We start from the raw sequence: 71,888 nt of genomic DNA, 5'->3' as shown, positions 1-71,888 counted from the left end.
AACAAAAATGGCAATTACATTACCACCTCCTAAAAGAAGATAGATTTTTTTATCGTTTTGACATGTTCAAAGAAAACGTTTTAAGTGCACCAGTTATGAAGATAGTCCACATTAAGGGTAATACTAAGGGAATAGGAGGGCCAAAGTTAATGTGGGTAGGTTGGTAAGGAAGGGTTTGGTAACAGACGGTTTGACTGAAGCCATGGTTGTAGATAGAGCGGAATGAAAACATAGGTGGGAAGGGTTTGGTAACACACAGTTTGACTGAGGCCACGGTCGTAGATAGAGTGGAATGAAAACATAGGTGGGAAGGTATGGTAACAGACAGTTTGACTGAGGCCACAGTCGTAGATAGAGTGGATGAAAACATAGGTGAGAATCGGCAACGTTTTAGCACCGAAAAGAATTACAAAAGGCTTTGACTTGAACCTCTTTTAAGTTGCATTTAGATTTAAACCTTAAGCTTTTAAATCCTCACATATGTTATTGGATTGTAATTGTTGCGTGTGTTTTGTGGTAGTTTAGGAAAGACAACTGCTTGCACCAACCAGAACAAGCTGAAGCAGAGAAGGATGGCGAAAAGGTTGGCCAGAGAAAGATCAAAGAAGTCCTCTAATACGAAGAATTATGATCAAGATCATCAACCTTCCAGTGGAAATGAAGACTCTATTCGAAATTCTGAATGTGTTGATCCAAAGTGAGATTGTGTTTGGAAATTTCTATAGATGGTGACGGTCAAAGCACGTCCAGTCCGATGCAGCTGCTAAAATGAGCAGAATTTCTTTGGATTCAATTCAGATGAGCTGTGTTTGTGCAAAGGTTTGTTAATGGCTTATGGACCTATGGTGAGAATCTTATGGGCACCAATTCAATTCCACACAAATTGGGATGAGCTTGCTGCTAATACTCATACTTCTTATTCTTGTAAATTATTTGGTTCCTTTTGTTGGATCATTAGTGATGATGATTCAACCTGAACAACAGTAATGTTTGTGACAAGAACAGAAATGAGCATTGTGTGATTGTGATTGGAAGTTTTGGTTTGAAAGTGTTGGAGAAAGTGATCCCTATGAATCAATTGTTGATGTGAATCAGCTAAACAGCAGTTTGAGCAAATTCGCCAATTTTTTTGTGAAAATGTCTGTAGATGCAACGATTTTGTTGACAAAAATTGGCCTCAATACATACGGCTTATCACGCACATGGGTAAGCTTGTGGAGGTGGAGGATATAGTCAAAGTTTATGAGCTGGTTTGGGATGTGAAGAGATCATCACAGTACTTGTTTGCACATCGACAGAGACACCGACAGGAGAGGGGTGTGTGTGTGTGTGTGTGTGTGTGTGAGCTTGGGCAACAATCTTTTGCTTTGTTAAGTTTGAGTAGGGCTGCAAATGAACCTAGTTGACCAAGCAGTGCATTGTTTGGTTTAACCCTGCCAAGCTCCAAGTCGTGTTTGGATTTGCCTTGGCATTTTTTTGATAAGCTCCAGCTCTAGCTAGTATATATATTATATATCCAATGAATCATCTAAAATCTGACCATTTTAAGCGAAGAAATTGCCATCATCTCCTCCCCTGGCGATCTTCACCTATTTATCTCCAATCTTCACCATTACTCAACTAAGCGTAGCATTATGATTCTTATCTTTATCCTCTCTTTCACCGGCTTGAATCTCAATCTCGGATTTTGTCAACACTCATAGAATATATATAGAGAGAGAGATGATGTTAATGTTGATCGAACGAGCCTAAAAAATTAGTTCGAGTTTGGTTCATTTACCAAGGATTATGCCAGCCAACTGCGACCAGTAACATACCAGAAAAGTACAAATTTCTCGAAATGCCTGTCATCGAACATTGCTTAAATTGCCATTCTTGCTCACGCTAATAACAAACAACTTTCACAGCATAAAGTTCTCCCTTTAAACTGAAGAATCTGCAGTTGACGGTTATGCACATTTTCATCGATACTTCGGTTAAAATTTTGTACAAAACAAATAGGAATTTCATTTACTACTAACAACATTTGCTTACAATTAACCCAGAAAGCCGAGTACGAAATGGGTTCCAATCCCGTCCCAGCTTATAACTACCTACTTGCATGTCATTCAATGACCTTTTGCGAATAGTACATGAAAGAGAGAGAGATGCATATCCACACACATAACTATAGGATCACAGAAACTCCACGTTTCATTAATAAGGAAGTTCATACTGTTGCAACAGGACAGATGCTTACTCGCATTTATACACACCTATATCAACTATCAGTACACCAACAAAGACGGCCGCCCCCTTCTAGGCCATTATTATCGAATTAATCATTCAGCAACCTTCAAGGTCCCGCCACTTGAGGTAAACAAGCCCTGCTTGATAATGGGTGTAAGCACCGGCAACTACCAGTACATGGAAAAGTTGGTGGCTGTGCCCAGCAATGTCAAATTTCCCAGGCATCCATCGTTCTGGAATCCTCATGGCATAAACCAACGCTCCAACCCCATAGAAAATCCCCATTAAAATTTCATAACCAGTTGTGTGATGCGCCTCAGGCTGGTCCCAGAACAAGATAAGCTTGTGCAGAATGGGAGCCACGCCAGATACGCCCATCCCAAAGAAGAGGGATGCACGAATGCTGCGATATTCGGGTTTCTCAAAAACCGGAAGGAGAGAAACCAAGATTGTGGCAATTCCCAAGAGAGTTATAAATCCCATGTAGAGATTGCAGAAGAAGGGGTCGCACATGAAGGAGTAGTAAACAGGAGGATAGAAGGAGGTCGAGATGAGGGCTGCAATCCCAGCATAATCAAGCCTAAGCATAATGTATGATAAACGCTGAGAGTAGCATGAAAGTAAGTGACATGTACTGCTAGATAGCAAGCAAAACATGGCCCCACCCAAGAAGGCAAAAAATGGCCACCGTGTGATTGGCCTCATCATCAAGGGTGCTATTATGTTTGCCAAATCTTCCTTGACATTATGCTGCATTTCATCAAAATCATGGAAAAAACCTTTAGCAACATCTAAATTTCAGGTATAAATAAAACAGATATATAAATATAAATATATGTATATACATTCTCCAAGACGCACAGAAATTAGTTTTCTAAGGCTGACTAGGGTATTTATGATGAAATGTTCATTTATTAGTTGGTATCATATAATCTTCTTAATGTCATACATTATCTGCAAAATCATATTAGAAATGTTGGAAAAGAAAGTGATATGGCGTCAGATGCAAACTAAATGAAAATTGTAGTCTATGGACGTTTGTGTCCATGTGTAATGAGAAGTTCATCTAAGCATCAAAAACAAAATATAAGGTGAGATTTGATCCTCTCCTCCCTTCTTCCCAGCCAATGGAAGCTTACTTCATATTTCCTCTCTTCCCCTACCAAAGGTAGACAAAAGAAGGGATGGACCCCTCCTTTTCCCAGGGGATGCTTCTTCCTCTCCCTTCCATCCAATTTTCCGTCCCTCCAACCAAGCAGAGTATTAGTCTTAGTAGTAGTACAGAAATGCTGACACATTGAGTTATTGCCCATCAGGTCAAAAAAAGTTTCCTCATTTGGCTCATCAAAGACAATCCAGGAACATATAAATCATCCAGAAAGGATTCTATCACACATAAAACAATAACAACCTCTAGTTATATTAATATCGTGTGTGGGATAAGCATACTGTTAGACATAGAAGTAGTAGAACAAGAAACCCATAGAGTTCTGAAGCAGATAACAAGCATTATAACAAGAAGTCGGAAGATGTTGAAGCGCAAAAGGTTTGCGGAAAGGGTGCACATTAAAGAACCATTCCTAAAGTCTAAACTTACTGCCTGGCTTCAGCTGCTAGAACAGGAAGTAATGAGCAGTTACAATTAACTACCCAATTCAAAATGAAGTTAATAATAATAATAATCAAGCACGTGTGACATTCAGCACCAAAAAAAGACTAGAATGTTGCTTTGACAACCTATTGAGTAACGTATATGCATTTTTCCCATAAGACTTCGTTCATAAAGATTACCATCAACTATAAAGCACTAAGGAAGAAGCATTACCAGAACACAAATATCAGTATGGTTGCCATGGGAGAATCGCTCAGGCAAACAATTGGTGAGGAGTTCTATAATATGCCAATTTGACGGTGATGGTATCAAATCAATTGTAGGTAATGAAGTTTTCAATTCCTCCCGAAATCTGTGCAAATCCGGCATGTTGGGTAAGGAAGGCAGGCAAGCCATAAGTTCTGCATGCAGTTTGTGCAGATCGGCTTTTTTCAGTACATCAGAAAGATCAACAACTTTTGGAATCTTCATTGCAGTGTATATTGTCAGGGAAAGGAAAATAAAGAAACCAATCAAATGCCTGAAAAAAATCATAATTTCTGTTTCAGTCAAGGAAAGTCACAAATTGTTGACCAAAAAAATCATCTGGGTATCTCTGAACTGAGAGAATCACAGAAAAAGTTTCAACAACCTATGTTACAGGCAAGTAATCAAAAAAAGCAAAAACCAAACCCATGTCAAGTTCCATATGCATGATTATATAGCTTCTTAGAATCGCACGATTCTATGATCCCATAGGCCCGAATCAATCTGAGTCGCATCTAACTCGTGGCTTTTGTAGAATCACGGTAGAATCGCTGGGATCATTTGTGGAATTGTGGGATCATATGGTTCTATTCGGTCCCAGCGATTGATGAGAACATGATACTCTGGCTCTTAACTTATTAAGAACATTTTGAAAGCAACACTTTGTGACTTTGTTCTCTAGCTCCATGCTCTAGTTACTTGAATCGAGACAAGACCAATGGCAAATCAAATCAATCAACAACTTGCCAGGCCTCGTTCTCTAGCTCCATGCTCTAGTTACTTGAATCAAGAGAAGACCAAGGGCAAATCAAATCAATCATCAACTTGCCAGGCCTCAGGCCTGGAACTTGCACTATTGAAAGCGATCATGTTGCATGTAAAGGGTATTACTAAAGAAGTTCAAGTAATTCATCTAATTATAAGTTGGTCCCTTTTCTTTTTTGCCTTGGGCCCTTGATGACTTTAAATTTAGACTCTCCTTTTTTCTTTTGAAATATTGAGAGTGAAAATAATGTTCTAATGTATCTTGGGCTAAATGTAATAAAGAGAGCCCTTGGGGATAAGGGCATTTGCACAGGGAGATCTAGGCCATTACGATCGGAAAAAAGAGAAATGTCAACGTTTAAAGTTCTTCAGTTATTCCTACATTATTTGCCACCTAAGCTTGTGTTTCTTTCATTGTTTTGATTATCGTTTAATTCTCTTCTTGATGTATCCTTTTTGGCTTCTCTTCTTATTAATATAGTTCCATTTCTTATTCTTATTATTATTATTTTATAACAGCTTAGCCAGTAGACAAGCTGGAAACAATTTTGTGGCACAATGAGAGAAGTGTTGCTTATGAACTACAGCAACGGAAGACATAGAAAAACACCTAAGAATCGTCTCAAAATTTACTGCACAAAAGGTTTTTCACCAATAGATGACTCACTTGACGTATAAATGTACCTGACCAAGACAACCACTTGATCCTAGACTGATCCATCAAAAGACAGAAGCACATATTACATTAAATGGCACTGAAATAAGCTATTCACCATTAAAAGCCCCAACTTCCAATACTTTTCTCATTTATCAAACACCAACGCAAATCAACTTGGTTTTATCCAACTAGAATATCTACACAAATCCAAGCTTTACGTATCACCTTATTTAGAGTCATAAACTATTTAATCATGAGTCAGCATGTTTTTGTCCTCACATCAATCACATTCTTCTCACCATCCCTTTATCCTAGTCCTTGACAACACGAATAATATCACTCCTTACTTTTGAAGTCTTTGGTCTTTATGAATGCATAAAGGTCTGCCTATCATCACTGGTTGCTAGACCACTCAGACAGTATTCAACCTCTTGACAAGAATCCCAGATATATCGAACATATTATTAAAGAAATTTTGCATGATATGAAAACTAACACAAGGCATAGCCGCATAGGGCCTTTTTGGTTTAGTTATCTGAAAACAATTTTCAAAAGATCCAAAATAAAAGCCGGAAAAAAAAAAAGAAAAAAAAAAGGGTTTTTAACAAACTAAAAAAAGACTAATCTCTGACACTTGCTCTTTTAATAACTCTATTTTAACTGTTCTGAAAACTGTCAACTAAATTAATTTCCTAACTGTTTTCAATTTTTCTTTCTCTGAAATAGAAAACTTAACCTAAAAGACCTATAGATTCTTACAAATCAAATCTATTCCACCACACAACCATTTAATTTATATGACCACACACTATCCACAATTTTGGTGGTAGACCACCCAAGATTTCGGAATACCATGTTTTCTTTACCATATCACATACCATCAAGCACTAAAGACATCCACTGCTAATGCTACCTACTTAAAAGACGAGAGAATCCTCATACTCATAATAGCACTTGATATAAGAACGAAGTAGACCTTTCCTTTCGCAGATGAGATTTTCTTAGAGTAATCTCCATTAATTGCACACTAAATGAATGGCTATGACTATTCACAAAGACGATTCCAAAGTCCAAACTATGCAGCATTACAACATAGTGGACAAAATATCGTTTGCACAAAAAACACACTTGATTGATGTACTCTGCTTCTAGCATTTATCAATTTTCAATGAATGAGTTAATGTTACAGCGATCAATATGCAACTATATGTATCGGGGAGTACTTTTCCGAAGTGGATTGAAGACATCAATGAATTGTTACTGTTATTAATTAGCTGAATATTTTGTTTCCGACCCCAAAACTGAAAAAGTTACCATTCAGGAAGAGTCTCATAGAATCTATTATCTTGCATGTCCATTTCTGTCCTTGGGCAAGCTCGGTTGTCAGGGGAAGGCTCCAAGGTTACAAGCCAACCATGATCCCCGTTAGCATGCATATAATGGAACAACCAGCCTCCTTCAACATTTCTCATGGTGGGTTCTGCGAGGTGTGCCCCACTACCTTTCTTAGCTGGCCTAGCCCTTAGGTTCCAACCAAGCATGGGTAGAACCCCTCTTTCACGTACAAAACAATGGTTCCAAGCAAGATGAGTAGTTTATAGTTGACTCAATATCAGTTCAAATCCCCCATTTGAGACCTCATTGAGGAGGGTAAAACCAGACTTGAAGAGAATTTTATCCAACCCTCAACATCCACAGCTGCTCCGCCAAACCCAAGATAGGGCTCACTTCAGCGGTTAGCAGTATGCTAGTCTCCCAATTGCAGGGATTAACCACTGGGTAGACATTTAAAACTGGATTTTTTGAAGACGCAACAGGCAACCCACATAACATTAAGAGGTTTTCTGACGATCAATAAGATTGTTAAAAATAAAAGGTTAAAGATTGAATCCAAAACTTCCCTTTACATTATTAAAGCATAACTTCAATTTTTTCCCCTAACACTATCTAGTATATATTCAATATATGCGTGTACAAATAAACATATATATGTATCAGTCACTACGAAATCAAAGGAATTATATGTAACAAACTGCCAATTTATAAAAAGGAAATCATCATTTAACTGCAAAGAACCCTATAGAATATTAGGGATAGACCCCAAAAAGGTCCCAAATTACTTAAAAAAAAAAAAAAAGCTCCCAAATCGAATGACAAACATAAACAAAAGCTTTAATTCTTATGAAAATTAAATATTAAATAGGGTTTAGGGCAAAGGAAAAAAAATCTTACGTCCAGACGTTGAGGGTTTCGTTGTGAATGGTGAAGATGCTGAGTAAAATCTGCTTTAACGGCCACTCAGACCTATAATGACCAACAATGAACTCATTGTCCCTCAAATACCCAGGCAATGAGTGGTATTCCACCAGCTGATACCTAACCTGCTTCCACAATCTCTTCCTCTTCCCTTCCTTCGGAGAACTCAGACATTGCTCGTCAATTGCATCCAACGACACCTCTGAATCCTCGCAAACTTGCTTCTTCTTACCCATCCCTGTCCAATCAATCAAGCAAAAATACATAACTAAACACACACACCTATATATAAATTTAAATTTGCAACCAATTGAACAGTGAATTAATACATACAAACACAAATATATATATATATATATATACATACAACTATATATTATACCTGAAATTGAGGAATCACGACCTGTGATGGACTCCGGGAAGAGGAATTTTGAGACAAATTTATACTATTACATACATATATATATGTATATGTATGTATCGAGTTGTTGAAAGGACCTTTCAGACGGAGAAAATGAGGAGAGAGAAAGAGAGCCTATCAAATGACTAACCCAGCGATAAGGGAAGATATAGACGGTAACAAAACCAAGGTTTGGCACCAGAAACTCCGACGCCAACGATGGAAAAGTGTGTGTGTGTATATATATATATAAACAACACGTGTATATGAGGAGAGAGGGGAGATGCCTTAGAGAGATGCGGAGATGCCTAGAGCCATTTTCTTTGATTATTGTGGTTACGGCTTTGGCACGATGCTACTACTACTATTAGAGAGATGGTCTAAGATATTTGTCGATTTTTGGTACAACCGACTTGAATATGATGGGCCCTACCTAATAAACGACTAGCATAAGCTTACTTCAAGGAAAGGGAAAAAAATATTTATGGAGTATATATTTTGTAACCAACCCTTATTTATAATTTCTCTAATGTTATGTTTGCAGACGGTGCCTTGAAATTGAGTTTAAAACATTTTTAGTACAAATTTTGAATTAAATTTATTTAAATTTTAAATTCGTGACACTGATTTGATACCCTCAAATATAACATAATATCTTTTATATAGTCCGAAGTGATATCTTTCCGCATCAATTAATATTTGCATTTTACATATACATTTAATAGCTGGGCTTGAATTCTTTAAGTTAAATCTTTTCTAAGTTATTTTAAATTAAATTCGCTGTAGATTCACAAGTGACATTTAAAATCGATCTACTGCTTGTGTTAAATACCGTCAACTAATTTAAGGAATGTTTGAAAATTACACCACTTTGAAATAAAAAAAATTTACTAAAAATTGAAAAGTTTTTAGATAAAAAAAATTCACCATATTTTAACGACTTTAAAGTCGTTCACTCAATCCCACAATTTTTGGGCGCCCAAAAGCTCTGATTCATTCCCTTTTATACTAAATCCCTGATATTTAAATTTAATTTCGAAGGGCATGAAATTATTATTGCCTACAATTGTTATTCTTTCTCTTGTTGAATATAGCTCATTACCTTTCAAGGAATTGAATCTATTGAGAAAAAAAAAAAAAAAAAATTATAAATATTTCCCTAATGGTTGAAATGACCAAGAGGAGTGAGAGGGAGCGATCTTTTTACGAGGGAAAGAAAACGACGTTAATTAGCATGATGAATTTTTCTTAATTAAATTTTATTTAAATTAATTGACCTGGTTTAACACAAGCGTAGATAAACTTTAAATGTCACATGTGAATCTGGAGTGAACTCCACTTAGATAATTTAGATAAGATTTAACTTGGAGAATGTAAGTCCTAGATAATGAACGCACACTTAAGATAAAATTAATATAAATTAGTTTATGCGAATTGCGTGACTTAAAAAAAGAGTTGTGTATCCACTTAAATTTCTCTTTTACGAAGGAGAGATCGTGTCATTTTGGATAATTCAAGTTCTCTTGCAATGTGTGTAACAATGATAATTATTTCTCAATCGAAATAGTTCTTTTGTGAGCTTTTACAAGTATGACTTGTGTAAATTGTTTCTCCACGAATGACACGAGGATAAGACCATTTTTTATGATAATGCCACTATTTGGGAATATAAAATATACAATATTATAAAGTGTTAATTGCTTTTTGTTCTAAAAGTTTAAAAAGAAAATGTAATTTTAATATTTAAGTTCTTCAACATATTCCCTCTCATGTGTAACATTCTTCCAATTCAATATTCATTTCAATTTTAATTATGATAGTGACACTTATGAGATATTTTTAAATGGTCTCGGGGTCATTAATCCCGACTAATCACCTCTGAATGCCCAAACAATGGCCGAGATTATGTCATAATTTTTCGGCTATAAAATAGAGAATGTGATCCTTTAATATTTAAATTTTTTAATATAAAATTTTAGTTTTTGTATAGCTTTTATAAAAGTAAGATAAAATAGGCTCTAGTCCGTATTTGTTAGGCAGCATGTGGCAATCTTATCCTATTTTATCACATCGTCCAAAATGGTCTTGACACCCTTATCAATTCGATACACTTTTATCTTACGATTTTCCCAAGGGTAATAATACTTTTTGTTTCTTACCACCGACGACATAAATTTAAATTAGGTTTTTTTAAGTATATTATTTCTATATTTGTTTATGGATAAATAGTACTTTTCCTATCCATTATGCATCATTAATTCTTTTAGAATATTTTATCATGGCAACAAATTCATACTAAATAGTTGAACTCACCTTCATATAAAGAAGATATTATTAGATTACAGTCTTAGTTAAGTTTTTTAGAATTTTATTGAATAAATTTGTTAGCCATTCAATTTCAAATTCTCTTAGATTGCGCTGGGTTACATAGAATTGAAGAAAATTTAGTTCAATTTTATGAATTATTTTTCAATAATTTTATCAATTTCAATTTTAAAATTCCAATTCCAATCGAACATAACTTTTGAATATGAAGTGCCTCGATTAGTTTATTATCATGTCCGTTTTTTATTATTGAATTTTTTTTTTAAAGTGTATTATCTATTACTCCATCATTACTTGTATTTGTCATTTCTAGGTTGTGTTCATTACTCAAAATTCTTCATTAGAATATTCTCCATTTAATAGTTGTTAAAAGTAATTCTTCCATCTATTTAATATATCAGTCTTTCTAACCAATATTTTTTAGTTAAATTCTTAATGGCATCTAATTTAATCTATATTTGTAGCGAGTCTATCTCTACTTGTATTTTATATATATATAATTTGTAAATATCTTTTTCACCATAATCTTAGCTTCATTTTTAATATTTTTTTTTTAGGGAAAACTACATATAGATAGAGTTAGGACCCTTAAATAATAAAATAGTCTATTTTAAAAGTTTACTTTTCAATTTGATTGAATTTAAAAAAATAATTACAAATGCATCAAGAATTATTTTTAAGATCCAAAATACCTTCATTCCAAAATACCTAAATATCCTTAATAGCATCACATAATTTCAAAACACCAAAAAAATTAAAAACCCTGCTTTGTTCTAGCCAATCTCAGTATTGGTGTTTTTTTAATGGATTGCCATTTGAAGTATTGCTCGAAAAAAGGGTTGAGCATAAGAGGAAAAAAAAAATATATATATATATATATATATATACAATCGAATCCATTGCAACAATTATTTTGGTCAATTCATAATGACCAAACAAGTGATTAATGAGTCTCTTATAAAATTAGATTTTTAGGATCAAACGACTTGTAAAAAATAACCATTGCTCTCTTCTTTCCTAATAACTGGAATATTTTTCTCTAACATGAGAAGAGCTGCAGGGGAATAATTTCAGCATTACCTTCCTCTTGTGTTCTTAGCAAAATAGTTTAGGTTTCTTTTGGCAAGTTTATATATATATATATATTGTTGATAATTAAACAATTTTATTACAGAAGAAAATAACAACTAAAAAGGTATTATTTTCAAATTATATTATCTTAAGAAGGATATTTAGGTAATTTGAAATAAGAGCTTGAGGGTATTTTGGCCCTTATGCTTTTGTAATTATTTTTTTTAACTCAATCAAATTAAAGTATTAACTTTAAAAATAGATTATTTTGTTTAAGTCTACATATACGTAGTTTTTCCTTTTTTTTTACTCTAGGTTCTCTTGGATTTTACTTTTTGCCCTCCTTTAAAAATATTGCTTTCATATTGTATTACTTGTTTGGAATGAGTACGAAAAAATTGACAATAGTCTTTATCTTTTGAGTTATTATATCAAATCAGTCGCTTAAGATCTTTAGTCTTTTTATCTGGACCAATGAAAAAAATAGAATCACTTCTTATGTACTCGTTGGTAATGATTTCTTATGGACCTTCATATTTCCTTGTTGATAATTTTTAAAAAGTGCTCATAAAATCATTCCCAAATGAGTCCAAACGATGCGAGGGTATTTCTTACACTTTTTTATATATTTTGCACTCTATCCTTCATTTCAAGAGGCTGAAATCTCTCACAATTATTTTCCAAATAAACAATTTAAACTTTAAACATGGTACTTGTAACTTGTCACATGTATGAAGGGGACTAGACGAACTTGAAACAGCTGGATAAAAAATAAATAAATAAAAAGAAGAAGAACTATTTTAAAAAGAAAGGGTGCTTAAAAATTCTAGGTAAATTACATTTCAAATGAGGGCAATTTAGTCAATATGATTAGTCGTTGGTAGCATCAAGATTTTTGCTGCGGCACGTCACATGAGAGAGTTCGTTGTCAATGAAATAATATATCAATAAAGATCTCAAAGATGTATGAAGAAGCTTTTTTGTTTTTATTTTTATTTTATTTTACATATGTAATATAGAGAGATTTTAAAGAGAGTAAAGAGAGGCAAAAATAAAGAAACGTGTTGAGGTCCAACTTAAAGCATAAATAGATGGAGTTTTCTTCTTAAGAAAATTAATAATATATAAATAAATAGTAACTTTTAAAAATATTAAAAATAAAAAGATGATGTGTTAACAACTAATAATAAATTATCCTGAAAAGGCCATTTCCAAACACACCCAAACTTCCTCACTCATCAAAGAAAGGTCTCTTTTCATGGTGAAAATATTTATTTCACTTTCAATCTGAATCGAACCTGCCTCTAACAATAGTTGTAACAAATGGGACTTATTTTACATTAGATTTGGATGGGGTTAAAGAGTATATAAATAGAAAGGTATATAGTACTATCCAACAACTTGACTTTTTGAGTAAATGGGCAAACGTCCACCTGTTACAATTGGTATCAGAGTCAGACCGTAATCCTTAATCTGACATCACGCTAAGCGCCCGGCCCGGAGGACGAGGGCGTTGCCTGGGTTCGGATGGGAGAGAATGTTACAGTGGGACTTGTTTCACATCGAATTTGGATGTGGATTGAAGTGTGTATAATTTGGATGTGTACAATATTAGGGAAAACTTTTTAGCCAGTTATTGATTCAGCGGCCGAAAGGTGAAAGGTCCATCTGAAAGGTCAGAATGTGCTGGGCTTGGGGTGGCAAGGTGCTCCTTCCTTTGATGCGTGTCACAACTTGATTTTGGGCTTGATCAGGTCTGCTAGTGCTAGCTAATAAAAAAACTGGACCGAGTCAACGTCTGAAATGGACCCCAAGCAATGAATAATTCCTCCTTTTGCTCCTAGTGGTGGTTTGTCTCAATTTTAAAAAATTCACACACACCACTTACGCACTTAATTTACTCATTTAAAAATTTGAATTCTCATCAAGTACAGGAGATATCATTGACCACAAGACCCTTATCAATTAGTTATATATATATATATATATTAGGAAAAGGCACGTGCAATGCACGTGGTGAATGTTTTGTAACTTTTATAATTTTTGTTTTCATGTTTTTTTTTTTCTTTCTAATTATTGATTTGAAGCAACTTTACAAAAAATAGTAATTTTTGTAACTCTTTTTATATTAATTAATAAATAATTTTTTATATTAATAAATAAATGCTAAATATTTTGAAATTGGTGGTAGAGTTTGAGTTTTTTGTAAAGTAATAAATTCTTTTAGATTTTTATATTAATACTGAAATATTTATATTTTATTTTTTTATTTTAATACTGAAATATTTGAGTTTTGCAAAGTAATAAGTATTTCAGGTAATTTGTAATTTGAATTTTATTAGGTAATATATATATATATATATATATATATATATATATATATTGATAGATAGATTTGAATTTTATTAGGTAATTTGTAATTTGAATTTTGTTAGAAAATTTGAAATTTAGTATAATTTTAAATTTACATTAGAAATTCAATTATATTAATTTTTAATTAAATTTTGAAATAGAAATTCAATTATACTAATCATACATTAGATTTAAATTGATATAAAAATTTATTATATGGAGTTTGTGATTTTTTGGAAGACCCTAGGTTATATTTTATTTTCTTTAAATCTATCCTTTTATAATGTGATAGAGTTTTAAATAAAATAAAATAGGTAATTTGTGGTAGAGTTTTATAGAAATTATTTTATTTTATTTAAATATATCCTTATAAAATTATATTTTCTTTTATTAAAAAACTCATAATAAATAGATAAATACAGGGTTATAAGTGATGGAGTTCTTTTTTTATATTAATTAATAAATATTTTTATATTAAAAAATAAATATTGAAATGCTAAAATTCTTTACACTTTTATATTTTATTTATATGTATTATTATATATTTTCTTTAAATATATCCTTGTATAATGTGATAGAGTTTTAAAGAAAATAAAATAGGTAATTTGTGGTAGAGTTTTATAGAAATTATTTTATTTTATTCAAATATATCATTATCTAATTAGATTTCCTTTTATTAATAAACTCATAATAAATAAATAAATGCAGGTTATATGTGATAGAATTTAAAATAAAATAAAATAGTTAATTTGTGGTAGAGTTTAATTAGTTTGTGTTAGAGTTTTATAGAAATTCTTTAAATATGTCCTCGTCTAATTTGATAGAGTTTCATTGAAAAATAAAATAGGTAATTTGTGGTAAAATTTTATATAAATTATTTATTTTCTTTAAATATATCTATCCTTGTCTAATTATATTTTCTTTTATTAAAAAACTCATAATAAATAGATAAATAGGTAATATATGTTAGAGTTTTATAGAAAATATTTTAAAAACACTTTTTATATGAATTAATAAATATTTTTGTATATTAATAATTTTTGTCTAATTAGATTACCTTTTATTAAAAAACATCGTAATAAAAGGTAATTTGTGGTAGAGTTTAAGAAAAATTATTTTATTTTTTATATCAATTTAATATTTTGTCATTATTATCATTATTTATTTATTCTGTTTTTAAAAATGGATATAAATAATTGGGTAACAGTAACACAAATTTATTTTATTTTTAGTATTTAAAATCACAAGGGTAATCTGGTTAAGTAAAGTCAATTTTTTTTTTTTTTTTTTTTTCATACTTTCCAAACTAATAAAATAATATTTTCTAACATATTTTTTGTAGCCCTAGATTTTCTTTTCCATTTAACCAAATACGTGGTTGAAAACTTGAGATTTGATTAGTTTGTAATTCTAAAAACAGTTATCAGAGAACAAAAAATTATAAAAAACATTTTCTGAAAACATCTGAAAATCGTTGTGAAAAATTCAAAGAACAGAAAACTGTTTTTAGAAAACTAAATTTTCAGAAAATTGAATCAAACATGGTTTTTTCCATAGTTATAAACCAAACAAACCTATGCCTTTTTATAATAGAGATTTTAGAAAATTGAACCAAGGAGAATTTTTTTAGACATCTGAAAACAGAAAACTATTTTCAAAATTACAAAACAAGTAGCTCTAACTTATTATTATTATTTTTTCACTTCACTTTTCATCATAAATTTGAAAATAGAAAACTATTTTCAAAATTACAAAACAAGTAGCTCTAACTTATTATTATTATTTTTTCACTTCACTTTTCATCATAAATTTTCGTCTAACCAAACGGACTTAGCATTCTGCAAACTACAAAGTACAAATATAATAATAAATAACCATATGGTATCTTAAAATCACATTGCAAATGTTTCAAACTGGAAAAAAAAAAAGAAAAAAAAAAAAGAAAAAAGAAAAAAGAAAAACAATATACGAAAAGATTTGCAAATTTGACTCTCTCTCTCTCTGTAGAACACTCTCTCTCTCTCTCTCTCTCTCTCTCTCTCTCTTGGTGATCTGTTCTGGGTTGCTCAATTGGATACGGGTTGTGTTTTGGCGTCATAAGCGTGGAGTGTCTGATTACTAATAAAAACTGGGATGAGTCCAAGTCTCGAATGGACCCCAAGCAATATGGGAAGCTTATGGCCAGACAATCCATTAAACACCAAGAAGACTTCTTCTTTTTTAAAAAAAAATTATAATTTATTCGAAGGGAAGCCAGTGAGGAATGAGGATTAACAATTGACAGATGCCCCGCTAATCAAGTGGGCCAGTGTCTTTGGTAAATTTTGAAATGTCAGGTTTTGACTTTTAATATCTATTAATCTAACTTATAATATTTATTATCTTGTATAAAAAAAAAAAAAAAAAAAATTACAAAACAAGGAGTTGACAAGAATATCAATGGAAGAGTCGGTTTTAAAAATATCAATGGAAGAGTCGGTTTATAACATGAGAGGTGTTGACAAGAATATCAATGGAAGAGTCGGTTTTAAAAAATCGCGTCATCATCCGGTAAAATTCATCCGGCAGATAATTTTTTTTTTGTTTTGCAATGTTACTAATTTAATTAAGTCATTTATAAACTAAATTCTTTACGTCTTATCAAATATTTATATTACATGATTATTCTTAATTAATTGCTTTTCATTCTATACTAAAATATTTAGTAATAACCTTACTCATTTCATTTGAATTTATTATATTTTGCTTTTTGTTATGATTTATTATTTATTATTTGTAATCACAAAAATATATTGAGGAGGCCCCGGATGACATGGGCCAGATCCGACTCGCAAACACAACATTCAGTCCGTACAGCTGGGCCAGCCCATAGAAGGACACTGCCATATGGGCCGAACGAGAGTAAGCCCATCAAAGGTGACCAGGGCTTACGGAGGAATAGGCCCAGATCCAGCAATCAGTAAATATCTTATAAATATCTTGTAAATATCTGGTAAATATCTATAAATAGGAGATGGAATGAAATGGAGGGGGATCTTTTTGGGGGGTTGAGGTGTAAGAATTCTAGAGAGAGAAAGAGGAGAAGGAATTTCTTGCATCTTCAATTGGCGCCGTCTGTGGGAAACGCATGGAAGTTTGGTTGATCAATGAGGAATATCGAATGGATTCAAACCAATTCGGTTGATCGAGACTCGATCTTTGGGATTTGAATCCAGAGCTGAGCGATTGTGACCTACTCTGGAGGAATTACAATTCTTGAAGCTTTGGAGTGACTTCAGATCTACGAGTTGTTCGATTGTGGCAGGATCTGACGGATTTAGAGTTCAGACAATTCAGATCTCGTAAACAGTGAGCATAATTCGGAGAATTAGAAGCCAGATCTAAAAATTCCTACTCACGAAGCTCAGATCTACTCGCGAACTTGAGATTAATGCCTTTACTCCGTTCGTGAATAATGATAGGTGAAAGCTCCAATCCGATGGAGGCTGTCCAGCAAACAAAGCTTGAAGAGTTGATGAACTTGATTGAAGCTCTCAAAAAAGAAAATGCAGAATTGAAAGCTGGACTGCAGCATCGGCAAATACCTGCGGTTTCGCATCCACTTCCGGTCGAAGAAGGAGGTGTTCAATCTAATATCGCGCATCAAGGCAATCAGGACGAGAACAATCAGTCAGCTCACCACCGTGATGAAAGGATGATGGACAATTTGCCGCCAAATGTTCGTCGAGTTGAAGATCACGAAGGATCGACTCACGTTGATCCGCAGCGGGAAAGGTTTGACCGAGAGGAAGTGATGGAGGTTGATCGCCGTCGAGTAGCGTCGCCTTGGCAAAGAGAGTTCATAGAGGAACGGTTGTTCGATCCGTCTTACCGGCCCTCCATGGTTACTGTCACTCGTCACGGTTCGGAGGGCAGAACCGTAACTCACAGAGCTACCGCTGGACTCCAGAGAGAGAATGAAGCTCTCCGATCCGCAGCTCGGACGGTGGATTCACCATTCACCGACGAGATCTTGAATGCGCCGCATCCAAGGAAGTTTGCTATGCCAGTCTTTATTCTGTTTGACGGAACGACCGATCCGATCGATCATGTGTATCATATCCAGTTGAAAATGGCCCTGAATACGGAAAACGACTCTTTAATGTGCAAATGTTTCCCTACAAGCCTGGCCGGACCGGCGCTCAGCTGGTTCAAAAACTTGCCTAGGAGCTCCATTGGTAGTTTCAGAGACCTGTGCGATCGGTTCATAAGCCAGTACTATGGGAACAAACGCCCGCCGAAGGACATCTCGAGCCTATTCACGATGCGGCAGCACAAGGATGAACGTCTCCAGGCCTTTCTTACCAGGTTTAATCTCACTAAGAGTATGGTGATCGAATGCCACCCTTCTACGGCAGTTCAAGCCTTCAAGTTAGCCATGACACGCGGAACTCCATTTCACACCAGTCTGGTAGTGAACACGCCGATTACTATGGATGAACTCAATGAGAGAGCCGATGGCTTTGTGCGCTTAGAAGAAGAGGAGGCAGCTAATGCTCGGACAACGTCGCTTGTGTCGACCGAGGAAAAGTCCAAGGCAAAGATCAGGCAGAAGCAGGCTCAGCCGCAACGTCAGACCACTTGGAAGGCCGAAAAAAGGTCCAGGGAGGAAGAGTTGATTACTCCGCTGAAGGTCACTCTGGCGAGGCTGTATCAGGAGAACAAAGACAAGTTTCATCCACCACTGCCAATTAGGCAACCCCTCGAACAGAGGGATCAAACTAAACACTGTGCTTTTCATTCTGATTTCGGTCATCAGACTAACGAATGCAGGAACCTGAGGAGGCAAGTGGAGATGTTGATAGCTAGAGGGGAGTTTGCGAGTTATGTTCAAGGTTCGGCGATGGAGCAGAATCGACCGGTGAAACAAATCAAAAGGAGTCATAAACAAAGCTCCCACAATTCGCAACCAGTTCGTATAATCAATGCTATCCATGGTCGACCCGAGCCTAGTGAAGAGTCAGATGAGCTGCTCCGGGTGCGCCTGCGGCAGGCGCAGATGAAGAAAAGGGTCGGCAATGTGACTACTCTACACCAGCAGAGCCCGTCAATGCAGATAAAGTTCGACTGGACAGACCTGCAGCGTGTTCAACTGCCTCATGACGACCCGTTGGTAGTCAGTTTGACAGTGGCAGATTGCTTGGTGCGCAGAGTTCTGATCGATCCTGGGAGCAGTGCGAATGTCATGCCGAGGGACACATTTGACAGGCTCGACATTAAACCAAAGAGGCTCAAACCCACCGGAAATCCCTTATTAGGGTTCGATGGGAAGAGGGTGGAACCCGTCGGGATGGTGGAAGTGGAAGTTCAAGCTGCAGAACGAGCTCTTATGGAAACTTTTGTGGTTGTGGAGATTCACCCCTCGTATAATCTCCTGATGGGAAGAGGATGGATTCACAGAGTCCGAGGTGTACCCTCAACTCTGCATCAGGTCATGAGGTGCCTCGGGCCCGATGGAGATAAAGTAATAGACATTCGGGGGGATCAGGTCGCAGCCAAAGAGTGTTATTCCGTCACACTAAAGCATGCTGGGAAAGGAAAGGCGCCCGTCCGTTCGGCAAGCCCCAGATAGCAATTACAGGAACCTCCGCTCGAGCAGAATAGGGTGGAGGAGTCAGTCGACTTGACCGAGGAGCCCCTTCTGGATGTGCAGATCGATCAGTCCAGGCCAGAACGAACTACCAGAGTAGGTATAAGACTGACCAGAGAAGAGCAGCAAGAGCTAGTGGATTTCTTGTCCCACAATGTCGACGTATTTGCATGGAGTCACCTAGACATGCCTGGAATTAGTCCTTCCGTATCCTGTCATTCCCTGAATGTCAATCCCAATTTCAAACCAGTGAAACAGAAGCAGCGAAGATTTGCTCCAGAACGTAATCAGATCATAGCGGAAGAAGTCGATAGGCTGCTTGATGCGGGATTTATCAGAGAAGTGCACTACCCTGAGTGGTTGTCTAACGTCGTTGTTGTGCAGAAGAAAAATGGGAAATGGCGAGTATGCATTGATTTCACCAATTTGAACAAAGCCTGTCCGAAGGACAGCTTCCCGTTGCCTAAGATTGATCAAATGGTGGATGCCACCACTGGGTATGAGCGTTTAACCTTTCTGGACGCATATTCATGTTATAATCAGATTCCTATGGACCCCGCAGATGAAGAAAAAACTTCTTTTGTCACCGAGCGAGGAACATACTGCTACAAAGTTATGCCTTTCGGGCTAAAGAATGCGGGAGCAACTTATCAACGACTTGTTAGCAAAGTTTTTAAGAATCAAATGGGTAAGATTGTCGAAGCCTATATTGATGATATGGTGGTAAAGAGTAGGAAAAAGGATGATCATCTGAAGCATCTGCAAGATATATTTGATGTACTAAAGCGATATGGGATGAGGCTCAATCCGACCAAGTGCTCGTTCGGTGTAAGTTCCGGACAGTTTCTGGGACACGTGGTCAACCGCAGGGGCATCGAAGTTAGCCCCGCTCAAGCAGAGGCTTTGATTAAGAATGCCGAGCCAAAGACGATCAGAGAGGTGCAAGCCCTAACAGGACGAATAGCTGCATTAAGTCGATTTATTTCAAAATTGTCAGATCACTGCAAACCATTCTTTGACACGATTCGGAGCCATGGAAGGCAGGTCTGGGGAGATGAGCAACGACAAGCATTGACTCATTTGAAGCAATATATGCAGAATCCACCAGTCCTGTCAGCCCCAGAACCGGAAGAAAAGTTATTTCTATATCTTGGAGTATCTGGTGTCGTGACGAGTGCCGTTCTGATTCGTTGCAAGGAAGGGGTGCAATACCCGGTATTTTATGTAAGCAAAACACTGATGGAGGCAGAAAAAAGATACTCAAAGGCCGAACGGGTGGTACTTGCACTTGTAAATGCAAAAAGAAAGTTGAGGCATTATTTCGAATCCCACCCCATAGCTGTTCTAACAACTTTCCCAATCAGAACGCTTATGCACAAGCCAGAGCTCTCGGGCAGAATGACAAAGTGGGCCATAGAGTTGAGTTCATTTGACATAACGTATGAGCCGAGAACAGTTGTTAAAGGGCAAGCGGTAGCCGATTTCCTACTAGAATGTGACGCCGAAGATACGGAAGAGGACCTTAGAAGCGGCTCTTGGAAACTTTTTGTGGATGGCTCTTCTAACCAGATGGGGGCTGGGATTGGGATCAAACTGCAAACCCCAGAGGGTACTTCCTTGAGCCAAGCACTCAGACTTGAGTTCCGAGCCACCAATAATGAAGCGGAATACGAGGCGTTGCTAAATGGATTAAAGTTGGCCAGAGAGCTACAGATTAAAAGTTTGACAGTGTATAGTGACTCGCAGCTGATTGTTCGGCAGGTAAATGGTGAGTACGCGACCAAGGATGACACGATGGGGGCATATCGTTCTGCCGTTCTGCATAGAGCCAAGGACTTTGCAAAGATTGAATTCATACAGCTGCCGAGGGAACAGAATGCAGATGCAGACCGTTTAGCATGCAGTGCTTCGAGTTGCGGTGAAACATTGGCGAGGGTGATTCCAGTAGGGATAGTGACCCAGCCATCTATTTTCGAAGAACCGTTGGACTCTGACCCTTGGCAAGTCAACGTCATACCGTATGAACCGAGTTGGATTGACCCAATCATTGCCTATATTCGAGATGGCGTTTTGCCTATGCAAAGGGATGAAGCTAGGAGACTCAAAAAGAATGCTGCCAAGTACGCCATCGTGCGGAACCAGCTGTACAGAAGGTCCTATTCTGGCCCATACTTGAAATGTGTCACCCCCGCGGAGTCGCAGCAGGTATTGCGAGCTATTCATGAGGGTGTGTGTGGCAATCACTCTGGCGGGCGATCGTTAGCGCATAAAGCAATGACACAAGGGTATTTTTGGCCAAACATGTCAAGAGATGCGGAGGAGTTCTCTCGAAGGTGCGATAAATGCCAACGATATGGACCATTGATCCACCAACCACCTGAGGAATTGCACGTAATGGCCTCGCCGTGGCCTTTCGCGCAATGGGGGATGGATGTGGTCGGTCCTCTGCCAACTGCAAGAGCTCAGAACAAGTATGTGTTACTGGCCACGGATTACTTCACTAAATGGGTGGAGGCAGAACCGTATCCTAGCGTGACTCAGACTCAGGTGAGACGATTTATTTGGAACAACATTATCTGCCGTTTCGGTGTTCCCAGATCGATAGTCATGGACAATGGCACAAACCTCGACAGCAGGCAAGTAAGAAAGCTGCTGGAGGAGTATGGAATCAACCAGAAGTTGGCTGCAGTAAGTCATCCTCAGGCCAACGGACAAGCAGAAATCACAAACAGAACCATTTTCGCCTGCATTAAGAAGAAGCTGGAAGATCATAAGGGGAAGTGGTTGGATGAACTCCCGAACGTTCTATGGGCTTACAGAACCACCCCAAGGCGGCCGACTGGGGAGAGCCCGTTCGCAATGGCGTATGGTACCGAAGCAGTTATACCGGTTGAGCATTTAGTCCCCACTATCAGAAGCTTAGCATGGAGTCGAGATCAGAACGACAAGATGTTAAGATTGAACCTCGACATGATAGACGAAAGGAGGGACGCAGCGGCTATAAGGCTAGCATCGTATCAGCAAGTGCTGGCGAATAGTCACAACAAGAGAGTAAAGCACAGGGATTTTGCCCCTGGCGATCTGGTTCTGAAAAGAAAGGTGGGGATGGTCAAAAAAATGATGCCACCCTGGGAAGGCCCATACAGAATTGCAGAAGTCATTGGCAAGGGGGCATATACGTTGGAAACCATGGCGGTAAGGTGGGGATAGAAGAGGGGCCTGAAGCAGAAGCAGAAGCAGAGCCGCCAGCTGCAGCAGGCCCAGAGGGAGCAGGAGCTCTGACCGCTCGGTGCAAGAGAGCACCCGGCCCGGAGATCCGGGTCCTTCTAATGAGAGGCTCCTCCTCAGGATCGACTTCACTATCAGGATGAGGCTTTTTGCCTCGCTCTTTGTCCCGACCGCCCCCCGCAGCAGCAGGAGCTATGGTAGCTGGGGGGGACGCGTTCTGGTTGGCAGCAGGGGCGCTGACAACAGGGTTAATAGCCACTGCGCTCGGGACAGTGTCCGATATGGTGGCTGAGGAGGAAGCTGACGTCGGAGAGGAGGTCGCCCCAGCAGCAGGGGTGGCTGGGGGAGTATTCTTCCTCATGCCAAAAGAAGGAATCTGAAGTCTGCTCATGTTGTAGCCAAGTGATGAGAGCGCTAAGAGGTTGTCTGAAGTGAGGAGATCTGAGCAGGAAGGAATATCGTTCAGAACGTATTTCTTCAAGTAGTTACTCCTATCCCTGCAAACACTATAGCTCAAGTCATCACAAGGTATTCCCAAGGAACGGCATAAGAAAGTGCAAAAACGAGGAACGCAGGTTTCGCAGGGGCAGTCATGTTTATGGGATTTGAATTTTTTATAGGAGGAAACAGAGCAGACACCAAAGGCGCTCGGGATTGGGTAATCCTCTGCAGCCGGCGAAGACCAAGCCCCACTAATGCCCACTATGCTATCCCTCCAACCCTTTTCAGATTTTATTGTGTCAGTACATATGGACATCTTCTCGAACGGGTAGAGGTGGTAGAAGGGCTCGTTAGTACGGATCTTACTGACCTTATAGCACAGAAGGAGGTCTATGAGGTCGAGGTCCAGATTTCTGTCACGCATCAACAAGAGCATAACAGATATGATTCTAAAGAAGTTGGGGTTGACCTGCAGAGGGGATATCCCCAATCTATTGAAGACATAACTAAAGAAAGGGTGCAGAGGGAACCTAACAACATTCAATTGAAGGTTCGTGAATAAGACTTCGCCGGGCAGGAGGCCGGCGCCGGTCGTAATGTTAACGTCTTGGGGGCAAACCCTAACTTCGATGTTGTCAGGAAGTCTAAGTCTCATACGAAGAACATCCAGATCTACAACCATGGTGGAAGTGCTAGAAGAATCTACAAGAGGGTAAATAGAAGCCTGCCGAAAGTAAAAAGAACGAAACTAACCTCGGAGGACTGCAAGATCGCTGGAAGAATGACTCTTGAAGGATTTCACCAGAGAAAGCTTAGCACTGTTCTAGAAAAGAGAGAGACTTGGCTGATGATGGAGACGGTAAAGGGAAGTGAAGTGGAATTCTAGAGCATTATAAAGGCGAGGGGGCCCGAGGGCCGAAGCGTCGGGAAGGCGAGAAATCCCTCGAGCCCCGGAACATTGATTCTGGATCTGACCGTCCGCTCCCCCACGTGGTTATCTCGAGCCGTCAACATCATGATGAGACGCCATCAATAATTACCCCTTATTAAATAAGGGGCAATTATGGGGGCAGTTGAGGAGGCCCCGGATGACATGGGCCAGATCCGACTCGCAAACACAACATTCAGTCCGTACAGCTGGGTCAGCCCATAGAAGGACACTGCCATATGGGCCGAACGAGAGTAAGCCCATCAAAGGTGACCAGGGCTTACGGAGGAATAGGCCCAGATCCAGCAATCAGTAAATATCTTGTAAATATCTTGTAAATATCTATAAATAGGAGATGGAATGAAATGGAGGGGGATCTTTTTGGAGGGTTGAGGTGTAAGAATTCTAGAGAGAGAAAGAGGAGAAGGAATTTCTTGCATCTTCATATATATGTACTTTTTATAAAGATTTTAAACTACATGCGCGCATTGCACTACCTTTTAATTATTACAGCAAAATTCAATGGACCCAAAAAGGGAAAACAAAACATGAGGTGAATGCTTCTATATATAGATATATATTAGATGATTATACTTAATTATTATTGCAAAATTCAATGGACCAAAACCTCTCATCATGAGATTAGTGAATGACACCAACTCTGTCAGTATCTAATAAAATGACAGCTGAGAGAACAAGAAGTACTTAAAGAAAATATTATATTGTAAAGAAAAAGATCATTAAACACCAAAAGACTTTCAATTCTTTGTCATTTTTTGAGATTTCTTTCGTGATAATTTCAAAAGATTCAAAAAGGCTTTCAAACCCCTTGGGAGAGTACAAAGAATATAACCCTGCATGGGTCGCTAGTGATTAAAAGTCTTTTGAGTGAACCTATTCGGATCAGATCAACCGATACGAATTCAATAAGTTTATTATTTGATGTGTTTCGATGGAAATTTTAAAAAATTCTATCTATTAATTAAATGAATATTCTATCCTATAAAAGTGTGTGAGTTTTTGTGTGTGTGTAAAAGTTTGGCAAAAAAGAATGGCAAATAATGATTAGAATAAAAATGATAGAAATTGAAAATTAACAAAAATATGGAAGTATTGAGAAAAGAAAATTAGATTTTTTACTATTTAATCAAAGAATAAACATTTGGGAGTAAGGAAAAAGAGAGAGGAAAGAAGAAGACAAGAAAATAATGATAATAATTTTTTGATAATATATACCTAAAATTAGATTATATATATTGACTATATAATCTATATCCGATTTGTTTAGCTTACTAATTATTAGATTCAGATCGTTAATGAGTTATTGGATTGAATTTTCAATTCATATCCGAATTTTTACCTGTCTATTCATTCGACGAGCCATTCAGAGGGTCTCAAATCTCAAGGTATTTCTCCGCACCAAAACCCTCTTGAAACTGTCTCAATTCTCAAGTATCTCTCCCAGTTTCTATTAGTTTGAGAAACTACTTTAAAGTTGATGGAAATATCTACATTTATATTTTTTTGATAACAGAACTGTGCCCCAAAGAAAATATAATAATGATGTTTTCGGGACTATCTGGTTGACGAGAAATTATATTTGTTGCGATAGATGACTGCCCTTGTCTCTTGTGTGACCCGTCATGAATGATAATTTGACGTAGTCTCTTGTGAGTGTTGCCGGATCGCGTGTGACAATAAACAGCCATGGTCATGGACAAATTCTGGTCATGGACAACATGAGTGCATGATCGAGTGAATTCGAAAGAAGTTTCTCTTCAACAATGAAAAATGTGTAATTACCGAAAAAGACAATGAAAAATGGGTTGTATGACTTTAACATGTTGAGGATAATTGCTGCCATAAAAAAGATGTACCACTCGTCCTGCTTGCAACAGTACTTGGGGTCTGTTTGGCCACCTAGACTTTTTGTTTTTCTTGTTTTTTGTTTTGGACAGTTCAACGCTACAATATTTTTGACATGAGGGCCAAAATATTATAAAATACTAATTTGGTGTTTTGGATTAATTTGGACCTCTTTCGGGTAACAAACACGATACCATTCAAATCGTTGCTCTACCGTACACTAGCAACAAAAACAAACAGAAAATAAAAACGATTACCAAACGGACCGAAGCTTTTGCTATCATTTTTGCATGGAATGATTGCCTTTTATATTGAAATTTGGAATCATAACTTGTAAGTTATAGTTTAGTGATATTTTTCTATCAACTAAATATATGTTATTTGGACGCTATATAGCCAATTCATATTTCATCCTCAAAAAGTAAAAACAAAAAAACAAAATTTCACCCTTTTTTAATGCTAGCTATATAGGTGACGCAGGTTATATATATATTTGGGCTAAGTACTTTTTACCAAAAAAAAGAAAGAAAAAAAAGAAAAGGAAAAAGAAAAAAGAAAAATAGAAGTTTTGTTGGTATAGGCCCAACTTCAGATGTCTTGTATGATCATTTGATTCGTGTTACATCTAATTCGATAAAAAATAATAAAAAATAAAAAATAATTAAAAAAAATGTATTAATGTATAGTAAGTTATATTAACGTACAATGTGATAAAAAAGTATTATAGACATCATGGTGGTTAGCTTAAATTTAAGTAGATAAGTGATTCAGTCCTCACTATTATTGAAAATATGCAATCTCAAATATTATTCAAGGTTCATCTGTCTCTTCCAAGTACAATGTGTGTCATATATATATATATATATATATATCAGTAAAAGGCACGTGTAATGCAGGTAATGAATGTTTTGTAATTTATCAAATTTTTTTTTTTATATATTTTATAATTATTTTATAGAAATTATTTTATTTTATTTATATATATCTTTGTTTAATTAGATTTTCTTTTATTAAAAAACTCATAATAAATAGGTAAATACAGAGATTATATGTGATAAAGTTCTATTTTAAAATTAATTAATAAATATTTTTTTATATTAAAAAATAAATACTGAAATTATTTTATTTTCTTTAAATATATCCTTGCTAATTAGATTTCCTTTTATTAAAATACTCAAAATAAATAGATAAATACAGGTGATATGTTATAGAGTTTTAAAGAAAATAAATTAATTTATGATAGAGTTTAGGTAATTTGTGTTACTGTTTTATAGAAACTCTTTTAATATATCCCTATTTAATGTGATAAAGTTTTATTAAAAATAAAATAGGTAATTTATGGCAGAATTTTATACAAATTATTTATTTTCTCTAAATATATATATCCTTGTATAATTAGATTTTCTTTTATTAAAAAGTGTTAGAGTTTAGAAAAAATATTTTATTTTTTATATCAATTAATAAATATTTTAAATATTAATAATTCTTGTCTAATTAGATTTTATTTAATTAAAAAACTCATAATAAATAGATAAATCGGTAATTTGGGTTAGAGTTTTATATAAACTTTTTAAAAAATTTATTTTACTTTATTTAAATATATCTTTGTCTAATTAAATTTCCTTTAATTAAAAAACTCATAATAAATATATAAATACAGGTTATATGTGGTAGAGTTTTAAACAAAATAAAATACGTAATTTGTGGTAAAGTTTTATAGAAATTATTTTATTTTTTGTAAACATATTCGAAATAAATAGATAAATACAAGTTATTTGTGATAGCGTTTTATAGAAAATAAAATAGCTAATTTGTGGTAGAGTTTTATAGAAATTATTATTTTTCCTTTAAATATATTTTTGTCTAATTATATTATACTTTATTAAAAAACTCATAATAAATATATAATGTGCCACTAATTTGTGGTAGATTTTATAGAAATCGTTTTATTTTCTTTAAATATATTATTGTTTAATTATATTTTCTTTTATTAAAAAAACTCATAATAAATAAATAAATATGTAATATGTGTTAGAGTAAATCTTTTAAAAATTCTTTTTACATCAATTAATTAATATTTTTTTATATTAATAATTGTTGTCTAATTAGATTACCTTTTGTTAAAAAAACTCAAAATAAAAGATAGTTTGTGGAAGAGTTTTAGAAAAATTATTTTATTTTTTATATTAATTAATAAATATTTTTTATATTAATAATCCTTTTCTAATTAGATTTTCTTTTATTAAAAACTCATAATAAATAAATAAGTAGGTAATTTGTGTAAAAGTTTTATATAGAAACTCTTTTAAAAACTCTTTTTAAATAAATTAATAAATATTTTCTTATATTAATAATTATCATCTAATTTGGTTTTCTTTTAATAAAAAAACTCTTAATATATAGATAAACATGTAAATTGTGTTAGAGTTTTATAGAAATTCATTTAAAACCTCTTTTTATATCAATTAATAAATATTTTTTTATATTAATAATACTCGTATAATTAGGTTTCCTTTTATTAAAAAAATTCATAATAAATAGAGAAATAGGTAATTTATGGTGGAATTTTATAGAAACTCTTTAAATATATCTTTGTCTAATGTGATAGAATTTTATAAAATTTATTTTATTTTCTTTAAATATATCCTTGTCTAATTAGATTTATTTTTATTAAAAAATTATGATAATTGGTAATAGAATTTTAGAAAAATTATTTTTATTTTATATATCATTTAATGAATTTTTTTAATTAAAAATTCTTGTCTAATTAGATTTTCTTTTATTTTAACTCAGAATAATAAATAAATAAATAGGTAATTTGTGTTAGAGTTTTATTGAAACTTTCTAAATATATCATTGTCCAATGTGATAGAGTTTTATTGAAAATAAAATGAGTAATTTGTGGTAAAGTTTAAAAAAAATTATTTTATTTTCTTTAAATATATCCTTGTTTAATTAAATTTGCTTTCATTAAAAAATGCATAATAAAAGATAATTTGTGGCAGAGTTTTAGAGAAATTATTTTATTTTCTGTATAAATTGATAAATATTTTTTATATTAATAATTTATTGTCTAACTAGATTTTCTTTCATAATAAATATATAATGTGATAAAGTTTTATAGAAAATAAACCGCTAATTTGTGGTTGATTTTATAGAAATTATTTTATTTTCTTTAAATATATTATTATTTAATTATATTTTTTTTTAATTAAAAAAACTCATAATAAATAGATAAATAGGTAATAAGTGTTAGAGTAAATCTTTTAAAAACTCTTTTTATATCAATTAATTAATAATTTTTTATATTAATAATAAAATGAGTAATTTGTGGTTGAGTTTTAAAGAAATTATTTTATTTTCTTTAAATATATTCTTGTCTAATTAAATTTTCCTTTTATTAAAAAACTCATAATAAAAGATAATTTGTGTTAAGAGTTTTAGAGAAATTATTTTATTTTACCTATTTAATTTTAATTGATAATGAATTTGTGTCAAATTTAACATTTTTGAAATTGAATTATCAATAGCACACGTAGTATTACTTAAGAATATTTGAGAAGTTCCAACAAGAAACTTCATGAGATACAGTTTTTCAAGAGAACATCCATTTTTACCATGTCGGTATAAATAAGTATGGAAACCTACCATTTGATGCGCCTGCCCAACCTTATCATGAGGTTGTTAAAAAAACAAAAAAAAAAGCAAAAGAAAAAAAGTATATGATAATATGTGGTGAATTAATTATTTATGCACCAATTGATTTATTTCAATATTTTATGCACCAATTAATTTATTAAATATTTTATTATGCATTAACACCTTTTTTAAAAAAGCAAATAATAATTAATTTATGAATTTATAAAAATTGAGTTTATTAATTTATAAAAATTGAGTACAATATGTATTCTTTGCATATGAAGCAAATAATAATTAATTTATTAATTTATAAAAATTGATATTCTTTGCATATGAAGCAAGCAAATAATAATTAATTAGCAAGCAAATAATAATTAATTTATTAATTTATAAAAATTGAGTACAATTTCCTGATCCTTTGTTGGTTGGATCCATGTGCTAACGAATCTTAATCTCACACGATTACGGTACGACTTTGGATGTGCTTGAACTTAAATTATGAATCTCTAAATTTATGTCTCCTTAGATTTTTAGAATTCTCAATTTCTGTACCCTTCCTTCTTCCTCGATACCTCTATTTATAGGCCGATGACATATGTCCTCTTCTGATAAGGACATAATTATAACTGGGACGGATGAATGCCATTATCTTTTATAATAATAGTATAGATATAGGTATAGATTTTGTGTTACAGTTTTATAGAAACTCTTTAAATAATAGTATAGATTTATTATGGAATTTGTGATTTGAATTTATAGAAACTCTTTTTATAATAATATAGATTTATTAAGTAATTTGTAATTTTAATTTTATTAAGTAATATATATATATATATATATATATATATATTGTTATTAAGGTGGTGGTTAGCTTTATTTCATGTTAATGCTAATTAATCATGAGATTTCCAAAATGTACGGAGTTTTAGATAATAATTGTTTCCTATTTACACAAGATAATAACATGCATTACTCTATAATTGTACCTGAGACATGGAAAAAATGAGAAACATATGTAAATGATCTTGACATTTCATTCAATTACTAACATAATTTCCAAAATTAAATGATATGTTTCAATAATTTCATCAAAGAAGATTTCAGTTTAATATAATAAGCTATTAGAGAACAAAAATTTTCTCAATTTGATCCTCCAAGGAGCTAGATACTCAAACTATAGTTTTGGTGGTAAGGAATATCAATTATATATATTACATTATATTCATTTTTCTGCCTATGTGTGGCTTAATAGAGGTGCAGTTGCACCAATTCAATTTATTTTTATTTATACATGGGTTGGTTTTGACCCAAGTTTGGGTCCTCCCTCTCTTAAAAACTTGGATGCCATTGGGGCTTAAATTTGAATCTCATACTTGGCTTATTTATACTTCAAATGGTTTATTTTTCCGACGTGAGACAAGTATTTCCGATACTTTTCAGACCCATTTTGACTTATCAAACACCTCATTTTGAAGTTAATTTCTCATTCATCAGGAAACGGATTTGAAAAAGTAAATATACCACGTTTATCTCCTTGTGGAGAGGAACGCGCTCGTCTATAGATTCGCAAAAAATTCTAACAAAATCTACTCCAAATTTCATCCAAAATTTATATTTTTAATACCCCGTTTCCAACACAAATCTAAACCCTCTTGAAGTGGTCTCAATTCTCAAGTATCTCTCCCAGTTTCTATTAGTTGGAGAAACTACTTAAAAGTTCATGGAAATATTTACATTTATGTTTTTTGATAACAAAATTGTGCCCCAACGAAAATATAGTAATGACGTGTTTGGGAGTATGTGGTTGATGAGAAATTATATTTGTTGCGATAAAGGACACCCATCATCCCTTGCGTGACCTGTGTGACAATAAATAGCCATGGTCAATTAAAATTGGAAGATTTCTAGTTCAAACTTAACTTAATAAAAAAAAAGGACAAATTCTGGTCATGGACAACATGAGTGCATGATCGAGTGAATTCGAAAGAAATTTCTCCTCAACAATGAAAAATGTGTAATTACCGAAAAAGACAATGAAAAATGGGCTGTATGACTTTTAATATGTTGATGATAATTGGTGCCATAAAAAACAGATGTACCACTCATCCTGCATGCAACAGTACAAACCATTACACTTAGGGTCTGTTTGCCCACCTAGAATACCTTTTTCTTTTTTCTGTTTTTTTTTTTGGTGACAGTACACCGCTACAATGTTTTTGATATGGCACGAAAACATTAACAAGTACTAATTTATTTTATAATGTTATTTAAAACTTAAAATCAGGATCAATTCTGTTAACTCAGAGGTCAAACTAGTAATCTATCTCACTTGTAAAGTAATTGAATTGATTATTAAAGATTGTAATTTAGTAGTACACTTTTCAAAGTAAAAAATTGAGAGTTTATTTATATTATCAAGGCGTTCATATTTCATATACACATATGAAAGTTGTTATTATATATATATTCGAAGTTTAAACAAACACACGCCACTCTATATATTTTGCTTCTATCGAGACTCAAACACGGACTTTTCTTTTAACCACTAGTATTGTGAAAATGTTGCAATTTGTTCCCTTTATCATGCAACGATAGTTGAGGAAGGCAATTGCAATACTAAGGACTGAGGAAGGCAATTGCAATACTAAGGACGGACTTGCAAAAACTTGTATAGTACAATATGAATTTTTTTTTTTTTTTTTTTGTGCAAACAAACCAAACTTCTTTACAGTTACATCATGATACACAATGAAAAATGTTTCCACTCAATATTCTCACACAATGAATAAAGCCATTTTCCAAAAAAAAAAAAAAAACAAAATTAATAAAAATAAATGAAGTAAATATAAAATAATTAGAAAACTCATAAGGTAGCCACAGTCTCTCCATTTCTTCTCTCTCTCAAATCTTTAGTCTCTTCTTGACTTGGAGTCATTGAGAGAAACTTCTGAGTATTACTTCTTCCACTACTTGCTGCATCGAGCACTCCAACAGGACTAGGTGGTGCTGGTTTCAATAATTGCTGCTCAGTGCCTGCAGCTTGTTGACACATTTGGATCAAATGTACCTTCAAGAGTTGCTGACATCTTTTCACCCTTTCCTGTATCCAAAAAAATTACATTCAAATTGACGTAAGTGAAAGCGATAAATTTGTTCATAAAAAACGAGTTGTTTTGAATTCATAAAGTTGGTATCTTGAATCCACAAAATAAGAGATAAATTCAGGGAGATCTAATAGTCTTTAATAATTGAGTGAATAATTCTGATCTCTCCATTACATATATTCATAATGAAAGAAACCCTAATTCATAAAGAAACTAACTACAACACGAATGCTTACATTGCTTACTCTCTCGTGAAAGCTAATTGTTTTGTGATCAGTCGCCAAAAGCACTGCAGCTGCTGCTATTGTTGATGGTGTATAATCCATGTAATCAGTGACTGAAATACAAAGAGCACATTGCAAACTGTAATTAATTGAACCGAAGGGAGTCTATTTCGTAACTTTAATTCGAAAGTATTTACCTCTGCACGAGGCGAGAATAAGGTCTGAGATTCGTGAGAGAAAGCAATTGAAGCGATTTACGTTTGTATCAAGACATGGAAGCTTTTCGAAGAAATAATCCAAGAAGTCGAATGGCGTTATGACACACAATCGCCATTTGAGAGCAGCCATGACCAAGAGCTCCATCCGTTGAACTGTTTTTGGCTTGAACATGAATTTCGGTTCTAATACTTGCAAGTCCAACAGAAGTGGAACCCTTGTTTCCTCCATTTTGGCTGCTAGAGACAAACATGCCACTGATAGCAGCTGCGAGGACCACATTTTCCCTTCCTGTATGGACAAAAGTAAAACAAAGACCCTCAATTTTGCATAGCCTAGCTACAATGTTGGCTCATACCAAGTTACTAAATCTAATACTTTCGACGTGAATTATCTACCTCATTCAACAAACGAGGAATCACAGTCTCAATTGAACTTCTACTAGTGGTCCATGTTGACTAAAAATGACCCCTCTCTTTCTCTTTGCAAAACAGAATGACTTGCTTTGTTCATTATATATGAGTGTCACCATTTTAGCCATTGTGTGTGTAAATATGTATTTCTAGTTTTAGAATTCTTGTGGCGGTGACCAATTTGGTATTTAAAATAAGTTATGGCAATGAAATTACAGCTATGTTTGAGAGTACTGAACGAACTAATTTTTTTCAATACTAAATCCAAGATATAAATTCAGTGCTCTCAAACGGAATATAAATATTGAAAATTTTGTTACCGGGAGACCATGAAGCAAGAGGAAACGATCCAAATAGTTTGTAGAAAGATAGGCGGTTTTGGGATTGAAATTGTAATAAGCATGCACCTGGAAAACCAAACTCATTGTGATTAAACAGGTTACATTAAACTTGTATATTGCAGTGACATGAGAATATATACATTACCTTGAACATCCACTTAATGGCATTGTGTCGAGCAGTGACAACTTCATGGAATTTATCCAACCTTCGAATGCTGTCATATACCGGCATTTGGTGGAGCTCTGAGTCGAACATATGAACAATAAAGCTCTCGTCCTCTAAATCCGAAACTGACGATGAAATGTGGTCACAGACCACAGAATTTGAAGAAAACACCATGTCATTGACAGACTCATTGCAGGACAAGTTCGAAGCAGAGTAGTCGAACACATTAACAATGGAGCTCTCGTCTTCTGAATTGGAAACTGTTGGCGAAATATGATCACAGACCTCGGCATTTGAAGGAACCATCATGTCATTCACAGCTTCACTGCAGTAAAAGCTAGAAGCAGAGTAGTCTGCAGAGGATACAGACATTGTAGATGATAGTCAAAATTAATCAGTGCATAATTATCATCATTGCATATTATATGTATCCAAACTCTCTCTCTCTCTCTCTCTTATGAGGAAAGGCTCTGGAATATATACTACTCTATCAGAACACAGATTCACAGGTTTAAAGTTGTTCATGTCTACTGTAAGTAAAGTCTATTCAGTGCAATAGCACATTGGGTCATACCTATTGGGGGAATTTTCTATTATTATTTAGGCTGTGTTTGGCTGCATGTGCTTTTCTCTGATTTAATCAATTTTAATTCCAAGGCTCCAATTCCCTCAGCAGAACATTACCTTAATATTACAACATAATTACAGAACACACTAGTCAGCTCTCAGATAACCGAGTGAACCACATCTTAGGACGACTTCTATAACACGAATAGTACTAACAATAAAATGTAAAACAACAAAAATATGTATAAAAAAAAAATAGAGTTTGAGAAGAGCAGAGCTGATATATAGGGGGGCACGTGTACATACGTTGTTCTCGTGCAAATACAGAACACACTAACCAGCCCTTAGATACAACTCAATCTCGTGCAAATACGGAACACACTAGCTAGCTCTCATATACAACTCAATCAGTTCGCATTGGCTGTCTCCTCTATGTGCTCAACCATATTGGCTGTCTCCTCTACTCAACCACAGAAAGACTAGGTCGCTCAACACTCACCTATTCATAAACTCGTAAAACAATAAATTACATGTGTAAATATATGTATATTTGTATAAAAAATATATATAAACAGGCAGAACGGAGAAGATTAGTGTATAAAAGTATTAAAAGAATAACTCATTAAGATCTTCCTGCCAAATCTCTTTATGAACTCAGCACATCTCAATGTTGCGGTCCAGATTCAACCACGCCATCATCTTATTTAATTTTACCATTTACAAACTGAACCCGGACTTGGACCCGAGGACTAAGACCTACATAGTCTTTCCATTTCTCATTTTCTTTACAATGCAAATAAAAATCACTATGATTTTCGTTACAAAAATCATCATAAACAATTATTTAATTTTTTTTTATAATATATATATATATATATATATATATATATATATATATATATATATCAATGCTGTCACTGAAATTGGGTCCCCAAGCGTGGCTAAAAAGTTGGAGGACCCAAGAGGAGTGTCGATGAAATTTCGCCACCAAGAACAGACAATTGGATGCATTGTGCTTTTGAGGATATACTTTGTAGGCTGTCTTTTAGCAACAAAGACAAACACAAACCCATAGATATGCTGGTTTTCGAGGACCTACAGGATTCAATCATTAAACTGTAGCTTCCCTGAAGCTGAGAAAATTCCATCGTCATATCATGATTGAAAATGAGACTAAAGTTTATACTAAAAGGTCCCACCAGGACAAACATGGTTAACAGTTTTCATATTTGGACTGTTCAGTACTACTTAATTTGAGAGGGACATTGCTCTCTTGGTAGACAATGTCATGTGATATTATTCATCGTAAATTATACATGCAATCGAGAATCGACATAAAATATAAAACTACGCAACACAACACACAAAATAGGTGAAAATTAGTGAGGCTGTGTTTGATGAAATAAAATTAGAGTCTTGAAATTGAAGAAAATTTTAGTTTAATTTTTTTATTTTTTATTTATTTTTAATCTAATTCCATCAATATCAATTGTGAGCTGTTTGTCTCTCACTACATGTAGAACCAAAATTCAACCACGATTGAGGAGACGTATTAGAGAATAAAACTAATTAAGTTCCACATTATTGGAACACATTATTGAAATTTAAGAGCAGAGGTTTCAAAGCTACAATGTTAATAATTTTCAAATCGAAGGAAGTTTGAGTTCCACTTCAATTCATCTAATGAATGTGACATATTTAACCCTTCGATTTGACTACTTCCTTCCATGAGTATACCATCGCTGTAAAAAAAAACAAAGAAAAGAAAACATATTGTTGCTCTCTAAAGCCAAATGTATTATAAAATTGAGTTCATGAAGAGTATGCTTTCACGATAACATATTCATGGTAGAGCTCATGCCCTCAATTATTATATTGCGGCTGCGTGACTTCACATAAAAGTAATATCTATTAGGATGACATTTTCTTAATGCAAATATGTCATAGTTTATCAAACATGATATCAATATCAACACTCTTTAAATATTCGTGAATATACGCTTGTGATACTTGTTAAATTATCTATAATTTTAATATGTGTGTATATATACATGGCTCGTATTTGGTATTTGGTACTTCTCGAATATTTCATTCACGTATTTTTGTTTTCTTGGGTGACATTGATAGGCTTCAAAAAAGCTACAGGAACTAGATTTTACGCAAAACAAGTTGTTGGGAAATATCCCATTCTCTTTTGGAAATTTAGTTTTTTTAACCGAAGTTTAGTTAAATGAAAACAATCTCAATGGCAGCAAATGATATTTTTGAATCTTAATCAAAACAACCTCAGTGGAACAATACCACAACATAATTTTGGTCTCCCATCATTATCAATAGGTCTCTAGGCCTTTATGGAAACCATTTGATTGGCTCTCTCTTTCCATGGAAGTTGGAAATTTGAAAAATATTGCTTACTTGGATGTTTCTGGCAATGAGTTATCCGAGGTAAGTTCCCATCTCTCTTGGTAGTTTGTGTAAAGATTGGAAATCCTGTTTTTGCGGGCAAACTTTTTTCAAGGAATCATTTCTTTTATCTTTGAGATTTTTGCGAGGTATTTGCAATTTAGATTTGTCTCACAATTTTTTAATGGATAGTGTGAAGTCTAAATAAATACTGTACGTCAAGATCTACCTATCTTCATAAATTTTTTAAAAGATATTTTGATAATTTTTGCACTTGTAATGTTATATAATATTTCTTGTTTGCTTTATTTCATTATGAGTTGGTGATTCTGTTCAATTGCTATGCACAGCTTAATGGGTAATTTTTTTTCCCCCAAAGGACACTATTGATGACTTGATGTCACTACCCATTCGCGTCGTATAAATATTGTTTGTTTTGTATATATATTTTTTTAAAACACGTCTATATAAGTAAAAAATGTTTACATATATAAAAGCCAACACCTCTTTCTCTCGGTGCACAATCACTCTCTCTTGGGATCCAGCGTTCTTATTGACTCAACTCTCATGTATATGTGCACGCTCTCCCATTTTTGATTGAGAATTAGATCTGTACCCGCCTTAATTGCGTTGACGCAATTTTAAAAAAAAACTTGAACACCAAGAAAATATAGATATATATATATATATGTGCGTGTCTGTATGTGTGTGTGTGTGAATTTGATTGAAAAAACAAAAAACACACCAAAAACATATGATTTGAGTTTATTTAAAAAGGGGCAGGAGAAGGATGATCCTTCATGTGAGGGCCATTGGATTCACAAGTTAATCATATGATATGATGTTACAAAGTGATAAAACAGCTACAAAAAAGAAAGAGTAAATTGAAAAATAAAATAAAATAAATTGGTCGGGTCGTTGCTCCAGTGGGTTAAAGGGTCGGGTAGTCGGGTTTCGTACAGACCCAAGAAAAGGTTGAGTTAAAATAGCAGAAATAACTTTACATGTCGAATTTTAAAATCGCTCCTCTCCAACACTCAGACTCAGGAGGACTCGAATCGCAGAATCAATGAGAATGAGAACTAGATTTGTTTTCTGGCTCTTCTTCTCCGCATATTCGGCTTTCTTCTCATACATTGTCTCAGCAACTGAATTCTCTTTAGGTACGTTTCTGTTTCTCAACTCTGTTCACTACTTCAGTTCTGAAATCTAGGGTTTTCTTTTTTCTTTTTCTTTTTTATAAATAAATTTGTGCTTTGTTTGGTTTCTTATAAAACGTAGGAAAAGGAAGCAGAATAGTGAACTAAAACCTTCACTGAACCAAGTTGTTCCAAGTTTACATTAATAAAAAAAGGGAAAAATTCAGTTTCTAGCAACCAGACATGGTGAACTTTGTTTGTTTAATTTTTAGTATCATTTTTTGGCATTTGATGATCGCTTATTATTTTACATGAAGTTTTAGTTATAGTAGCTGATGAGGATATAGGGTTTGATTTTTGAATTTGAATTTGCCATGTTAGAACCATAATAAGTGTGACTCCATTATAGCATTGATTATAGTTGGTTTGGTGGCTACTGGAAAGTAAGTAGAAAAAAAAAAAAAAAAACAGATTAATTGTGAAGAAAACTGTACAAGACTAGAGAGATTTCATATGCTTTGCCTCACAATACGACTTTGTCTACTTACAAGGACCCATTTCAAGACTCATTAGATCAATTGATATACATTAGAATGTAATTGTTCATAAGAATGCGGCCAAATTATCAAGGTGGTGGAATTTTCCTCCTCTGTTCCATAGGTTGTAATTTATTTTATTTTATTATTTTTATAAAAAGAAATATATCTTGCCAAACATTTGTAGGTCACTTATATATAGTAAACTTTGTATAAAATGGGATACTGACATGGTGTCCCAAGGGATTTTTAGGGACTAAGATGTTTCTATTTTCCTTTGTTAGACATTGTCGGATATGCATCTAGGAGTTGAGCACATGTCCGTACCCGTAATCATGTTCTTAGTGTTTCACAATAGGCACTTTACACATTTTGAACTACGCATAACAAAGGCCTAGCAGTACACTTGACTATGGCAATGGAAGAAATGTGGGGGAAGTGATCGGTCTGCTATGGTGCTGCAGACCAATTGCTCAACCTTAAAGAGCCTAGTTGTGGATTCAATGATACAAGTTCATGCTTTTGAGATCTTATTAAGTTCAATGGTGCCTCCATGTACGACACTGTTTTGATATAGAAAGCTATATTTGAGAGAGCGGTATATCTGCATGAAACATTGTTAAAGTTTAAATAAAATGGACCACATGCAATGTTTCGGGGAGGTTTTATTATCATTTGGTGCCTTAGGTGCAGGAAATGATGCCTGAATGGACAACAATGATTATCCAGTGAAACTTACTCAAGTTTTCTGAAAATAGAAACCATTCCTAGTAGGAGAACTGCAATTATACGGGTGCAGAACTCGATCTGGTATAAAGTTTTGTTTGATTATGCACTTCTTGACGATGATAAATGAGAATGATATATTGTTCGGATAATGAGGGCATTTTAAAGTTTTAAGGTTATCAATGTATATATAGGTACACTGTATGTCCTTGAAATGTTATACATGTGTGCAAATAGTATCTCATGGGTAGATGGTAAAGTTTACCTTGTTTGATAGTGATTATATACTTGCTTTTTTCATTGTTGCAGTTGTTGCTCAGTCTACCACATTACACCTATCTCCAGGCCAGCGAGTAGAAAAGTCTCCAGGGTCTAAGCCTGACACTCTAATGTTTTGTGAAAGAATTCAAATCCATGGCTTGTCAAGGTTTAGAAATATGAGGAAGTTTGCACATTCATTGAAGGTGAAAGTTTCTTATGTAAATTCAAGTGCTCGTTTGCCAAACATTGAGGTCTGTTTCCATAGGTAAGTCACACTAAATTATGTCATTTGATACTGCATTCAAGAAATGGGACAAATAGTTGTTTGGATTTGCATTGTTTGATAATCTTAATAGGATGTTGTCCCTGTTGTTTCATAGAAACTTACAAATAAACAAACTTCTAGAACTTAAATGTAATGCAAAAATGAAGCATTGTAGTACTCTCAATTGTAAAGATTGTTATGAATTACATATACCCATTATTAACAGCTTTATGTGTTGTATCTTTTTATTGGCACTCTCAAAGCTCAACTGATAGTTTTATAGATATTGCACATTGTGAAATATTGTATTGGGCATTATCTGGAAATTCCAGAATACTGATTTATGTTTAGAGTTTAATAAATGTATATTTTTAATAAGTGTGTTTAGAGTTTAATATAATTGCCAACAATAATGTCATTTTATAATTCCATTTGTAAATCAACACTTCCTCACTAAAACTGCAGATAGAAAAAAGGTTGAGAAACTAAAATTACTTATCAGCAAAAATAGGACCATATAATGAAAATTTGAACTCTTCCTTTTCGTTTCCTTTTAGTGCATGTGTGTTGTGTTTACGTTAATATATGTACCTTGCAGGAACGCATCATTGGAGTTAGGGATGTGCCCCCAAGGGCAGTGGGAGAAACTAGTTAAAGGTTCATGGGTTCGATCCATGTCACCTTTTGACCACAAGCTCATAGATGTACGGATGGCTGGTTCATCCTTAGAAACAGTTGAGGTCTCTATTGAAGAAGGTAAATTCTTTGTGTAATACTGTGTCAATAAAAATCCCTTTTGTATTTTCAACTCAATCATTTATATTTCTCATTTTATTTTGCAGTATTCTTCTTGTATCGCATTCTATTTTTGGTCCTGGGGATAATTATGATGACCTTGGCATCTTCTTTGAGCAAGTCTTTAGTTTTCTACTACAGCAGTGCAATGGCTGTTGGGGTCATCCTTGTAATATTGATGGTTCTTTTTCAGGTAAAATGGAGATGTTTCAGATCTGCATGTCACTAGTACTGTAAATGTCCTTTTCGATTGTGGGACTGCAAATGAGCCAAGTAGTTTGTTATTCAGGTTCATCCCTACTTAAAGATATTGTGTTCAATCTTATCTCATATTAGCCACAAGCCCAGAATTTTGTTAAGCTTTGCTCAATTATTGCCGTGCAACTCAAGCTCAGCTCTCAGTGGCTCATTTAAGCGGGCTGTTAAGCTCATCTTCCGTTGGCTGTTCAAAAGTAATATCCCTTTTGTACTTTTGAAAATACAATAAGTGGTCTAATGAATCAAAGGCTTTTTTTTAAAAAAAAACATGCTTGCATAAAAAATCATAGTGATAAACAGAAGAAATGTATCTTTTCTCATTTATACATGTAATTCCATCCTTTTCCAGCCAAGGTGAAAAATATGCCATCCTTGACCCTTATTTGGGCTTTATGGATGTGTTCACGAGCCCACCATCCCGACTTGGGCTTGGCTTGTTTATTAGATGAGCTTCAAATTAGGGCTCGTCCTCGATTCATATTTTTAGTAAATGCACCTGAAAGATCCACTTTTTGATATATCACTGAGTGATTTTTGTTCATTTTTTTGCATCGCTATCTGTCCTCAGCAGGGGCGGAGCCAATGTTGGCTCCCGCCGGGGGGAGGGGTGCGTGTGCCCCTCCCACTATTTATATACTTTCTTTTTATTTACATACATACATACACACACATGTATACACACACACACACACACACACACACACACACACACACATATATATATATGTGAGAAATTTTACATAATGCCGCCCTCAAATTTTCAATTGCTAAAATTATCTCTTAATTTTTTCTTTCTATTTTATTCTTCAAATTCCTTTGATTTCCTTAAAAAAAGTTTACATTCCTGTTCTTCAATCCAACCCTATTTATTTTTTCTTTCAAAGGTCTCCCATTTTTCATTTCTTCTTCTTCTTCTTTTGTTGTTGTTTTTTATTTTTCTTTTTCTTTCTTTCTTTTCTCTTCTCTCTATGAGTCTCGAAACCTAGACCTAGGGCTTTAGAGATAAGACTCAAAGTCACTAGGACAAAGGTAGACGAGTGTTTTATTATAATTATTTTGCCACGTCTTAAAATTCATTTTTTTGCACTTATGTGTGATGCATGTATTATAAATTTTTTTATTTTTTATTTTTTTATTACTGTAATTTTATGCATCGCTTTCAAAATACGAAGACCCATCGAGGACAGTTGTAATTGTATTGAGTAGAAATATTGCCAATCAATATGTTGGTTCTTATATTCGTCAAGTATTTATCTTTCTTATGCTACTCCTTAATTAACATATTATTTTACAATGAATTTTATTTTCTTAACTTCTTTGCCTTTTGATTTGAACAATCTATATTAGTTGTTTTATTTTTATCAAACACCACCCCCCCCCCCCCCCCCCCCCCCCCCGGCGGGCAGCGGAATGAAATCCTGCCTCACAAGCTGGCCCATTATATTTATTATATGTATAGGTATAATATTTGAAAATAATTACTTTGTGCCCCCCTGAATTTTTTTTTTCTTTCAAAAACAGCCTTGAAAATGATTTTTTTTTAATACATATATAATTTATGAAGTATTACTTTGTGCCCCCCCCCCCCCCCCCGAACCTAAATCCTGGCTCCGTCCCTGGCCCTGGTCCTCAGATTTATATTTGTTTACTTAAACTCCTTCCATTGAATTTATTTAGCATGCAAAGTCTTTCCTAATCTACTGTTGATAATCGATTACCTTGGCCTGGACATGGTGTTGAAGTGACTTTTACTTTTGGATATTTAGTGGTGTTTTGATCTTTCTTGTAATTTGATTCGAATTTAAGTTCTAAACTTAAACATGTTTTGTTTAGAGCTTTGATGTTTTCTTAACCAAAGTAGTTTGTTTAGTTTCATAAGTTATATTATTATGCACCAGTTTTGTTCCAAGATTAAATTCTGTGTTTCTATGGTTTTTTTTATTTATTAACAGGGAATGAAGCTTCTCCCAACTGGTCGAAAGAATTCACTTGTGATTTTTGCGTACTCATCTGTTGTGGGTATCAATCTTATATCAGTTAAGCATTATCATAATTATTTATGTATCATATGTTAAACTTATGCAATCTTGCTTGAATTTGTCACAGGTTGGCGTGGGATCTTTTCTTCTACAATACGTGCCAAGATTGTTGCGTACAATACTTGTGGAGATAGGAATCGGTGAAGACATGTACTATCCTGTATGTAAGTTCTCTATAATAAATACTGAAAGTTTCGCTTGCATCTGTGTGAGGAAGCATGAAATTCTATTTGTTGCATGTGGTTATGTTAGCCGGTGGGAAAACTTGGTTCTAACTTTAGATGTTATTGTCTAATTAATGAACACTGTACAGCACAGGTTCCCTTTTTTTCCACTAGCATGTAGGAAATACCACTTTATGGACCTTGCTTACGTCTTGATTTCTCTTATTTTATTTTGCCTAGTTAAAAAATAATAATAATAATAATAAAAAAAAACATATCAGTAAAATTATATGTTTTCGAGTAGATAAGAAACAACATATGCACAAAGTGCCAAAGAGGCCATACGATGATCAATAAAATTATATGTTTTTGAGTAGATAGAAACAACATATGCACAAAGTAAGCGTGGCAAAAGTACGAATAATGAGATGTGTGTGCAACAAGGCAAGAAATGAAAAAAATAGAAATGAATGCTTTTGTGGGATGATTGGAGTAGCATACCATTGAAATGAGAGAAAATCGATTAAGGTTGTTTGGACATGTGCAAAGAAGATCATTTATTGTACCACCAAGGAAGAGTGACACTGGTCCACATTGAGGGTAATGTTAGGGGAAGGGCGAGTCCTAAACCAACATGGGCAGAGTCAATAAGGAAAGATATAATAACATGTTTGATTAAGGATACATTAGATAGAGCAGAATGGAAAGATAGAACTTGTGTACAGCCACGGAACTAGCATAGGCCCAGTGGGGGCTGATATATATTTTGTTAAAATTTTAGCCCCCACTGGATTTTTTTTATTATTTGTATTACTATCTATATATTTTTTAAAAATTTTAAAAATGCCCCCAATCAATTTTTGAAAATACTCCATCATATACTCTTGCCCCCACTGATTTTTTTGGATCCAAAAGATACTAAAGTAATCGGCTCTCTCTCTCTCTCTCTCTCTCTCTCTCTCTCTCTCATTAAGTAATTAGGTTCTTATGATTATAATTTTATTTTTTAAAAAATTATCTTATATTTTGTTTTCTTCAATGGTGCCCCCCCTCAACAAAATTCCTAAGTCCGTCATTGCTTGTGTAGCCAACCTGAGTAGTTGGAAAAAGGCTTTGTTGTTGTTTTGTTTTGTGTCCTTATTATATCTATGTCATATTCTTGTATGTTTTGCCTTGGTGTGTCCGTATCATATTGTTTATGTGTCATGTGCTACAAAGTTTAAAAATTGTTTATCACAAGCTGAATTATATTCCTCTTGGGTGACATGTATATCATACAATATAACTTGAGTATTAAATATATCCAAACAAAAAGATAAAAGAAAAAGAAAAAAGAACCGAAAAAATTAAATACTGTGACGTTGTGGCCCGAATTTGGTGACGCAACCCGATAACCCGTTGAAGGGTTTTGGGGGGCATCACCCTTGAGGATAATTTTTTATCCCCCTTTTTGCTCACAGGTTGTGGACTCTGTTTAGTACTCTCTTGTAGCCCAATATATAAGGGCGCTTTGGGTTTGGAGTGGAATTAATAAAGACACTAAAAATCGCATAGAAAGAAGGTGAGAGTGAGAGTGAGAGCTAGGGTTTGGGGGTTAAAACTTGTAATCTCCTATTTTCGCATAGTGAAACTTTTGCCGGATCTCCACTGTGGATGTAGGCTTTGCCGAACAACACTAAATCTTTGTATTCTTTGTGTGGCGTGTTTACCTTTTCTGTTGTGTTTCTTGATTTGTACTTAGGTTTGCTGTGTTTGTCGTAACAAATACCAATTATAGGAATTCTCTAGAACTCGGCAATATGTTAAATTATGATTTATTAATTAATTAATATTATTATTATTATTATCATTATTTTGTGGATAACCATGGTCAATTAAACTGACAAATAACATTTAACCATCAAAGAGAATGGGGAAAAATTGGAAAACAAATACTCCCTCTGTCCATATTTGGAGGGAGCACTAACTCATTGATTTTGTAACCCCAAAAAATTTGGGAGGGGGGTGAACAGGGGAATGAACCATTTTTTACTACAGATCTCCTTTCTCCCCAAACATCAAGCTGCTTTTTTTGGAACTAGATTTTTTTTTTTTTTTTTTTAAATGTAAGTAAAAAAAACCCTTCCCCTTTTGAACACTTAATAAAACATGCATTTGCTTGTAAAGCAAACCTAGCTCTTCCCATTTTGATACAAATCCAAAATCAAATTTCAGAACAAGTGGCTAGGTCCCCAGTAGTAAAACATGCACTTGCCGAAATATAATAATTTTGTTGCTGAGCAGATCTGATCTATCAGTAGGTATTATTTATCATCAATCTTGGAATCTCTTTGGTCTTTTGGCGTAGATAAAAAAAATTCCTTCATCAGTTTTGAGAAAGAAAATTAGACGTCATGAAAACCAACCTCCCACTTTCTACACATAGTTATTTGTTTCATATGGAGTTACCAAATTATGGTCCACTTGGAATGGACTCATGGTATGTCTGTTAAAACGAGGTTTGTGCTCTCCAGAGCAACCTAAACAATATAAAAAGTCTATCTATGAAATACATATTCCCAGATCTCCATCTATGATAAGTGTCTACGCTCAGAGGTATATGATTTGTCCATTCTGAGCTCTGGCACAAATTTAGGCTCCTTTTGTTGTATTGTCCTGTGACCCATGACTGTTGGAGTCTCATTTTTGGTTTGTTTGGTATTCATTGGGTCATGCCTTAGACTTCTCGGGAATTGATGGATCTTTGGAGGGGCCAATGGGTGGGGGCTCAGGCGAGAGACTTTTGGAGGGTGACCCCTTTTTGCGTTTGGTGGAGCCTTTGGAAAGAGCGGAATAGAAGATCTTTTGATGGGAAGGAGTCCTCCATTGGGGTGCTGAAATTTTCTATTATTTGTACTCTTTTTTGTTGGGGTTGGGGGAGAGATTTTTCTTCTCTTGAGGATATTGTGGACCTTTTGGGCTCTTTGAGTTCATAGGTTCCGTTTTGTTTTTGTACAGCTTGTGACACGTTCCCCTTTTGAATGCTTTCTAATACACTTTATTTATCCAAAAAAAAAAAAAAAATATATTTATTTATATTTATTATTTAACAGCCTGCACTAACTGTTATTGTGATTGTGCTGAAGTTTCACTTGATCCACAAGGCATTCCTTATATTTCAATGTAGTTTAGTTTTTGGTTTTGATTTACATATTTTTCTTCATATTAACCATTTCAGTTTTTGAGTGTTGCATATTTTTCTAAACATTATACTAATAATTTGCACGATTCCTACTTCTGGATGTGTACATCTTTCTCATCATAGGGAGCCATTTATAGTTGTATGAACAACCATTCTATTAATCTCTCTCCATGGTTGTAAAAACGCAATGAGACTACATAAAATGGATAATTCTACTATTTATTTGACGAAACAAAGGACAGCACTTTTCCTATTACTTTTTTTTTTTTTTTTTTCCCTAGTTGGGACTCACACACGCTGCCTCCACTGAGGTTCGGACCCTTGACCTCCCTTTGGGAAGTAGGAGCCTTATACCGCTAGGCCACAGGACAACACTTTTCCTGTTACTTTGCTGATGTATATGGATCTTAAGCTGGATATTCATTTAAATATGGCATTTTAGTCATAGTCCATTTTGAAAGAATGCCATTACTATATACTGCAGCTGATGCGGTGCTTATATGTTGCAGCTGGCACTATTTTTGGTAGTTTTTCTTGTTCTGGTTGGAGCTTGGTTGGGCTTCTGGGTTGTGCGGAAACTTGTCCTGACAGAAGATGGATTGATTGACATAGGCGTATCTCAATTTGTTGCATGGTCCATCCGTATTTTCGCTACTGTTATGATTCTTCAGGTTGATATTTGACTAATTTTAGGATTTCTTTTGATATTGTCCCACTAGTCAGAGTTACTTTTCAGCTCTCTATGACCCTTTTTCATGGGATTTGATTTTTGGAACATGGTGACAACTTTGATAGGTTTATGTTGCTTTCAGAGTACTGTGGACCCTCTATTGGCTGTGGAAGCGTTGCTATGTGGAATACTGGTTTCATCAATATTGAGGAGAATCAGTAGACCAAGATTTAAACGTTACCTGTACAAGTATGTATTACTATTCCAGACCCTCATTAAACCCTATCATCCTCAATACATGCTTAAGAAATTTAGGTCCATAACTTCGATTTTTAAAGCTGTCTTGAAATGGAAAACCTTGTGCAACTATTAAGAGTCATATTTTATTTATTTAATTATTTTTAATTTGGTTCTATTAATTGCAAATATACTATGTTTGATTTTTTTAAATATTATTTCTAGTGTGTGTCCCGAGCCTTATAAGGTGTTAGAAGTGGAAGACTAGACCTAACCTTTGATATTATTTTACAAAAAGTGACTGCTCTTAGGAGCGTCCTTGTATAAACTTGTAAGCCATTGGAATTTCGATTGACCTGTTTCAAACTTTAAATCATATCTTCTCACATATTCTTTTATGTTGTGTCATTGTTGTGATATGTATACCTGTCCTTTCAATTTTGCTTTTGGTTTTGAGATGCAAAAACCTTTACGTAAAATTTTGTGCAGGAAATTGTGCAGAACAGACAAGAGCAATCACAAAAGATCCGGAATTCCCGATTCATCTCCTGTTAAAAATTCTTATGACATATACTTGCAGAGTAGTCAGTGGCCTGAAAATTCTGAATTCCAAGGGTCTCAATCCAGACTCTTTACCATGGTTCCATGCAAAAGTCCTGTCCGAGGTTTGTTTGATGTCCTTAGTTCCTTTTGTGATTTAAAGAAACATCAAATCAGTTTATCTGCAATTCTTTTACACACGCTGTCAATCCTTTAGGTTCAAACAGTACACCACGAAGTCAGTTGTCAGACTCAGATACCTACTATTCTACTTTTCACGACACACCCGAAAGGAGAAACTTCTCAAAGGATGAATGGAAAAAGTTCACCAAGGATTCCACCAAGAAAGCATTGGAAGAACTAGTTTCTTCTCCCGATTTCAGCAACTGGGCTGTGGCTAATGCAGAAAGAATTACTTTAACTCCCAACAAAGACACTGCAAATCAGCGCCGAGGCTGGTTTCCCTGGACGAGTAGTTAACGTGAACGGACCGCTGAACAGCACTGAAGCTGGTTTCTACTGAACGAGTAGTTATTGTGGATTTAACTAATTTTATCCGGCAAACATTCTGCAAAACTTAGAATGCACAGGCATGATGATAAAGTTAGTCAACCTCATGTATGCAAGAAAAGTAGAACTGACATATTGTTGTAGAATAGTATTAGGCAGTGTTTAGTTGTCTACGGGTCGAATATGATTTGTATTTTAGACGCGTAAAATCTACTTCTAGCTGAGCAGGCTGACCTATTGGTTTGTGTAAAAGCTTACTATTCTAACATTAACTGTCTTTAACTTAGTGGCTTTGTGTATTAGTTTTGCATTCCATTGTTAATGTGGTTTGTAAATGTCTGCAATGCAGGGCTCGCCGGTTGGCTTCACGGTTGCCGGAGAGACATTGCTGTAACGGATGGTCATTGGTGCAGCAGCAATGCTTCTCTACGCCGGAAACTTGCAATCTAAACTAAATTTGTGTTTGATTGATCGTACTGATTCACAGTTTTTTGAAAACTGTTTTTCGAAAAATGAGTGAAATTTTAGAAGCGTTTTATCATGTATTATTCATGGTTGCCTTCTAACCTAGCTTTTATAGCTTTAGAAGTTGATAACTAATTGGGGATTCGACTATATAACCAAAGCATGCTTGAAGTGGAAGTGAAAACATTTTTTTTCCTTAGATTTAGCATTTTTACATTGCCTTAGGCCATTAATTTGGGGTTTTTATTGCAAACAAATAGATAGTAGAAAAAAAGGAAAAAAGATACATCTTTTAGAATTTAGAAATGCCTAATGAGATAGGTCCAAACATCACGTACCACTCAAATAATGTAGTTGTTATTGTTCTTTCGTGTTGTATAATCTTATTTTAAGTATTCCATTCAAAATTATTATTATTATTTTTTTTTCGCAATATTCCATTCAAATCAAAGTACATACTTATATGCCATTGGAATCTTACCAGTTACAACATTATTGACCTCAAAATAAATAAATAAATAAATAAATAATGTAATTTTTACTTAAGTTACATAATCGTTCTCGTGTGCGCTCTGATTCAAATTCTCACTATTTATGATTTTGGCTAAAATTCTCACTATTTATGACTTTGGCTTAAATTTTTACTATTTATGATTTAATTCTGTCGTCTCTTGAATTCGCTTTCGTTCTTGATTTGTGCGACTTGAATTCTTACCGTAAAAATTTCATTCAAAAAATTTTATTTTATTATTTTTACCAATATTCCATTCAAATCAAAGTACATACTTATATGCCATTGGAATATCGCAAAATTACAACATTATTGACCACTTCTCTTATCTCTCTCTCTCTCGTCGTGTTTGGTGGAAGGTGTACTCAATTCCCACTTTACGTAGTTGGTGCACGATTATAAAGTTTGAAAGTTAAAAAAAAAAAAATATTATAAAGTTTGCGTTAAACGGTCCAAAATTTTGGATAATTTTCAACCAAATGATTCCAAACAACTCAGAAACAAACCCACATGACATGACATGACATGACAGAGCAATCAAAATCTTCTGTGAAAAGTCCGAATTTTCCCAGAAAAACAAGTTTGATACAAAACTTGATCAGTCAAGGCCAAGGGCCATCTCGTGTATATATAAACACACACACACACATATATATATTTGAGATTCTCTGCAGTACAATACATGTGACGTGACGCATTGTTGATTACATTATCTTAGCCGTCGCAGCAGTACAACATATGTTATATGAGTTCTCACAGCCGTCTGTAGTGTGTGTATATATATATAAATATATATGACGTACACATGTCCATTGATGGCATCACTCTTGGTTGCGTTGTCCCTGATTATATTTCTCTCACTAGTCTTTCCCCATCTGTAACTCAAACGTTTCGCTGCGTCTTTGTGCCAAGTGGAAATGGTCTGTGTGTTGAGTTTATAATTCATACACACATATATAATTATAAAGTTATACATACTGTGTATATTTTACACGCACATGGCCTTGTCCAAATCAAGATATTGGGTGTGTCCGGAGCACGAGTGTGTTTGGAAAGAGAGAAAGGGGAAGTTGGATGGGAAGAGAAAAGTGGATTTTGGTGGGATGGAAATGGGAAGAGGTGAAAGGAAAGGGCTGCTCCCGAGGCTGTTCAGTGCAGGAGGAAAGGGATGTAATTGGGGGGATGAAAAGGAGGGGTTCGTGAAGATGATGAGAGAAGCTCAGCCTTATTTTCATTTGCACAGAGGCAGCACATTCGTGGTCATATTGTCTGCGGAAATTATTGATAGCCCTTACTTGGATGCCATACTTGAGGTATTTTCCTTTCTCTCTCTAACTTTGCTCTTAAAAGTGTTTGGAAGAAAGAAAGAGGAGAGAGAATTTGTTAAAAACAGTTTCTATTCAGATCGAGTAGCTGCAAATTCTGACGCAATCTTGGTGAGGAGGAGTTTGTGTCTCAGTCTGCAAAATAGATTACAACATTATTTTTAAAATATTATTTATTTATTTTTCCTTTCTCAACTCAATAAAGAAAATAATTATATTTTTTTATTTCATATTTTTTGTTCGCTTCTTTTCTACCAAATACATCTTATAAGTAAAGAGGGGACAATTTTTATTTATTTATTATTTTTTTTATTTGTCGTCGTCCTCTGTTCTCACCAAACAAAAAAGAAAAACACTCTCTTTTAAACTATGCAAAATTTGATTTTTAAAATTTATGCAAAATTTGATTTTTAAAATTTGGAGAGATTTTTGGTTCATCAACGTTTTCATCTTATCAATAATATATATTTTTAACCATTATAATAATTTTTTTTAACAATATTTAAACTTGTAATTGGAAAGTGAGATTTAATATTATTGAATAAATATAAGAATAAGAATAATACATAGAGATTGCTTGGTTTTTAACTCATAAAATACAAAATTATTTTCAAAAGAACTATAAAAATATATGAAAACATACATTTTTATAATGGAATTCAAGCAGAGTTTTTATAGAGAAATTGATTTTCAATTCTCTAAAAAAAATAATTGATTAGAATATGATAATTTTAGAGTTCGCTAAATACATACGTAATATTTGTAGAGTAAATTACATTAATTTTTCCTTAAGTTTTGTTAATATGGACGGACACCCTTTTTTTGGTTAGAACACCTTTCCTCTTTTTTGAAAATAAGGAGGTTATACCATTGGGCGAAAGGCCCTTTGGTACCTCTTTTCTTGTTTGTTATTAAATTACACTAATCTTTCCTGTCAGACTTGTTAAATTTATAATTACATTTTTATCCTAATTTATATTGTATTTTATTATAATAAATACGTCTTTTAAAAATAGAATTAAAATTTACAAAATTGCTGACATAAATATTTTTGTCATTGACCATTATTAAATGAGATATATAATGTTATTTATATAAAAATCTGAAGGAAGATAAATGTAATTTAATAAATAAGAGAGACAACGTTGTACATTTGACAAAACGTTGCTTTAGGAGCTGTCTTACTAGTTGCTATCCTTGCTACCCTATGTAACAGGGGTATACAAATAATTATAATTAGCCAAAATTATAATTTATTTGTATAAATAAGTGGAGTGATATTTTCCATCCCACTTTCTAGAATCTTCTCCGATGCGGATTTAAGTCCTCTCATAAATCTTTTAGCAAAAATTCTGTGGCGCTGGAGGTTTTTTGATAATTTGTTAGTGGACTCTCTTTAATAACTTTTTGGTTTTTCAAATTTCAAACGTGATGGCTACTTTACTTTCCTTTTGTGTCCTCCTTACTTTTCCAAACTTGAGAACGTCATCCTCTCTTTTTGGTCTTTTCTCACCTATCATTGTAATTTGATATTGTTAAAGGTTTAATCGGGACAGATTCAGAAAATTATGTGAGGCAGAGTGGCCTTTAACAATAATGAGGTATAAAAATTTAAACCATTGAGTCATTGCAATAGGAGAATTTTTCTAGTAATTTTAGTGAGGACAGTATTAACATACGTCTTGAAAAAGATCTGTCAAATAAACTATGTAGCGTGGGCACTGATACGAAATATGGATATAATACGACAATTTTTAAAAAAATACCATACAGGTACGGCGTGGACACCACTATTATAAATATGATTTTTTTATTTATATATATTTATTGAGTAATAGTATTATAAAATTTTAATTCATTTCTAATTTATATACTAAGAGTTACTTTGAAATATTGAGAAAATGAAATTATATAATTATTGTAATGACTTTTATATTATATATATCGTTATTCCATTATTTGTTATAATAATAATTTTGTTTTTAAATAAATAAATATTATTTTTAAATAAATAAATATTATTTTATATTTCACGTGTTATCATGAGTTTAATTTCATTTTTTCTTAAAGAAAAAAAAGTTGAACTCCTTAAGTTGCATGAGTTTATTTTATTTTTAATATTATTAGGTAAATTTGTGTTAAAAATATTAAAATTTTTGTGGTTAAGTGTCCATGTTTCGAAGCAATGGTAAAGAGTTCAAAATGATAGATTTTAATTTTAATTTTAATTTATGGTATATATATATATAAATAAAGTATATTTTGAGAAGTATTGATGTCCGAGGTACGACTTCTTCGTGGTGCTTTATGGCAAGTAAATTTATTGCATCTTCCTATTTATAAGAAAAAATACACTAAACTAAATATGGTACATAGAAATGTTGGTTCCAATAGAAAACAATAATTTTTTGTTTTCAAACCAACAAAACATAACCACACAAAATGTACATATGCAGACAAACACTTCCCAGATGCTAAACGACACCACGCGATGCCTTGATCCTGGTCGTTGATCAACCTTTCAGTGGAAAGTGGGTCCCAATAAAATCAAAACCAATTCAACTTCCTCCACCACTCCAACTACTACTTCCTCCTTCCGCGGCGGCTCTATCTCATCATCACCTCTCACCACCATTCTCACAGCCGCCACCACCGCCACCTCTCACCACTGCCTCCGCCACCACCGACATTAACACATTTTATTCTCTCTCTTCAGTTCTCAAAATTAGGGTTTTTTGGTTTCTTCCTTCAATTCCGACTACTGATGGCCGTTTCAACACAAATCCCTAACGTTCCTCCCTTAAATCGCCTCCAACGATTCTCTCCTCCCCAAACGACTGTTTGGAGACCTCGAAACGGTTTTGCAGAGAGATTCGGTAGTCTCCAGTCGACGTCGCCATTGTTTTCGGTGGTTAGTTACCGGAAAGAAAGTACGTGTCCGGTGAGATGTAGTGTTTTCAGCGAAACAGAGAGTGAAGCCAATAATTCTCTGAAAGACGAACGGTTCGTTAGCTTTTTTCGTGAAGCTTGGCCGTACTTTCACGCTCACCGAGGCTGCACATTTGTTGTTATAATTTCCGGTGAAATTGTCGATAGCCCTTTCTTGGATCCTATTTTGATGGCACGTTCCTGATCTTCCTCTATTTTACTCTATACACATACATACATACATCCACACACACATAGTGAATGGTACAATTATTTGTAACTTTTCTGTAGGATAGTATTTTTGGTTAATGCAGCTGAAATTATTGTTTTAGTGGAATTTGAACAATATGAATGTGGGATTTGAAAACTATAATTTATATATATATATATATATATATATATATGTGTGTGTGTGTGTGTGTATATTCTTTCCAGCTATGTGAATCTTTATGGTGAATGGTATGTGTGTGTATATGTGTGTGTATTGGGTATGGAATACTAATTCAAATGAGTATGTATGCAGGATATTTCTCTTCTTCATGGCCTGGGGATCAGATTTGTTCTTGTTCCAGGGACCCATGTGCAAATTGACAAGCTTTTGGCTGAGAAAGGTGAGGGAAACCTGGTTGCTCTTTATTAAATTGTGTCCTTCCAAAATTTGATTAATATTTCTGTCTTTTAATTTGGCTTGGGATTTTGATTATTCATTTTACCTTATTTTATTTATTTCACTTTTTATGTAAAATTTTCCTTTGTCTATATTAATAGTCTTTAAATTACAATAGTTATTATATGCCCATCACGCTGTGTTACCAGATGTTTCGTAGGTTTAACTTTCATATTATAAATGTAACTGCAAATTTCTGTGGATCTGTTTTACTTCATTGTTTCTTTGACACAGTAGTGTTCTGATTAAATATAGGATAATACTTGGCAATTTCTACTTACTAGGTAGGTGGCACAATAAATTTATGGCAAGTGTCTTAAAATTTATAAAATATAAATATAACAAAAATATGGTTAAAACTGGGTTGACCCATTTTTAATTGGATTAATATTATCCTTTGTAATTTACACTAAATTCACATCGCTCAGTTCTTTCTCAAAGAAGAATGGAAAGAAAAAAAATTCTTACCCTTCTCTTGTCCAACTTAGGATTATTGCAGTGAGAATGAGGATTACTTTGAAAGTGGAGGTGAATGGGTATTTTAATAATATGATTTTTGTTTGTTTATATATATATATATATATATATATATATATATATATATTTATATTTGTATAGCTATGGTAAAACTTAAATTTTGATCTTTTGATTTGAAGAACAAAAACAATATATTGTTTTAAGAAGATCTTGTTTTTAGAAGGTATTGTTTTAGGAAGCTTGAATCCTAATTTCTCTCTACTTTAAAAGCCAATTTCGTACCTATGTATGTACAAGTGTGTGTATAGATATATATGGAGAGAAAAACGCAGTTAACCCGATTTAAATGGATTAAATACGTTCTGGTTCTATTTTTGTTATATTTTTTATTTTATAAAATTTGAAACACTTGTCATAATTTTATTATGCCAGCTATTGAGTGAGTAGAGACTCCCTACTCACCGGTGAGTAGGCAAGTATTGTCCTTAAAATTACGTTTCATCATCCTGTCTAATGGACATTTAGCCCGTTTCGGATTGCTTCTCAACAGCTTAAAAGCACTTTTATTTTTTAAAAATTGCATTTAGATGTGTTTGGTAATCATTAAAGCACTTGTAATAGTTACCAATTTTTGCTCAGAGCTTTTGAATGGTGCGTTAGGAGTAAAGGTTGTATATTTTAGGTAACTGTTTTTTTAGACAATTTTGTCATTTTTAATAATTTTTTTCTTTTTTTAATGTTTTATAAAGACAATTTCACCCCTTCTTTTATAAAGTTGTTATTATCAAACATAGTAACATTTTGTTAAAGGATATTACTGTACAATTAACAATAGAATTGTTTTAAAAATATATTGTTATCAAACTAATTAAAATGTATTTTAATTATGAAAAGTACTTTTTACATAATGTGTCAAAAACACTTAACATGCTTTTGACTGAACAATTTTTTGGCAGCTCTACCGACAAAAGCGCTTTTTTTCATTCTAGCAGCAACACCAAACGGGCACTTAAACAACTTGTTTCGTATATCTTCATTAACTAATTATTGGCAATGTTTTTAGATCATATGAAGTTATCAAATGGCATGTAACCTGGCATGTTATTACTGCAGGAAGCGAGCCCAAGTTTGATGGTCGATACAGAATTTCTGACCCCGATTCTCTCGAGGCGGCAATGGACGCAGCTGGGAGAATCCGAATAATGATAGAGGCGAAGCTTTCTCCTGGACCCTCCTTATGTAGTATACGTCGACATGGTGACAATAGTCGTTGGCATGATGTTGGTGTCAGTGTTGCTAGTGGTAATTTTCTTGCAGCTAAGGTAAGATATACTGTTGCAAGATTAACATTTTTTTTCGTTAGCTTGTCCTTATTTGATTTGATATCAGTAGGCTTCTGAAAATTATTCTCTTAGGTTTACCATTCAAGTTCTATTGGGAACATCACTTCTATTATTATCTTATTGGCAGAGAAGAGGAGTCGTTGAAGGCATTGACTATGGAGCGACTGGTGAAGTAAAGAAAATAGATGTTACTCGCATTCGGGAGAGACTTGATAAGGATTATATAGTGATCATGAGCAATCTTGGATATTCCAGCTCTGGAGAAGTTTTAAATTGCAAGTATGCTACATAGCTTTTGATAGGTACTTCTATTATGGCTTGGTCTGATCTGATCGTAAACTTAAAAGTTTACATTGAAGTTTCATCCAGATCTCGTGAAGTTTTTGCAATGTCATTGCTTAGTGTTCCTTAGGGAAGAGGTCTATTCTTTTAGCATTCCTTTTATCTCTAATCTGGGAAAATTTTCTTTCATTTTTTTAAACCAGAATAGTTATCTTCATTATCATCTCATTTATTTTTTTTACGCCTTTTCAATGGCTATCTATTTTAGGTTTTCAAATAGATACATTGCATGGAACTCTGAGGGGCGTCCAACTCTATTTCTGTATTCACTTGAATGCGATTTTCAGTCTTAGTTATGCATGTAGACTCACGGTCACAAATTTTTAGGCCCTAATGCTAAAGATACAGGCAGTGAAACTGTTGTTGTTGTTTATTTATTTATTTATTTTTTGTGTGTGTGTAAATTATAGAGTAAGACAAACATAAAGAATTTGGACTGGATGGGTCGAAATAAACAGGAAGTAGATAATATTTGTATGTGAAGAAGTGGTAGATATAGACTAAACCTTTAAATTAGCACCTAAGATCCTTGTTGAAATCAGCACGCAGCATAGTTATGTGGAATTGTTTCCTTGTGAATATTTCTGTTTCAGCTTTACTTAGAAGAAGAATATTTCCATTTTAACTTTAGAGCAACTCATAATTTTGAGGGACGGAAACAACCTTTTCCACTTCTAAAGCATCAGTGATTACACTACGCCCGATGCATTGTTATAGTTGTGACACATCATCTTTCAGGTTGGTCCCTTTTGCATGTCTTTGAACATTTTCCATGTTGATGAAGGGATTCAATTCTGGTCATGGTACCCTAGCATCCTGCTGACATTATATTCTTGTTGGTGTGTTTGTGTATGCACACACACACACACACATATATACAATTTTTCTAGCAGGCATGCAAAGTGCTTTTAGTTAGATTTTTGCTTATTGACAATTAAAACTGTTGAACATTTACAAATAAATAAATAAATTAGTAATAAAATGATATAATAATTAAAATTATCGTAAAATTTGTTGACAATTTCAAGGAGTGCTTAAAACATGGTGACTAATGCTTTATGATGTACTATGTTGCAGCACATATGAAGTTGCTACAGCTTGTGCCTTAGCTCTTAAAGCGGAGAAGCTTATTTGCATTATAGATGGTCCAATTCTGGATGAGTGTGGACGCCTTATTCGATTTTTGACTCTTCAAGATGCAGACATGTTGGTTCGTAAACGAGCTAAGCAAAGTGAGATAGCCGCTAACTATGTGGAAGCTGTTGGGGAAGAAGATCTCACTTTTCCTGGCCGTATTGATTCCAATGGAAGTATCCCCTCTTCTCTGAATGGGAAGGGTTTTGATAATGGTTATGCTGCAACATTTCATAACGGTGTTGGATTTGACAATGGGAATGGGCTATGGTCTGGTGAACAGGGTTTTGCAATTGGAGGTCAAGAGAGGCTGAGTCGGTTGAATGGTTATCTTTCGGAATTGGCTGCTGCAGCTTTTGTTTGCAGAGTAAGTCTGCAATTCATGGTTATCAACATGACAAATATTCATTTTTGTAGTTGTAATAAATATATATTTGGGTTAGGTAAGTACTCGCGCACACATTTCACAAATTGTCCACTACAGGGCTCAAACCCTGCAGACCCCCCTTGAGGGAGGAGAGGTTATACCATTGTGCTAATGGCCCATTGGTGTGTGCATTTTTTTATCTGTCCCGTGGTTCATTGGTATCTGTATTTGTACACACATTTCACAAATACTTGAATTGGATTTCTAACTGCTACTTTCTAGGCTATCTGCATTTATTTATTTATTTAAATCATTGGTGCAAGTCTGCATCATGTTGTGACCTCTACCCTTTTTTCTTATAATTCTTGTGACCTCTATCTTAGTAAAAGCACGTAAGAATTTTAGTAGCCTTTTTCTTCTTCTTCTTCTCTCCACCAATTATTTTCATGTCTCGAATGCTTTTTCGTCTCTATATCATAAAATGTTTATAAGAAAATAAATTTGTTTACCTAAGATGCTCATACATAGATGTGTATATGATTGTTTATTTGTTTCAATTTGCAAGAGTAAACTGATGTATCAATAGTCATGATAGAGTATTCAAGTCATAGCTCAGCTATTAGGTGCTTGTACTTTTCCTCATTTAGAAGGGAAGTGTAATGTTAATTGTTCACAGTTTTGTCTCTCAGAGGCAAGATAAAGTATTGAGTTTGTTTTGCTATAAGTTTTCTAAGGTAGTGGTTGGTGGTGGACTGCAGTTTGCGGATCATGGTTTGATGTGAAAGTATTAAATATTATTATATATGGAGTGGTGAAAGAATAAAGTTCAAGAAGGCATATGGTTTATCTATATGTGTTACTTGTTAAAAAATAAAAATTGCATGTAAGCTCTAATTAGTTTACATGTAGTTTTGTTGCATGCATACCAATATATTTGCCATGGTATAAGCAAAGTTCAAGAAGGCATATGGTTTATCTATATGTGTTACTTGTTAAAAAATAAAAATTGCATGTAAGCTCTAATTAGTTTACATGTACTTTTGTTGCATGCATACCAATATATTTGCCATGGTATAAGCAATTCTGCTTCCCTTTCTATTCATATTGCTTAATTTCTTTGAGATAGGTCCTGCCATCAGGTCCTTAGAAAATTGCTCTAAATGAAAAGTGATTGTTATCTCGAGTGTACTATGTCAGAGTGTCAATAATATGCTTTTTACTTTTTCTTCAGGGAGGTGTCCAGAGAGTTCATCTATTAGATGGTACCATCAGTGGAGTATTACTGATGGAACTGTTTCAAAGAGATGGAGTTGGGACAATGGTGGCTAGGTATGCAATTTTTTATTTTATTCTTATTTTAATTATTTTTGTAGCAACCATCTTCCATAAAATTCTATTTTCAAGTTATATGACTTTATTTTGAATGGCGGCATTATGAGCCTATTTGTTGACAATCTGGGCAGCAAATGCTCCTCTTAATAAGCATTTGCACTGAGTTGACTGAAGATTCTCATTTCCCTACCATCATGGGGCAGAAGAATGAAGAGGCCTAGGGTGGCCCCCCAAAGATAAAAAAGAAAAGAAAAACCAAAATCCATTAAAACATGTTGAAACCCTTAAAATGTCTCCCCCAAGGGTTCCTTGGTCTTTCCCTTCCTATTGTTTTTTCACATGATGTATATGTCCTTGCCTAGTTCTTTTTCCCTTTTTGTCCCCCATCAAGGGTCCGTTTGGTTAGATGGAAAAATTAGGTTCCCTCAATATTTTTCTTTTCCGTCTATCCAAACTCTTAAAATGTTAAAAATTTCTCCATTTCTTTTCCTTTCCCGGTATTTCCATCTAATCAAATGAAGCCCAAGGGACCGCTTGTTGCAATGGATGATATATTTTCTCAAAATAGACACATTGTATTTTAAAATTTGCAGCTAGGGGAGGGCTACTCGGTTTATTTTATATTTTATTTAATGAAAGTTGGCCTTCTCCAAATCCAGTAGTTGCCTTTTGTTTTTCCTTATTTATTGTTCAAAGCTTTATTCATGTTTCTTACCCAATCAATATTCAGTGGGTTTGTTTATATTATATAACAAAATACAATATATATGTAAATTATATAAATAGAGACAAAAATGAAGTTAGAAATCACCAAATAGTCAACGTCATGTACTTGTGCTTTAGGCTTTCGGGCAGGTAACAAATTGATTATGCGCACTTGTGAATCTTGAGGAGAGTAAATTTTAAAATAAAAATTTATGTGCTTGAAAAGAGTACCTGTGACTGCACTTGAGCAGGACCAAGCCTTGCCCTGTATCAGTTTACTTGAGTCAGCTTGCTTGAAATGAAGGGCATTCCAGCAATTACTGCTTTAGCCCAGCTTGGCAATAATTTGCTGCCTTGTGACCTTTCAGGCTTGGTAAGTAACATGATAAGTGAGCTTACGAATGTCATGTCCTCTCATCTGATCCAGCCACTTTCCAGAAATAGGTTGGCTTGGACTTAACATTGCCAATGTTCAAATGCATTAATGAACAAGCAGACATGGTATCACATATAACATACTTGACAATAGCATATACACACAAAAAGTAACAAAGTAACAAAGATGACGTCATATGTAAGAGTTAGTTGAACATTACACCCCTTTTCATGATTTTTTATACCACTTTATGTCATGTCATTGTACTTGTGTTGACAATTCAAAAAGAAAATTAACAATAGCCATAAAAAAAAAAAGAAAAAAGAAAAAAAAGAAAAGCCCAATAAAATTACAGTTGTAGGACAGTAATGCCTGTTCACTGATCCAACCAAGCCGAGCTTCAGCTTGTTTTGGCTCGGCTCATTATTAAGCGGCTTGATAATTGAGTTGAACTCAATTCATTAACTTATTGGACAAGCCTAAGTGAGCCCATTAAAAAGCCAAGCTGAAGCTATTCACAGATAGCTAAGGTCATTTATAGCCTAAGGCACAGTATTTCTAAGAAGGATATGTCCCATGTTGGGTTCTTGTCAAATATATTCAAGTTTACACAATGTTTGGTTGGTTTTGTTAAATGTTAAATGAATTTCCTTAACCTATTCTTCTTGGAAACTTACCTTTTATATGGTTCAGCTAAACCCAAGCTCTGTAATGCTGTTATAACTGTGAATTCTTCTCATATCTCTTTTCACAGATTTTTTTAAGTGCATAATTTTGAGATATACAACAAGTACCATGGTATGGTATGAAATCTCAATTTTATTGTAGCAAACCAATGGGTCCGTTATTTTGTGTCATAGTACATTAATGAATCAAGATGAAATTAATTAATTAATGGTTCTTGACTGGGCAAAATTAGGGGTTCTGAGTGTTGTTCTGAATAAGAAATATTATTCTTAGAAGCAGGAGAAAGATTTATTTTGGTTTTGCCAACATCAATTTTTCTATTGACATCTGTATTAAATTTCCATTTCACTCCTCAGCGATCTATATGAAGGAACACGAATGGCTAGGGTGATGGATGTTCCTGGAATAAAGCAAATTATTCAACCTTTAGAAGAATCTGGCACATTGGTCAGGAGGACTGATGAAGAGGTCTGCATTTCTTTTCTTTTTTTTTCTTCATATATCTCTGTTCTTTAAGTCATGTTGTATATATATATATATCTGTTTTTCAATAACTGTATACCATAGTTCTGGTTATTGTCTCTGCAACTTGAAAACTATCCTTCTTGACACTTGTTTTATGTTCATAGCTAATTAAAGCATTGGATTCCTTCATTGTTGTGGAGAGAGAGGGTCACGTGATTGCTTGTGCTGCGCTATTTCCTTTCTTCAAAGATAAATGTGGAGAGGTTGCTGCTATTGCTGTTTCCTCCGAGTGCCGTGGGCAAGGACAGGGAGACAAATTACTTGGTATGATGTTAAAATAGTTCTTCATTACAGCATTTTACAATGTTTAAAGTATGTGATATTTGGAAATCACATATTCGGTCCATGGACGATTTCTGGGGGTTGTGTTATCATCCATCTTTGAATATGAATTGGCCTTGGATTGTGTCAGTATTTTGTATTATTCTTATTTTTTTATTTTTTATTATTTTTGGAGATTGTATGACCTTTCATTTTTGTAACTAATCACTTTGTTATTAATTTTGTAGATTACATTGAGAAGAAAGCATCTTCCCTTGGATTGGACATGCTTTTCCTGCTTACGACCCGCACTGCAGATTGGTATGTTTCTTTTTCTCCTGCCACATACAATATTATAATATATGCTAATTGTATCAGTTTCTGATGGCTTAAATGAGAATGACTCGACAAAACTATCCTAATGTCTATTCTTAAAGAGTCCCAACTTTCTTTAATTCTATTTCATGCCACTAGCAGCTAAAATTTGGGATTTTGACCAAAATGTCTAATTATTTGGTTACATATTTTTAGGTAGTTCTTGAGTGCAGATCTCAGCCTAGGTTAGCACTAACAAGCCACAGAAATCTTCGTTTGTGGTGCAGCGCTAAGCAGCACACTGGAGTGGTCCTAGTATTGGCCCAACAGAGTGCTAAGATACCTAAAAAAGTGCTTCATTCTGGACTTGTTTACCCAAATCCTATTATAGTTTTCTTAGCTGCTACTAATTCCATTGTTGTTTACCCTACATTAAGCATAAAAGACCTATCAGAATCCAAATTTATGTTCATGAAAACAAAGCACATTCTACATCAATCTGGTACTAGGATAACCCAACTGGTAGACAATAACCCCATGTTGCTGGGTTGTGATATGTCAGCCAGAAAAACTGGATTTTAGAAGCAGCTGTTAGTCCTTCGGATCTATTTTGCCGACCCTACCAATATGTAGTTTTACCTTAGAACTTTAGTTATTTTTTGTGATAGCTTCACTTTTGTCAGTTCTTCAGTTTATGAAATCAAGTACTTCATTATATGGTAAATGCAGTAGTTCATTTTCATGTGGTACTCCAGCATTATCTGAAAGTGAATTTGTCAACCGCCTTATCGTTAATAATATGTTTGACAGGTTTGTGAGGCGCGGCTTCTCAGAGTGTTCTATCGAACAAATACCAGAGGAAAGGAGGAAAAAGATAGATCTATCCCGGAAATCTAAGTATTATATGAAGAAGCTACACCCCGACAGGAGCGGAATTGCCTTCAATAGGGTGTTTGCTGGAGGTTACGACACCAGATGAGTTTATGACCACCCGGATACAATAAATTCACGCCAAGTTCTAGTTCGGAATTTTGTCTGTCTCACTGTTGATTGCTTTTATTTTGAGTGGTATCGTGTTTGTTCCAATTTAAAGCACTGTTGCAAGTTGGGTTACTAAATAATAATAGTGCCTGGACGCAGTGAGAGATGCACTTGAAAATAGAGTAACAAAATTTCTGTTTTCTTCAGCAGGTACTTGTATGTATTTTCTGTAATTTTGGAACAGAGTTGCTTAGTTTTGTGCTTTTAATATATGTGATCACAATCTTTAGATCACACGAATCGGTTAAATTTTTATATTCTCTTTCTTTGACTTCATTTGATCAAATTGAACTGGTTTAATTTTGTTTTTTGCTATTTAGCTGATTTTTGTTTTAATGAGATCATTTTAATATTGGTTATGTAATGATATAACTTGTGCACTTTTTTTTTTTTCTTTTCATTTGATGGAGAACTCCTGACAACAATCATGAGGTTGACCTCATAATGACATTAATCTTATAATAAACCACCACCTCAAAATTTCTAAAAGGTGATTGTTAATCCACAAAAGCTTAAAAGAGAATAAAATGACCAGAAATTCAATATTTAAATTAAAACTAGTGAAGAACCAAAACCAATAGAAAAATAATAATAATTTTATAAAAGATAAAGTTGAAATGTGAAAACGCTCCTCTTTCATGAAAAAAGAATGGAACTTATCCAAAGATTTTTTTAATGAAAATAAATAAGTAAAAAATCTCTGATGTAGATATAGTCATGTTGCCCAAAACTGAAGAAAATATGAAGCCCAAAAGCTAACATGTAGTTAAATTTTTTATTAAATATTTGCCTTTTAGGTGTGTTCTCCTTTGCTGTATTACTGTACAGACTATTAATTTCTTTGTTTATATCACACTTGTTTAATCCCAGCAAAAAAAAAGAAAAAGGAATAGATCTATCAACAGCAACACTTATAGCCTTTTGAACGCTTTTATTTTTAAAAAATTCATTTAGGTGTGTTTGATAATTATTTAGAGTGCTTTTAATGATTATCAATTTTAACTCCTTTGACTGAAGTTGGAATTTGAAACTTTTTAAAGACTATTTTTTCTTAGACAATTTTATCATTTTTTTAATTTTTAAAAAAATAACTTGAAGAAAATTGATGTGTAAATTATTTTTATTAAGTTTTAATAAAACATTTTACTTAAAAAAAAAAAAAAAAACTAAAAATATTTTACATTCTGACAACCTGCCAATATTTTACATTCTGACAACCTGCCTTTAACGGAACTTATGATGTCAGTGAGGATGAAATTTGTTAAACCCTCACTTGAAAATGTCATTCCATCGTTTTTAAACGCATGCTTTTAGAAATGATAATGGTTTTGGATGGTTTAATAAATTAGGAAGAGTAATTAGACAACTGTATAGAAACTTTGGTGAGGAATTAGTATTTCATGCATTAAGCCCACTTACTTATAGGCTTCCAGATTCTCCATGGATGGCTTGGATTGTATCTTACTCTTTAGAAAACTCCAACTAAAAATCTTAGATATTTAACCCACTCCATATCTCAGCTATCCCAGAATATTTTCAAACTTTTTGAATCCTTCACCTCTCTACCCTCTGCAAATTTCTCCAAGACCCTCAAAACTCAATCATAAAAATGTCATGCAGTGCAATCGTGCAGACGTGCCTCAAACTTGGTGGGGGTGCGCCAAAGGAGAAATATGATTTATTAAAGAAGGAGAAGGGTCGTTGCAAGTACGAAGAGTGGTTGCAAAAGAGATTCTACTAATTTCTTCTTGGTAAAGGAGTTAAGCATGAACCATCAAGAAGTTATATAATTTTTATTTTATTTTATTTTTTATGCTTTAACCTCCCTATTACATACTAAGCAGTCTGAACATCTCCAGTAGTTTGTTAAAATAATTTTTTGTGTAAAATATACATTGCCACGACCCAAGTATAATGTGTACTTTTTTAATTTTATTTTCAACATTATGTTAAGATACACTGCCACGTTATCAATGTGTAAAATTATTGTGTGTATTACACAATCCTTCTACACAACCACATCAGTATATTAACTTTCTCCTCATTCTTTCTCATTTCATTAACGAATAAACCTTATATTAAGTTTGTAAAAGTTATGTGAAATCCTGACATGACACGTGGTTGATTGTTATTGGCCGATACATTTTTACACAAAAGACATAAAATAATGGCTAAAGTTAAAGATGAGGAATCCCATTTTTTTTTTTTTTTTTTGGGACACATCACATTATACAAAAAAATATATACAATCGTTGGAGATGCTCCTATGCTTTAACATGTGTTTTTTCCAAAATTTTAAACATTTCCTTTTAATTAGATGTGTCCACCGCATGTCAAGTGCATTAACATTTCCAATGACATGTCCAAATAGGAAATATATTCAAGCATGTGTTTTTTGACATGTGTTTATCTTACGAGTGTCTAACACTGACACTTTGACCTTTAAATTCGTTTTCTTTTTCAAAATTATATTTAGATAAATTATATTAGATTAGAGTTCATTTTTAAAAAATTAATTGGAGGAGCTCATTCCTATAAATTAAAGAGAGGTAGATGGAACAACTATTTTAGCTCTATGTATAAACTATTAAGTGAGGGGGCCATTGCTAATTATATAACTACTACATGATTCCACCCCATCAATCAATATTTTGTGAAAATGTTCCAAGGATTGCGTAGGCTTGCACATAGTTTTATCACAAAACCATACTTTTGTTTCTACAATTTAGAGCAATGGGTATGGCTGGCTCTGGTGTGGGGATGGCCAATTAGGCGGGCCCCGCACAAAGTTAGCAATGGGTGGCCCCATTTCATTTCTTGCTATTTTATCCCTCTCCATCCGTACAATGACCCAATATTATAGCAAGCCATGTCAGTCCAATTGCAGATGTGACTAGCCAAAAATTGCGCATAGTTTTAGTTCGGAGTTTTGAAATCTCATTGTTGATTGCATTTATTTTGAGTGGTATCGTTGTTCTAATTTAAGCTTCAGTGCAAGTTGGGTTAATGTGAGATGCACTTGAATATACAATAAATACTTATTTTTTCCTCGGTGGATACTAGTATTTCCTATCCATAATTTTGGGCTTAGTTTTCAATTGGAATGTGCAAATTTAAGCCTATAGCTCACCATTGTGCAAACTAAGCAAAATTTACTTATTTAGGTTTTCAACTCTCTCTATGAAACAAATTTCGAAATGTAGAGGGATCTCCAATGTCAAAAGAATCACAATCAATGAAGGGCATCTCCATTGGTGGTTTTTACTACGCCATATTTGATGTTGGGCTCCTTTTGTAGGGTTTATAATCTCGCACGGAATCACAATAATTCCAAATGGTTTATTTGGTTGGTTTCAAGGATGGATCTAAAAATTGTCAATGGGTGGGCTAAAATTAAATATAAATTTAATAACACAATTTCTTAAGCAAATTTTTTATTAGGACTTGTTTGGCTTGGACTTGTTTTGCTTGGGTCTTTATTTTAGTATTGTGGCTTAACTGACTTAGGCTTGTTTGGGTAAGCTAATACTATATATATATATATATATATATATATATATATATATATATATATACATTCAAAAATCTTTGTGGTGCTTTAGAGGAAATCAACCATGGGAGTATGTAGGGTAGGGTTGAGCTGAGCTCCAATATATATATATATATTGGAGCTCAGCTCAACCCTACCCTACATACTCCCATGGTTGATTTCCTCTAAAGCACCACAAAGATTTTTGGATGTGTTAGACATATCAAGTTAGTAAAAATATATCACCTAATGAAATTTGTCTCACTTGCTCGATGTCGGGTATGTCCTGCACATCTAACATCATTTAATATTTAAGTAATAAAATTTACATTGGACAAGTTTTCTAAACTTCTCATGTTTTTGAAGTGATTCAGCTGAGTCCCATTTCATTTCTCGCAATTTTATCTATCTGCTAAAATGATGGATCCCAAAAATAAATGGTCAAATCTTTTATTACCATACTGTCCAAATGCAATGATCCAATATTACAACTAGCCAGTCAGCTCAATTGCTGATGTGGTTGGCCAAAAATTGGTCAAATATTCTGTTTGATAGGTTTGTAAGGTGCGACTTCTAAGAGTGTTCTATCGAAAAGATACCAGAGGAAAGGAGGAAAAAGATTGAAATGCTGAGGCATCTCCAATGTCAAAAGAATCACAATCAATATAGGGCATCTCTTTTACTATGCCATCTTTGATGTTGGGCTCCCCCCATTTGACATGCTTTTTGTAGGGTTTATAATCTGGTATGGAATCACAACAATTCCAAAGGGTTTATTTGGTTGGTTTCCTCTTAAGCCCGATAAAATTTTTTTGATGGGTCGGGCATACCAAGTTAGTAAAAATGTATCAACTAGTGAAATTTATCTCACCTACTTGTATAAAGTGCTAACAATAAAATAATAATTGTCCCACCTATATGTAAAAAGTATATGGTGTGGTTTAATTTGGAGACATTATCAATGATGGGTATGTTCGGCACATCTAACATAGTTTAATATTTAAATACCAAAATTTACATTGGACAAGTTTTCTAAACTTCTCCTCATGTTTTTGAACTGATTAAATTGATTTAATAATTTTTTTTTTTATCTTTCTCAAGTGAGAAAATCTTGCATTCTTGAATTAACAAATTTCCTTAAAATTATAAAACAGGTGATGAATTTATAATAAATTCAAACACTTTAATTTGTCTAGAAATAACTTATAAGCCTGGTTATACTGTTCTTTAATTTACTAGCCTTTTTTTGTTTTTGTTTTTTTTTATCTTACTATAATTTATCTATAAATATTTCTACTTACTATATGTGAATTTGGGTAAAAAAAAAAAAAAAAAAAGGAAATTAGAAAAGGTTTGGTAAATAATTATATTTTTAAAAATATAGTGCTCCTGCCGGGACTCAAACCTGGAGGGATTATTGGTATTATTTTGCATTCTAATATATATAAACTACATACTGAATGTTCTAAGACCACCATGCCAAAATTCTACTATCAGACGAATGATAAAGACATATCATACATATATATATATATATATATATATATATATATATATATATCCAACTGGAGTGACCTGCATGAAAATTCTACAAATCATTCTCTGATTCAAAGACCCTGAAATATAATACACAAAAAAAATTAAATATCCTTAAAATTCAGAGAATGTCGAACGATTGTTGTGTCAGTGGGGTGAGTTTTACCATATGACATCTCCCGTGAATTCCACGCCCCACTCAACATATTCCCTAATTAGCATTTTCTGAATTTCAAAGATGTATAATTGCTAATATATAAAATAATAAATCCATCAAAAAATTAAATAAAACTATATCATTAATAACTTTACTCGAAAAATCGTGACATGTTAAAAAATAAATAAATAAATAAAGGCACGTAGGAGTAGTATCTAACTATGTTTAACTTTTTGGATTATTTTTTGGATTATTTTTTGGATCTTCTCTGGGAGGTTTGGAATCTTAATTTTTGGATCTTCTCTGGGAGGCAATAGAATTGGATTACTGAAATGAATTATTTTTACAACAATCAGGGTATAACTTAATTTTTATAAAATTTACTTTTTGGATCTTCTCTAAAGGCAATAAAATTGGATTGGTGAAATGAATTATTTTTAGAACAATTAGTAAATCAATTTTTATAAAAATTAAGATTCCAAACCAAATCATGAAAAATATTATTAAAAGTAAACACTATAATTTATCTATAAATATACTTACTACTCGTATATGTGAATTTGGGTAATAAAAAAGAAATAAGAAAAGGTTAGGTAAATAATTATATTTTAAAAAATAAAGAGCTCTTGTCATCAAAATATTATGAGTAATGATAGGTGAACCGAAAAGGAATCCCTGAATTAACATTAAATTTGACGTGGTTGGTTATACTTATCACGTGTTAAATAATTTTTTTTTGAAAACTATTTAAGTAGATAAGATGGACAAAAACACGTCAGAGGACTTATTCAGGAAAATTATTCGTTGACCCTATCATTTTCCAAATATTATTAAAGGCGCATCACCTAGTGAAACTTGTCTCACCTACTCGCATAAAGTGTTAACAATAAAATAATAATTGTCCCACCTACATGTAAAAAGTACTAATATTGGTGTGTTTTAATTTGGAGACATTGTCAGGTATGTCCACCACATCTAATATAGTCTAATACTTAAGTACCAAAATTTACATTGGACAAGTTTTCTAAAATTCTCCTCATGTTTTTGAAGTCATTAAACTGATTTAATAATTTTTTTTTTTTATCTTTCTCAAGTGAGAAAATCTTGCATTCTTGAATTAACAAATTTCATTAAAATTATAAAACAGGTAATGAATTTATAATAAATTCAAACACTTTAATTTGTCTAGAAATAACTTATAAGCCTGGTTCTACGGTTCTTTAATTTACTATTCTTTTTCTTCTTCTTTTTTTATATTATTTTTTATCTTACTATAATTTATCTATAAATAAGTTTACTTTCTATATGTGAATTTGGGTTAAAATAAAAAATAAAAAGAAATAAGAAAAGGTTTGGTAAATAATTATATTTTAAAAAATATAGTGCTCTTGTCGTCAAAATATTAGAAGTAAAAAAAAAATAATTATTTCCGCTGCCGGGACTCGAAACCGGAACTCCCTCACGGTAGTTGAATTTCCATTGGTATATTGGCTACAGCGGATTACTGGTATCAATTTGCATTCTAATTTATATAAACTATTTACTGAATCTTCTAAGACTAACCATGCCAAAATTCTACTATCAACAAATGATAAAGACGTACATATCACACACACACAAACACACACACACACACACACACACACACACATATATATATATATATATATATATATATATATATATATTTACTCATCCAACCAAAGTGACAACATGAAAATTCTACAAATCACTCTCTAATTCAAAGAGACTGAAGTATATACACAAAAAAAATTAAATATCCTTCAAATTTAAAGAATGTCGAGTGACTGCATGAAAATTCTACAAATCACTATCTAATTCAAAGAGACTGAAGTATATACACAAAAAAAATTAAAAATCCTTCAAATTCAGAGAATGTCGAATGATTGTTGTGCAAGTGGGGTGTGGGTTATGACATCTCCCGTGAATTCCACACCCCACTCAATATATTCACTAATTAGTATTTTCTGAATTCGAAAGATGTATAATTGCTAATATATAAAATAATAAATCCATCACAAAATTAAATAAAAACTATATCATTAATTACTTTACTTGAAAAATCATGACATAACATGACATGTTAAAAAAAGAAGAAGAAAGAAGCGTAGGAATAGTATCTAACTATGTTTAACTTTTTCATCCATGTGTGTGTGTGTGTGTTTTTTTTTTTTTTTTTTTTGGCCAGAGAACCTTATTTAAATGAATGTGTTGTGCTAGATATTTTGAAATTTTCACCCTTTTTATTTTTACAATCATTCGCCATTTTTTCAGTCAAAAAAACAATTTTTTAACAATTTCCCAGTCACTTCAATTTCGCAAATAAATTACTTTTAGAACAATCAGAGTATAACTTATTTATTTATTTATTTTTAAATACTTTTTGGATCTTCTCTAAAAGGCAATAGAATTGGATTACTAAAATGAATTATTTTTAAATCTTCTCTAAAGGCAATAAAATTGCCATTGACTAATTGAATATCCCATGGTATGTTGGCTTCAGACAGCGGCTTGTCGACACCTTATCAAACTTGTCGCACGGGCATTTGTATCATTCCAATATGTCACAATTGTATAAGTGATGTTGATATTGGGGAACATCTGTTTTTCAACTGCATGTTTGATAAAGAGACTTGGAAATGGCACGGCTTGTTGGAAATGGCATGGATTCCTATATGTCACAATTGGTATATTAGCTACAGCGGATTATTGGTATTGGTATCAGTTTGCATTCTAATTCATATAAACTATTTACTAAATCTTCTAAGACCAACTATGCCAAAATTCTACTATAATTTATCTATAAATATGTTTACTTTCTATATGTGAATTTGGGTTACAAAAAAATAAAAAGAAATAAGAATAGGTTTGGTAAATAATTATATTTTAAAAAATATAGTGCTCGTCATCAAAATATTAAAAGTACAAAAATAAAATTATTTCCGCTGCCGAGACTCGAACCCAAAACTATCTCACGGAGGTTGAATTTCCATTGGTATATTGGCTACAGCGGATTATTGATATCAGTTTGCATTTTAATTTATATAAACTATTTACTCAATCTTCTAAGACCAACCATGCCAAAATTCTACTATAATTTATCTTACTATAATTTATCTATAAATATATTTACTTTCTATATGTGAATTTGGATAAAATAAAAAGAAATAAGAAAAGGTTTGGTAAATAATTATTTCCGCTGCCGGGACTCGAACCCGGAACTCCCTCACGGGAGTTGAATTTCCATTGGTATATTTGCTACAGCGGATTATTGGTATTAGTTTGCATTCTAATTTATATAAACTATTTACTGAATCTTCTAAGACTCACCATGCCAAAATTCTACTATAATTTATCTTACTATAATTTATCTATAAATATGTTTACTTTCTCTATGTGAATTTGGGTAAAAAAAAATAAATAAATAAATAAGAAAAGGTTTGG

The 71,888-nt window shown here is 33.6% G+C and overlaps 6 protein-coding genes across 8 annotated transcripts in view; 3 read left to right on the top strand and 3 right to left on the bottom strand.

The window, feature by feature from the left end:
- Positions 1-1,048, top strand: part of LOC132267007 (uncharacterized) — a 1,988-nt gene extending 940 nt beyond the window's left edge. The window contains exon 4 of one of the 2 annotated variants that reach the window (XM_059768043.1): positions 521-1,048. In XM_059768043.1, the coding sequence (XP_059624026.1) occupies positions 521-525 (5 nt within the window). In that variant the 3' untranslated portion in view covers positions 526-1,048. The remainder of the gene's footprint in view (positions 1-520) is intronic. The other variant, XM_059768041.1, reaches the window with a different exon arrangement.
- A 934-nt stretch (positions 1,049-1,982) lies between these two features.
- LOC132267006 (heptahelical transmembrane protein 4-like) lies at positions 1,983-8,502 on the bottom strand. The gene is made up of 4 exons (XM_059768040.1): positions 8,149-8,502; positions 7,743-8,004; positions 4,055-4,361; positions 1,983-2,979 (listed from the first exon to the last, which is right to left on the bottom strand). Exons 2-4 carry the CDS (start codon positions 8,000-8,002, stop codon positions 2,326-2,328), a joined length of 1,221 nt encoding a protein of 406 aa, XP_059624023.1. The 5' UTR covers positions 8,003-8,004; positions 8,149-8,502; the 3' UTR covers positions 1,983-2,325.
- A 23,671-nt stretch (positions 8,503-32,173) lies between these two features.
- On the bottom strand, positions 32,174-33,482 carry LOC132267637 (cyclin-D2-1-like). The gene is made up of 3 exons (XM_059768769.1): positions 33,171-33,482; positions 32,986-33,086; positions 32,174-32,745 (listed from the first exon to the last, which is right to left on the bottom strand). The coding sequence occupies exons 1-3, from the start codon at positions 33,469-33,471 to the stop codon at positions 32,509-32,511; spliced, it is 639 nt and encodes a 212-aa protein (XP_059624752.1). The 5' UTR covers positions 33,472-33,482; the 3' UTR covers positions 32,174-32,508.
- A 362-nt stretch (positions 33,483-33,844) lies between these two features.
- On the bottom strand, positions 33,845-34,540 carry LOC132316555 (cyclin-D1-1-like). The gene is made up of 2 exons (XM_059815033.1): positions 34,089-34,540; positions 33,845-34,009 (listed from the first exon to the last, which is right to left on the bottom strand). The coding sequence occupies exons 1-2, from the start codon at positions 34,479-34,481 to the stop codon at positions 33,845-33,847; spliced, it is 558 nt and encodes a 185-aa protein (XP_059671016.1). The 5' UTR covers positions 34,482-34,540.
- Positions 34,541-38,082: 3,542 nt separating this feature from the next.
- LOC132267005 (uncharacterized) lies at positions 38,083-48,722 on the top strand. Its single transcript, XM_059768039.1, has 10 exons — positions 38,083-38,242; positions 39,790-40,006; positions 40,605-40,762; positions 40,849-40,994; positions 43,012-43,074; positions 43,166-43,258; positions 46,953-47,114; positions 47,256-47,362; positions 47,840-48,015; positions 48,108-48,722. Exons 1-10 carry the CDS (start codon positions 38,149-38,151, stop codon positions 48,368-48,370), a joined length of 1,479 nt encoding a protein of 492 aa, XP_059624022.1. The 5' UTR covers positions 38,083-38,148; the 3' UTR covers positions 48,371-48,722.
- A 1,430-nt stretch (positions 48,723-50,152) lies between these two features.
- Positions 50,153-63,456, top strand: LOC132267003 (probable amino-acid acetyltransferase NAGS1, chloroplastic). Of its 2 annotated transcripts, none has more exons than XM_059768038.1 (10): positions 50,153-50,689; positions 54,153-54,240; positions 55,887-56,095; positions 56,244-56,395; positions 57,536-57,959; positions 59,191-59,288; positions 61,416-61,527; positions 61,689-61,848; positions 62,094-62,166; positions 62,971-63,456. In XM_059768038.1, exons 1-10 carry the CDS (start codon positions 50,375-50,377, stop codon positions 63,137-63,139), a joined length of 1,800 nt encoding a protein of 599 aa, XP_059624021.1. In that variant the 5' UTR covers positions 50,153-50,374; the 3' UTR covers positions 63,140-63,456. The 2 variants fall into 2 exon arrangements, with proteins under 2 accessions (XP_059624021.1, XP_059624020.1); XM_059768037.1 differs by lacking the exon at positions 50,153-50,689 and adding an exon at positions 53,137-53,822.
- Positions 63,457-71,888: the final 8,432 nt, after the last annotated feature.

Source organism: Cornus florida, unplaced genomic scaffold, assembly GCF_030987335.1.
Source record: "Cornus florida cultivar Cherokee Brave unplaced genomic scaffold, ASM3098733v1 CherokeeBrave_3.0.0_Hap2_Chr07, whole genome shotgun sequence".
Taxonomy (NCBI): Eukaryota; Viridiplantae; Streptophyta; class Magnoliopsida; order Cornales; family Cornaceae; genus Cornus; species Cornus florida.
Note: the sequence above shows the minus strand (reverse complement) of the source record. Positions and strands in the feature narration are given on the sequence as shown.

What these genes read in the sequence shown, in the direction of transcription:
- LOC132267006 (XM_059768040.1), bottom strand. Translation starts at nt 8,002, where the DNA reads ATGGGTAAGAAGAAGCAAGTTTGCGAGGATTCAGAGGTGTCGTTGGAT. An exon ending in GAAACCCTCAACGTCTGGAC is followed by an intron (nt 4,362 to 7,742) that starts GTAAGATTTTTT and finishes GATTTTTTTCAG; the next exon opens with GCATTTGATTGGTTTCTTTA. An exon ending in ATACTGATATTTGTGTTCTG is followed by an intron (nt 2,980 to 4,054) that starts GTAATGCTTCTT and finishes GATGAAATGCAG; the next exon opens with CATAATGTCAAGGAAGATTT.
- LOC132267637 (XM_059768769.1), bottom strand. Translation starts at nt 33,471, where the DNA reads ATGTGGTCCTCGCAGCTGCTATCAGTGGCATGTTTGTCTCTAGCAGCC. An exon ending in TATTCTCGCCTCGTGCAGAG is followed by an intron (nt 33,087 to 33,170) that starts GTAAATACTTTC and finishes TTTGTATTTCAG; the next exon opens with TCACTGATTACATGGATTAT. An exon ending in TTCACGAGAGAGTAAGCAAT is followed by an intron (nt 32,746 to 32,985) that starts GTAAGCATTCGT and finishes TTTTGGATACAG; the next exon opens with GAAAGGGTGAAAAGATGTCA.
- LOC132316555 (XM_059815033.1), bottom strand. Translation starts at nt 34,481, where the DNA reads ATGTCTGTATCCTCTGCAGACTACTCTGCTTCTAGCTTTTACTGCAGT. An exon ending in CCATTAAGTGGATGTTCAAG is followed by an intron (nt 34,010 to 34,088) that starts GTAATGTATATA and finishes TTGGTTTTCCAG; the next exon opens with GTGCATGCTTATTACAATTT.
- LOC132267005 (XM_059768039.1), top strand. Translation starts at nt 38,149, where the DNA reads ATGAGAATGAGAACTAGATTTGTTTTCTGGCTCTTCTTCTCCGCATAT. An exon ending in CTACTGTTATGATTCTTCAG is followed by an intron (nt 47,115 to 47,255) that starts GTTGATATTTGA and finishes TGTTGCTTTCAG; the next exon opens with AGTACTGTGGACCCTCTATT. An exon ending in TTTAAACGTTACCTGTACAA is followed by an intron (nt 47,363 to 47,839) that starts GTATGTATTACT and finishes AATTTTGTGCAG; the next exon opens with GAAATTGTGCAGAACAGACA.
- LOC132267003 (XM_059768037.1), top strand. Translation starts at nt 53,466, where the DNA reads ATGGCCGTTTCAACACAAATCCCTAACGTTCCTCCCTTAAATCGCCTC. An exon ending in GTAATTTTCTTGCAGCTAAG is followed by an intron (nt 56,096 to 56,243) that starts GTAAGATATACT and finishes TCTTATTGGCAG; the next exon opens with AGAAGAGGAGTCGTTGAAGG. An exon ending in GGAGAAGTTTTAAATTGCAA is followed by an intron (nt 56,396 to 57,535) that starts GTATGCTACATA and finishes ACTATGTTGCAG; the next exon opens with CACATATGAAGTTGCTACAG.